The sequence below is a fragment of the Chanos chanos genome, chromosome 5 (assembly GCF_902362185.1).
Source record: "Chanos chanos chromosome 5, fChaCha1.1, whole genome shotgun sequence".
Lineage (NCBI taxonomy): Eukaryota > Metazoa > Chordata > Actinopteri > Gonorynchiformes > Chanidae > Chanos > Chanos chanos.
Window position 1 is genome coordinate 47897706 of NC_044499.1, and position 70351 is coordinate 47968056.

Sequence of the window (70351 nt, forward strand, 5' to 3'; positions counted from 1 at the left end):
CTCCACCGTTAACAAAACACAACTACTAAACAGACCGCACATACAAATATAGCTCCGCTCACACACACACACACACACACACATACAGTCCCAAACCAACCACTGCACCGCTGCTACCTTTCAGTCCTGCCCTCATCCAGCATGTCCAAGACGCTTGGGAGCAGCCTAACGGAACAATGGCGAACAGAACTACCTTGAGGTCATTCCTGTTTTTTTAGAGGCGTCTGTATGTGTACATGTAAATACGCTTTGGCATAAAAGCCTCTTCTGACAAGCGGAGACAGGATCCTAGAATTACAGAAGCCTCCATCAATGAAGAGCGGAGTGATGAAGATGAGGAAGAGGCTGGTTTGCCTGGCAATGCTGTGGCTCGTCTGTACGGGGAGGTTGTCGGACAAACTGTTGGGATCTAACGCCTGTTTGGTAAATGGGACAACGCGTTTCTTCCTCTGTTTGGGAAGTAAGGTTCACCAGCTGCCTTCAGATATACCGAAAAACACCACCAACGTGTAAGTACACGCTGATACCTACACATACATACAGAGAAACAGAGACATAAAACTACACACACACACACATACACACACACAAACACACAGATTTGTTTTTTCTCTCCTTGAGTAGGGAAGTCCTATTGCTCTTCAAGGGCTATTTTACTGCAGCAAGAGATTAATGGCTAATTCTAACTATATATCCATAACTATAATCATCACCAAGAAAAAGGTTAGCCCCTTTTCACAACGGACAAATCTTTAAAGAAAAAAAAAAATTTCCCAGTTGGGGCCCCAAAAAATAGTGCTCACCTCTGAGTCATATTTCTATATTTTCACAAGGATCTCTGGTTTAAAAAATGCCACACGACTCCCCTCTTCGACCACGCAGGAACAAAACCATACACACTCACGCATACAAACACCTCCAAGTACCCAGGACAGCCAAAGGCACCTTTGTGACAAAATTATTATAGATAATACCATACATAGAATATCACATATATAAAATATTATATAGAATAATATAGATAGTATTTTCATGTGCAGATTCTTTGAATATAAAGTCTTCAGTAGCTGTACTACACAACTGTGAGTGGTGATTTTAATGTGGAGATTTCAGAACATGGCCGATTGAATATATGAAATCTCATCTCTTTTTTTTTAAACATGGCCATGTATCTGAATAACTTGTTTGTCTCAGTATTGTTTTGGTTATTCAGTTTGTTTTGGGGAGTTTGACTGAAAACAAACAAACAAAACAAACTTTGCATCCTCCTGTTGCAAAACACATTTTGTGTAATCTCAAACCCCTGTGTGTCAACCATGATTAGGGACAGCCAACCTTTTACAATAAATCACACACACAAACACACACACACACACAAATCCTTACATGATCGAAACACCTTACTCATTCAGCACACTGGACTCTGAAAGACAGAAAGAGAAAGAGAAGGGAACGGATAGAAGAAAACGACTGTGAATAATTAGCACATATCTGAGCCACATTACATCTGGCAAGCCTGTTATGGTTCCTGGATCTGATCTGAGACCCGCTGGCAGTCAGAGAGATAAGGAGAGCTGTCTGTTTTAAACACCTGTTCGCAGTACTCATACTCATCTCCACCTCCGTTTCAACCGATCTCTTATCTCCCTCTTTTCACGCACCACTGACAAGCACTGTCATTTTCAGCATTTTAAATGCAAATTCTAGGCTATTTTCTGCGGTGTATTTTTCTATCTACCTACCTTCGCAAAACAAGACTCAGACTTCGTTATATGCTATTCACGGGTTTTCATAGGAGAGTTAGGGCCTCGCAGTGCCTGTCCGTGCATACCAAACTCGCTACTTCGCATGGCAGGAAACAATCTGTTCTGTGCTTGATAGGAACTGATACAGAGTAGTGAAAGCCGCACATGGCTCTTCTCATCCTGGATATTTTTTTTAAACGAAAACAAGCTGTATGAATTCCTAATAGTTGATATAGTCTCCCCACGCCGTGAGAGTGGTCAAAATAGTCTCTTCTCACAGTTCTGGGAGTTACAGAGAACGCAAGGTTCGCTACAGAAATAGGCTACTTTGTTCTGTCTCAGAGGGCAGTTTCTTATTTAAACTGGAGAGAGCTACGGCGGGTATCTTCCAAGAAATATCTCATAAATCCTAAAAAAAAAAATATCCCGATGTTTAAAGAACAGCCAAATTTTAAGATATAACGAACAATCCAGGTTCGGTTATCCGTCGAAACCAGAGAGGGACGAAAAGAGAAATGAGCGAAGCTGGAGTATGATATATAGAACCTGCTTTATCAAACTACAGGCAGCGGAATGACAAATATCCACGGAGACATTTGTCAATTTTTCAAGCGCAACGCGTTGTAAATCATGGCAAGAAACAGAAAAAATGCACACTCAGCAGCGTGAGAAACCACAACGACCAAAACCGTGTGAAAACATGATCCAGGGCCGTAGGTGTATGTTAGGATCCTAGTGTTCTTTAGTGAGTATAAGACCTTGACGAGTTGACACAGTTTGTTCGGGAACATGAACTGACCAGCGCTAATGAGCTCTAGCGGTGATCACGTCACAGCTTTCAGAGACAGTAAATAAATCATTCAAGGCACCCTGTACATAGTGATGACTGAGTTTCCATGTGTGACTAGAAAAAAAAACCCGCGAAACATTCTTGGCTCCATTATATGCTTCGTTATGTTTTAATGAAACATGTCTCTAAGTCTGCAATGTTTCATCGAATGCTCAGGCAAACCCCTCAGAAGTCAATCACGCTTCATTACGTCAGTGACAACCTAATAATAACCTCACGCATCCTGAAAATCACAGCCTCAGTGTAGATGACAAGATGTGTTCACTCGTTTTTCCCCCACCACTCAGAACATATAAGAATTCCACCTTGTAAACAAACCTTCAGGCTGGGTTTTTTTTCCACCTCGTTGTATCAACACAGGTCTTGCCAAACTATCTGCGGTGGAAATTGACACCATGTCGGAGAGGACACTATGAGCTAGAACAGAATTTACAAACTATATTTGGATTGAAAGGCTGTAATATTTCAATGACGCATGCTGAGGCCTGAATGAATAATCTCTTAATATGAAGATCTGTACCTCCTAAATGCTTTTCAGTGTTGGAGAATGTCCACCGTGTAGCAACAAGTTAGTGTTACTATGTGTTGGGAGTCTGTCGTGCTAACGGCGGATTGTAAACAATTTTCTCACTCAGAACGTCGTGCATGACATAGTCAGTGGGCAATCTACTCTACAAATGACAGTGTTTTAATGTCGGTGCCATTCATAATTATTTTTGGTTAAACTGTGTTCATAATTAACGTCAGAATGGGCGGTGGTTAGAGCAAAGATAGTATGTAATCACGGTTAACAAGCAAAACTAGCAATTACGGCACAAACACTAGGGCACGGTGTTACTCTGTAATCCTGCTATTTATTTATTTATTTATTTATTTATTTATTCATTCATTCATTCATTCATTCATTCATTCATTCATTTATGGAGTATGTGTTATTGCCTTTGCTTGCATTTTTGTTTACTTGCTTACTTGTTTGCTTGTGTGATGAATTTAACGAAGTCCTTCTGTTCAGTGGCACTCATATTCGTGTCTGTATGAACAGGAAGATAAGACTGACTCAACTCAGTGTGCTCCCAGGAGCAGCCTTTTCCGGATTACATGAGCTGAAGAGAATGTGAGTATAGATTATTAGACAGCTATAACACAGTTCATAAGTTCATAATATTGATCTCTTGATATGTCATATATCATTGACAAGGGAGGGAGGGGGATGGAAATATAGAGGTAGAGCCAAAACTTGGCAAGTCTGTCACAGGTGTTGTCTTGTGCTTTAATGTAACTCTTGTAAAATAATATCTATTTAGTCTTGACTGAGTATGTTTAGTCTTTAATATGGAACAAGATGTGTTAAAGCAATCCAAACTACATGAGCCGTTAATCACAAGCATATAAAGTTTAAAAATGGGACACATACAGATGGGTCCAACCACAATTTCTGTGTATTATTGTCTTGAAGCATGAGACAAGAAAAGAGATTACTTTGTGAATATATATGTGTGTGTGTGTGTGTGTGTGTGTGTGTCTCATACTTCACAAGTGCACTGCCTTACTGTAGCGGTCAGATATACATGTTGTTTTTGACCTCTGTTCCACAAATGTGATTGTAAACAGGTAGAGGAGATTTTCGCGTCAACTAATTGATTCTCTCCCTCTCTAGAATATTGTCCGAAAATGGCGCCCTTGAGTGTATTGGAGCGTTTGCTTTCGCTAACCTGACATCACTTGAAGAGATGTAAGGCCAATTTCCCTAGATCTCGACGGTTATATGTCAGAGAGATGATATGTGGCCTATAAAATATCATTTCCACAGCAAAATGAGGGGGGTTTTTGTCTTCTTTTGAAGAAATTTTCTTTTAAAATAGACGTGTGATTTTTCTTCCAACAGAATAATAACTAAATCAAAACATCTTGTCAGTATTTCCAAGGATGCCTTCTGGAATCTACCCAAACTAAAATATCTGTGAGTGTATCTCTCTATTGCCTCATTTTTAATTTCTCGTCTCATTCTCATTTTCTCATATTCTCTGTCTTGTCATTGTATCTGCTCACTGAATGAGAATCACTTGAAACTGGAGCCAATGGGGTCATGCAGTCTGGAGGAGTGTATTCCCCGCTGAGTTTGTGTCAGACCGATTGTTTAAACATCTTGTAAAATATCCAAAGGAAAGAAAAAAAAAACAGTATGAACCATACAAAAGTCAGTATCTGTGTCAAGTCAAGCTTTCTCACAGGAAATTAAATCTTGCAAACACAATTAAATACAAACCTTTCACTGATAACCGTTATTCATAAGTTCTTTCTGTTTGTGTGTTTGTGTGTGTGTGTGTGTGTGTGTGCGTGGGTGCGCACGTGTGTGTGTGTGTGTGTGTGTGTTTGCAGGACCATTTCAAACACTGGACTCAAATTCTTGCCTAACTTCTCAAAGATACACTCGACTGCCCAGGGATTTTTGTTGTAAGCCTCATTCTTCTGTTTTTCTCCTGTATGCAGCTTTCTTTGCACTTCTACCCCCTCAGAATTTCTTCTTTTTTTTTTTTTTCTGTGACACTTATGTGGGGTACCCGGTCGTACTCCGTATCTTACTCCCCATACCCCACAGATCTTCTCCATAGAGAAGCTTTACCCAGGTTTTGGATCAAGTACACTCTAAAATACCGTTCACCTTCTACATGAAGCTGATCTGGACTCAGACACACACACACACACACACACACATACACACACACACACACACACACACACACATGCACACATACACAAGCTGTGCTTGCGGCTTTATTTTTGATAATATGTGCATATTGTTTAAAAGTATTTGCCTGAATTCATTTTGTTGTTTGTTTTTTTCTTTTCAGTGATCTACAGGACAACATGCATATAGAAGTGATAGCGAGAAATGCTTTCCTCGGATTGTCCAGAGACACTATAAAAGAGCTGTGAGGCATTTTCAAGGTCTGCATATGTGCGGTTTGAATGGCTTACTTTCATCTGATACAGTAAATAAACTCTCCTTTTCTCTCCCTCTCTGTCTCTCTCTCTCTCTCTCTCTCTCTCTCTCTCAGGAGGTTAACAAAAAATGGAATTGTCGAGGTGGAAAGTTATGCATTTAATGGCACAAAAATAGAAAAACTGTGAGTTCAGTTTTTTATCAAAGCTACTCAAGGTATTTTACTTCCTCTTCTTCTTCACTCATCCAGAAATGTTCTCCCCCCCCCCCTCTCTCTCTGTCTTTGTGTGTCTCAGATTTCTCATGGGAAACCAGCAGCTGAGTCGTATCCACAGTTCTGCCTTCATAGGAGCTGAAGGTCCAGTTGTTCTGTAAGCATGATTGATTCAAAGTGTCAACAACAACACAGACTGCCACCTGGAGCTGCACACACTTATTAAGCTCTGTGTGATATAGCAGCTCCCTTTAATGCACCAGTGCCTGTCACATTCATACAGCTTCCCTTAACCCCAGTCACCCCGTTAGAAACAAGCCTGACTGTGCTTTAAGAGAACCTACCATCTGTATTCAAGGTTTCTTCATAGGGTGTTTCACACATTTAGTCTGACATTGAATTTTGCTGTTATGACCATGGTTATTATAATGATGATGATGATGATGATGATGATGACGATGAAAAGTTTACTTACACTCTATATTCCGTTTAACTTTCACTCAACATTCATCATATTATTATGAATTAGAGATTTTTTAAATAAAAAAAATGGTTTATGAAAAATGTGAAATGCGGTATATTCTGTATGGTGGAGCACGTTTTGTGATGTGTTTACACCAAACCATTAAATTCCAATATAGCTCTTTAATGAAGGATCTATCAGCTCGTAAATTTAATATTGAAATTGTGCTAGAAGTTTCTAGAAACGTAATGTCCCGACACATCCGATGAGATTAAGTAAATGATATTACAGTTTTGATCCTTGCTGACGGAGGATGGTCTGAGGGAGCAGTGCGTGAACATTCAGTGAGTTAAATACCGTTTATGAGTTCAAACTTGTTGTCAGACTTGTTAAATTAGTAAAAAAAAAAAAAAAAAAGCACATTATTGCCACTGGACAGGATTTTAGGACTCTCACAATGAAGTTCCTCAGAAATCTGACCGTGTGACTATTCTCTGGTTGTTTTACTGTAGAGACATCTCTCGCACGGCTGTCAGCGCTCTCCCGGAGAGTATGCTGAGGAATCTCAAACTCCTGACCGCCACCTCGGTGTACAGTCTGAGACGACTGCCCAACCTGGAGCTTTTCACAGAGCTCATCCAGGCTAACCTGACTTATCCCAGCCACTGCTGTGCCTTCAAGAACTTCAAGAAGAAGACGTAAGAGAACAGGATGTGGATTTGACTTCACTTGTGCTGGAGTGTAGGAGAAGTCCAAAAACCAATATAACAACTAACCCTAACCCTAACCCTAACACCATTCAAACCCTCACCCCCATCAAGACAAAAAATCCAAATACATTTATGTGTGTGTGTGTGTGTGTGTGTGTGTGTGTGTTTGGACGTGCAGGTCCAAGAGGAACCGTTTTTGCGATGACTACGTCTTGCACAACGAGCCGGACTTTTACCGAGACCACTGTAAAGACGTGACGGAGGTGTCCTGCTACCCTAAACCGGATGCTTTCAACCCTTGCGAGGACATCATGGGGTTCACCTTCCTTCGCGTTCTGATCTGGCTCATAAGCGTCCTCGCCATCGTGGGGAACCTGGCGGTTCTGCTGGTTCTCTTGACCAGCCGCTACAAGCTCACCGTTCCCCGGTTCCTCATGTGTCACCTTGCCTTCGCTGACCTCTGCATGGGTGTGTACCTGCTGCTCATCGCCGCCGTGGACATTCACACCCAGTCCCGTTACTATAACTACGGCATCGACTGGCAGACCGGGCCCGGGTGCTGCGTGGCGGGGTTCTTCACCGTCTTCTCCAGCGAGCTGTCGGTCTACACGCTGACGGCCATCACCCTGGAACGTTGGCACACCATCACGTACGCCATGCAGCTGGAACGCAAGCTGCGACTACGCCACGCCTGCGCCATCATGGCAGGGGGTTGGATCTTCGCCCTCCTCACGGCCTCGTTACCCATGCTGGGCATCAGTAGCTACATGAAGGTGAGTATCTGCCTGCCCATGGATGTGGAGACGGCGCTGTCTCAGGTTTATGTGGTCCTGCTGCTGCTTCTTAACGTGGCAGCTTTCCTGGCGGTGTGCGTGTGCTACTTCCACATCTACCTGACGGTGCGGAACCCGGCTTTCGTTCCCGCCAACGCCGACATGCGCATCGCCAAGCGGATGGCCGTGCTCATCTTCACCGACTTCCTGTGCATGGCGCCAATCTCGTTTTTCGCCATTTCGGCGGCGCTCAAACTCCCTCTGATCACCGTCTCGGACTCCAAAGTCCTCCTGGTGCTTTTCTATCCCATCAACTCCTGTTCCAACCCTTTCCTCTATGCCTTCTTCACCAAGACTTTCAAGAGGGACTTCTTCATGCTGACCAGCCGCTTTGGATGCTTCAAGACCCAAGCTCACATCTACCGCACCGAAACCTCCTCCTTGCAGAACGGGTTTTGGGCCTCCTCTCCAAAGACCAGCAACGGGACACTTTATTCACTGGTGCAAATTAGGCACCCGCACTGACCTCCGCCATTCGAAGGAGGCATTTGTGACTCGTGTACCGAAAAGCAGATATCATCAGGGAAAAGATCTTCTTTTTTTCTTTTTTTCAAACAATGGAGAAATAATGTGCTGCTTGGACTAGATCAAAGACATGGAACAGCGGCCAGTGCAAGTATGCCGTAAGGTTTTAACTAATATTTATACACAAACAGCTGAACTTCAGACATATTAGTTATTTCAGCAGAATAAATCAGATTAATGACCTGAATGGAAAAAAATTACACTTTAGAGGGCCATTTCCAGTCTTAAGTGATGAACTGAGAAATAATTTCCATGCTGCCAGTTGACTGTTCTTTGATCTTTTGAAAATGATGACTCTTACATAACGTATCTGAGTAAATACTTTAGATCAACACTCACAACTACGCCATGCCATAGTTGTGAGTGCTGTTGTTTTCTGCTGTTTTCAACCCAGGAACCAGGGAGTTCATGGAGTTATTTTAACCACTAGCAATTACTACGCAACAGTTAGTTGTGAGAGGGCTTTGTTTATTTGATTGCCTTTACTCTTGTGAGTTGATTGATGACAACACTGTAAAAGTGTTGATGTAATCTACAGTCACCAGTGCAGATACCTAAAGTTCATTTAACGCAATGTAAATCATAGGTACCACAATGTTCTGATTCCGCATGTCTTTAGCTCCCATTCGACACTCAAAGGCAGGACTGACCAATAGGAATGCTCTTTAACTGCTCTCCTATTGGACAGTCTTGATTTTTGGTTCCAGCTACCTGACTAACTGAGAGGTGGCTGCTTGGACATAAACAGACTCTGGTTATGTATGCAGAGTCTTATGAATCCTGGGAAATTCTATGGCTTAGGACATTCGACAGTCATGTAGATTACTAACATGAAAACTCTTTACAATGCATCATTTGTAATATCATTCAAAGTAAAAATACTTTTGTCATTCAAAAATAAAACAGTAGTTTCTTTCTGTACCTGTTTTAACAATGAGAATGTAGAGTGCTTGGAATGATTTGGCCTAAACTTCAAACTCCTGCCATTTTTTCCTCAAAAGGTCATTAACCACCCAACCTAGTGTTTAACTACTCATATGTCTGAGTGAATAATAGCTGTTTTTTTCTCCATCATCTGGCCCTCTCATCTCTTATCACAAATATTCCTTTCCTTTTAATCGCATCCAGTATGGTCAAGGTCAGAGCGACCTCACAGATGAATCCTAACACGGATGCTGGAGCAGAGGGGGGACAGAGAGAGAGAGAGAGAGAGAGAGAGAGAGCACACCCTGGTGGGCTTTAAAAATCCAGACTTGGAGGGAGATAGAGGGGCTGGGTTGACTGGGGTTACCTTAGGGCAGTGGTAGGAATCATAGCTATAAGTACATAGAAGGACAGCAGGTCGTCTTAAGTCTTTTAAGAGATGTTTAAAGGTGAGAAAACCTCTATATATAATGCAGTTGAATTGTAATCATACAGATCCATGTAGAACATTGAACAAGCAGTTTCTTTATTAATACAAACTTAACTGTATATTGTTTCAAATACTGCAGTGTAAGATTGAGTTAGTCATTTTAAACTTTTATATCAAAGTGAAACATTGGGGTAGCACTTCAAGCAGATCATTGAAGGATTTGAAGGGAACTAGAGAAAAGAGAATTTCTTTTTCCCGTGCAAATCCTCAGACACACACGTACTTCATACACACAGTCATTCATATTATCTATGACAAACACACACACACACACACACATAGTCTTTTATATTATCTCTGCACCTGGACATGGAGCTGAGCCATGAGACAGCGTGTAGCTGTTCCAGATATTATGCAGTGTAGAACAGCACTGTCATTAACCTCAGCCTGTGTGTGTGTGTGTGTGTGTGTGTGAGAGAGAGAGAGAGAGAGATAGAGGATTGTGTCAGTGTGGCAGATCCAGCTGGTCTGTCCTATGCTCAAAAACAGGGCCCCCACACAAGCTGAGGGAGTTTGGAGGGGAGAGGAATCTGATATGCAGATACAGCCTAAGTATCAAGGCCCCAGGGTCAAGGCTGTGGATCAAGGACTGTGCTGTGAAAGACAAACCACTTACACTCTCTCTCTCTCTCTCACACACACACACAGCCACAGAGACAAAGCTTCACCCTTCTCCCTCATGCATCTGTACAGAATTATTCCACAGAAATTGTGTGCGTGTTACTGCCTCCTGTTAACTGATATCTTCAGAGGAAGAGCGACTATTATAACCCACTCACAAAATACATAAGCACTAGATGGCACCATTGTACAAGAATATGTGGGAATTACATGTAGTTGGGTCAGGCGATCCAGGCACTCTGAGCTAAAACATTGTTATATCCTAACACATCTTACGATGAAAGAAACACAAATAATAGATTAGAATTAAGAGAAATCGTTTTATTCTGTAATACCATATATAATGCAACAATTGCATATCTTTGGCAAAAATAAATTTTATAAACATTTTATTGACAGAGGTTAGCTTACAAAAACCAAAAGGTTGTGTCTGTCAAACAGACATGGCAGACAAACATGGGCAAACAGACAGAGGGTTTGGCAGCTCTCAGTTAGTGGGACATAATAATAATAATAATAATAATAATAATAATAATAATAATAATAGATTTGCGTAAGTACTCTTCCAGTCAAATAACCATTTTCTACCAGTGGGTGAGAGGTGGGCTTCATGGTGTCCATTTAACTGTAAATATTCTTAACACACCCAACGCTACCACCATGCAGTTTTTCCTGAACCACACCTTTCTCGCCATTGCTAGCTGTCGGCGAACTGTTGCGGCCTGAAAGGTCATGAATTAGCACTCGGCGAAAACTGGCAATCCTTGGTTAAACTGGTAGAGGAACTCTACCGAGGGCAGTAATAGTGGCATTGTTCACTGGCAGTATGGGATGCTGTGATTTAACATGCTTGGACAGGTAATCTTATTCAACTTGTTTGCAAACACCTAAATCCTAAACGATAAAGTGAGATCTACACGGGGCAGACAGCTCACGAGGTGTCGTCTATACATGCTTAACAAAAAAAAAAAAAAAAAAAAAAGCGTGTTAACGCCACTTAACTGACCGTTTCAAAAGAGCAAAAAAAACACGAAACAAGGAGCGGCAGTAATCAGGTTACACCTATTCTTACGAGGACAGATGATTAAAGTTTCTTTTCATTCTACCTCCCGGTGTTTGCAATATTTTGCTGTGCTAGAGGCCATAATGAGGGCCAGTTTTCACTGGTGAAATGGAGACAAACAGGAGACCAATCAATTTTACTCTTATTTCGATTCCCTCTTATCACATTCAGAGATTCCTTACAATCCGGCTGTCAAATCAATATCAAATGCGTGATCTACACTGTCCATATGATGTGCTCTTACAGGTCAGGTGAATCTGGGAACGCAAGACTGGTGATTAACTGATAGCTTTCACAAATCTGCTTCAACTCTCTTCTTCTTGCAGTCTGTTCCACGCTTTTCCTCTGACTCTAAAACTCTGTTTCATAGCCAGAGAAACAGAAGAAACATTTCACTTTCCTTTCCAACTCACTCTGACCCATGCTGGCTTTTGTTCGACAGTTCACATTGTCTCTGGTTTCCTCCCGTACATGGGAAATTAGCCCTCGAGGTTTGGACAACGGGGCTTCACATCAGGAGCTTTGTGAAGAGTTAAATCTGCACAGTGCCCTCTACTGTGCAATGTAGGTAATGGTGAGCAGTGACTTGAATGGAGTCTACGTGTACACACACAGATTATTACAGGAACAAAATCAACAGACAAAAGTTACAGATGTGTGTCTGCATAACACTGACAGAAATGGCAAAAAAAAACAAACAAACAAACAAAAAAAAACCCAGGGAGCCAGAAACAAGAAAAATTCTTGTTAATATCTCAGGGATTTGGAGACAGTTCAAAATCTAATGTTCGCTTGCACTGCAACTTTCCTTCTTGCATTTGCCTGAATGTATTTGCACAAAGCAGCAAAAGAGTGAATTCACAGATCTTTCATGTCAAAAAATGCAATTAAATAACGAAGAACGCATGTAACCAACACAGCAACAACCTACAAGGGGGATTGGCAACATAGGAAAACACCTGGAACATGCATGCAATGAGAGACATTTTTTGTTTTTTTTATCCCTCTGTGGTGTGTTTTATCGACATTTTCTCTGTGACACTGTGACCATTCTGGTCAGGCAGGTTCATGCAAAAAAGAACCTGTCCAATCAGAATGCAGAGAAGAAGTCAAATGACAATGACATCATCACGGTGCCAAGCATACACACACAGCTCCCAGGACATGCCTTGACTCACCACACGAGATATAAAATGGCAGTACAAAAATAAAATAAGTACAGGTATTTAGATCAACTAATTATTGCATTTTTCCTCTTTGTGTTATATTTCACAACCCAGTCTTATGATCCAAAAATCAATGGCACTTTAATATTTTTCAACATTTTTTTCTATCTTTTTTTTTTTTTTTTAACCCCATTAGCCTTTTCCTTTTTCTATGATGAACACCAGACCTCTTGTGAACTTGTGAAATCCATGCACTCTTTCTCGGTTTAAATACGTTCATGAAAATTCAGTGGTGGAAGCATGCAAATCGCCTTTGAGTGAATCTTTCAAAACTCTCTCTCTCTCTCTCTTGCTCCTTTTCCCCTTCTCCACTTTCTTCTCATTAAAATCTTCCTTTTAATCGTAAATCCAACCTACGTTGGCTGTTCACGCAAACGTGTATCGTAATTTCGTTTCTTGTTTTGTAACAAAAGGTATCGGTATGGCTTTATTCTCCTGTTTATGGGTTAGTATTGCCATAAGTTAAGGGGCAGGTGTTTCACCCATCTCAAACGAACACTTTTTTTTTTTTTCCCAAACACACCAACGCAAACGAGAGGGAAGATTCACCAAACCAAGGCCAGAGGTCAGGCGGGCCACGGGAAAGAGTCACAAAGTGAGGGGCTAAAAGGTCAACGGGAAAGGAAGCCGGGGGGGGGGGGGGGGTGGGTGGGGGAGGTGTTAAGGGAGGAAGGGCTCATTTTCGGCTGAGTTTCCTGTTCTTGCCGCTCCGCCTGCAAGTCCCCAGGCTGGTGCAGATTCCAGCCAGGTGCAGGAGCGAACCGGCGGCCTCCTTCAGCTCTTCGTCCACCTCAGGCCGGGGGTCTCGTCGGGCCTTCTTCCCGGTAGGGGAGCCCTGTGTGGGGCCGCGGGTGCAGCGAGCCCGGCCTCCTCTCTCCTGCTCCCTTTGAAGGCTCTGGGTGAGGCTAGCTGGCTGAGTGGGGGGTAACTGGCGAGAGGACAGGGGCAGAGGGGTGCTGCTGTAGTTGTGGTCCTGCTTTGGGTCCCTGCTCACGACCACCACGTCCCTCCGGGATAAGTCAATGGGGCCTTCCTGATCATCTGGGACACATAGAAAGAGAGAAAGAGAGAAAGAGAGAGAGAGAGAGAGAGAGAGAGAAAGAGAGAGAGAGAGAGACCAGAGGGGGAGGTAAGTTAACACTGTTCTGAGGAGATACTGAAAAATGAAAAGAAATGCGCAGGGCTAAGGAGATTTAAAAGGAAAAAAAAAAAGAGAGATAACGAAAAGACAGGGATAAGAAATATCTCATTCTCACATGAAACCACAGGAATAGACGGAGATTTGGATTTAAAGCAAGGCCAGACGAATGAAAAATTAAACAAAAAAAAAAAAAGGGGTGAAGAATGAAAGAGCCTAAAAGAGAAAGAGACTGCGCGTCGGTAACAAATATAGTCAGATTTCATATTGTCATGACTAAATGCCACAAACTACGGGCCTACTCAAAGCATAATATATGTTCGGTTTCATAAATAATTCATAAACGTTTTACATTTTAAATATTACACATGTCCTACTTATATACACTGTATCTATCATTCTGGAAGGGTATTCTATAGCGTCATTAGAGTGTGGAAGCACAGTTTACAGAGGAAATTGTGCGCATACACACATATGCTGAGTGACGGGCCGAATTGTGTTTAAAATGTGTAGCATGGCTGGGACTCTTACATGGGTCAATGTTCTGCTCTGAGGCAGACTTCAACAGCATCATGGCAGCTGCAGCGTCAAAATCAGACTCTGGAAGGAGAGAGACAGGTGTGATGGACAGAGAAAACACTCATCTCTCTCGTTGTGCGTTTAGTTGGTGTGTTTGTGTGTGTCAAGAGAAAGAGAGAGACAGAGGGGGAGAGTGACAGAGAGAGAGAGAGAGAGAGAGAGAGAGAGAGAGAGAGAGAGAGAGAGAGAGAGAAAGAGAGAGACAGAGGGGGAGAGTGACAGAGAGAGAGAGAGAGAGAGAGAAGAAGAGTCACAAACAGCCTCTTGCTCAATGCAGAGGCACCAGTGCCTTTGGTTGTCAAGGTTACAAAAGGCAGGAAATAGATGGCATCTTTTGAGCAGCGTGTGCGTGGGTCCGCCGTGGATGAATTCAACAAAAGAGCTGAGAGATGACTGATATGCTTCATGTGTATGATGTGTGTGTGGATGATGATGATGATGATGATGATGGTGATGACAATGTCCAGAGTTTGAATACAAAAATCACTGGAACGTTCACCGAGGTAAACAACTCACCTTTCAGAGAGCAGCCCTGTTCCAACATCAACAGGTGACGCGGGGGAGAGGAGGCACTGGAGACAGAGAGAAAATGAGCGAGAGAGAGAGAGAGAGAGAGAGGGGCGTCTAAGTAAAAAAAAAAAAACGTTTTGACCAACACTAAAAATACGAATAGTAAGCAGAATTGCGATCAGTGGACATGCACAGATGTGTCTTTCCCCACGCTCTATACGCGTTAAATGAGTAACTGCTCCCTGACCACCTCGGAGAACGGAAGCGCTGACATCTCACCTGGGAGGGGAGGCTGGAGGGGTGCAGAAAGCGTGTGCATTAGGGAAGTGCTGCTTCTTCAGGGCTTGCATCAGAGTGGGCCGGAAATCAGGGTGAACGCACCAGAGAGAGCCTTTCCCATTGGTCTGGGAGAGAAACAGACCAATTGGGAGGGGTTAAAATTCCAAGGGACCGGCGTGACATTAGCGTACAAGGTCTGTAATTATGACGCCATTGTGAGAAAGCCCAGTGTTTGTGGCTAACGTGAGGACGTGATTGTTCTCATTCTGTGTAATCTTCAGTCTAGTTTCTATTTCACCGTTTCAAAAGAAATAAACTACGGCTTTTGTGAGAGAAAAGAAAACCGCTATGGGCCCCATGGGAACTGTGCAGAATGGCAGCCCGTGCAGAAAGTGTGTCTATTTGCTTTTGTATGTGTGTGTGTGTGTGCATGTGTGTGTGTGTGTGTGTGTGCGTGCGTGCGTGTCATCACCCTTATGTCTGAGGTGTGGTCCTGCAGGGGGAATATGACCTTGACTCACATCACCAACCACGCTCACAAACAGGAAAGAGGAAACATTGCCATGGCAACAGACACCAGGCTGCACCGTATGAAACCCACAGTTTCACACACTAAGATGTTAACACAACGTACTCTCCTCCTTTCCTCTCAGATATCTACAGCAATTTACCACTCAGTAATAAGTGAACACAAAAGCCCAACGGCAAACCCTTACTCAGCCAAATACTGGACCTGACAACCTGCAATCAACTACAGAGAGAGATAAGAGGTAGAGAGCATACTCTCTGTTCTCCAAATACAGAATAACACACGATATTTAGCCAGAAAAAGAAAAAAAAAAGCTGCCTTTCTTTTGAGGGACGGGGCTGTAGCTTGCCGGTCACAAACGAACAGCAAACACAGATTTGTTTAGTTTTATAAAGTCCACTATTTCTAAACTCCAGTCCAGGACAAACATTCTGTCATTCTGACATATGTAAAACAACTTCCCCAGGGCTTTGTAGGTCACTCAATGACGCAACATGAGGTTCAGTGTAGACGGAGCTTAGGTGTAGTCTGGGAACGGGAAACTGGGGGGGGGGTTACAGTCTGGGGGACACCTCACCTTTCCTAAGCTTCGCTCCACTTTGCGGAAGCATTTGTTGAGGGAGAGATTGTGGCGCACGGAGTTCTTCCAGCCGGTGGGAGCACTGGAGAAGTAAGGGAAGTTCTCCAGGATCCAACCGTAGATGTCTTTGACTGGCAAAGACTTGCTTGGCGATTGCTCAATGGCCATGTAGATGAGCAGGGAGAAAGAAAAAGGAGGCTTTGATTTGAGGGGGTCTCTTTCGCTGGCCGTGTTTCCAGAGACGGACGAGGACGACGAGGACGGCGAGCGGTCGTGAGCCGCGCCGAGACCCCCCTCAATGTCCAAGATGGGTCCGGTGTACGGTTGGGCTTCCGTGCCGCCCAGAGTAAAGTTCTGAAGGAGGTTTTCGTGGAGCCAGTTAAGATTGGTGAGTTCGTCATCTTCCGCCCCGCCCCCTGCCACACCCACCGATCCTACTCGACCGATCCGATCCAGGCTGGTCGCCAAAGGGCTGGAGGCGCTCTCTGCTTCCGGAAGCGTCCCTGCTCCACACGCTGCGGCCTGCGATCCGGGAGATTCCGCTTTCTTGTCTGGAGACATTCCGATAACCGGACCCATTAACCCCGGAGGGTCTGCGAGGAGACAGGGAGAGAGGAGAGCGATAGAAGCAAGGAGAGAGGAGAAAACAAAATTGGGAACATATTTAAAGGGTCAGTCTTTCAGATAAGGTTTAAGACTTAAGACTTAACGTTTCCACAGCAGTGAATTTAGCATCGCACTCATTCAGGTGGAATGGGTGTGAAATTCAGAAGCAGGAGCATACGAAATAGAGACGGCGAATTTTCAACTTTTACGCAAATGAGAACCACACGAGAACCAATCAGTTCAGTGTGTGATATGTTTGGTACGTGGTGTTCTCTAGAGAGGCAGAAGTAACAAACACAGTCTGACCAAGATGGCGGAGGCTAAAGGCTACATGTAGCGTGAAAACATGTATATGGTTAAAAGATGTATGGGCAACCATTTGTATCTACATCAACACGGGTTGTTGTTTACACGTTACATGAACTTAGACGGTGCCAGAGCAAATGTACCACTGTACACTTTCATTTAAGCACTCGAACTTTTGAGCTAGGTGATTCACTTGCCGTTTTCGCGACCTAGCGTAACAAGAACTCACTACATAAACCAATTACAGTGTAGCACGTTAATATAAAGATTAGATGACATGTAGCATGTGACAAAAAAAAAAAAAAAAAACAAGTTCAAAAATGACAGGTGCAAAAATCATAGGTTCAATGATGTTAGACAGGATTTTTTTTTTGGACTGTTTTGTTTTATATTTATGTGCTGGTGACTCCGTGGACCTGAAGGCCTGTCCATCCTTACACTCTGCCCTTCTCCTTTCTCATCCTCTTTTCTCTAAGAATTGAGAGCCTCTTAAGGGGGGACTCTCAGGACAAAGCTAAGGACCCTTAAGAGCTCTACTCATGCATCCAACAAAGATCCTCTTCTTCAAGCCCTGTCAGTGACAACACCAGAACAACCAGAAAACCTGCTAATTCTGCAAAAAAAAAAGAAAAAGAAAAAAAAACCCCAGCAAGCTCTAACCACTGAGGAAAAGCTGCCCAATTTGTAGTGTGTTTGTATTAACAGCTTAGAGACCCAACCTATCCCGCCCCCCCACTAATCCAATGACAAATAAGGACCCAGAAAAAAACGTGATCAACACCCTGATCTCTAACTCAAATATGCTAGGAGGCCAGACAACTTGGAGAGCCCAGTAACTGGTTGGGAGGAAAGACCAGTTCGCAGAGGCTTGCACTGACATGCAGACGGCATGGCTTCCTCTAACGATCGAGCAGAACTATCGCCACATGTAATAAGGATAAATAAATAATTGTTTCAAGTGGAGGAAATCTGGCTGAGCGACTGTGACTATATCCTCTAAAACCAGCTGCTGCCATGGAAACCACACAGCATATCAATAAATAAATAATCACCTTAAGTGCTTCTCTGAATCATTCTATCGTATTCTTTCTTTCTCTTTCTCTGGCCGATGGAGCAACAGGGAGAGGGTGGAGGCACCTCTTCCTCTTTCAGACATTTCTAAAAACAAACGAAGAAACAAATAAAAGCCCTTCCTGTTCACACAGGGAAAGCGCTGAGAAAACAATATCTGCTGTTTTTTGTTTATGTTTTTTTTTTGTTTTTTTCTTTCTATGCTAATTTGCATTTGCTCTGTTCAACCTCAGAGCTTGACGAATCCTTTTAACCAAAAATGCTGTGTTTTTCCTCATAACTAAAAGGCCAAAAAAAGTGTCTGGCTAGCCAGTCCGTGGCCAGTTAGAAGCGGCCTGTGAGCTAACCCCTTTGGCCCCCCGAGTCCTGTGCTCCGAGTCCACACGGACGCTGGGTCTCATTAACCTCCATTAGCAACGAAAAGCTAACCTTCTCACTGCTGCATCAGCACCTGTACAGCCTCTCAATCCACAGCAACAGACAATGTTAATGACAGCACTCTGCTGCACTCATCCTCTTCAAACGAAAACACACACACACACACACACACACACACACACAGGCCAAGAATCTGCATGTCTTTAGATAGAGCACCATCAAAATCACTCGCACACGCATACAGAAATAGCCATCAATTTACATTGGTATGCATGTGAAACTTTCTGAAAAACAATGATAAAAATATCATAGAGCCAGATCCATAAGATATCAGTGGTTTCATCAAAAGCTGGTTTTATCATTGTTTTATAGTCATCGCCGACAATGCTGTGATATGAGTGATTTACACCCAGTGGAGAAGGACACAGTCCAATGGGCATTACCCATCGCTGACGTCAGCACACACAGTACGAACACCTTCACTAAAAAAAAAAAAAAAAGAAGAAGAAGAAGAAGGAGAAAAAAACGAAAGAAGGAGAAGAACAAGGACATTCTTACTAGGTCACGTTTCCTAAAAATATCCCATCAACCATTTTCCCCTTATCCTCCAGCCTAATTTTCATCCAAATTTAGATTCAGGTTCACTCATGCTGAACTGCTGACACCAGCACTCCCCAAGTAATAACGCTCAGCCCAATAAACAGACGCAGAGAGATGATGCTCTATGTGAGGTGTGTGCTATCAGCCTCAGAATTCCAGATTTTTTTTCCTCCTCTGTCCTCTCCTTCTTTCCAGTGGTCAGCAGTGGTCTGCTAAAGGTTGAACTTGGATCGACGGTTCCTTGCGTGCGTGTGGTTTAGTGAAGAAAACGCTCCAACAGTATCTGAGAGCGCTCACCCGAATTACAATGCTGCTTGAGTGTGAATGAAATGTATGTGATATTTTAACGGGGTTTTTTTTTTCCAATCTCAGAACCATCCTGTACGTTGGAATCCTGAAAACCAAGGGGGTGCTTCAGAAGAACTAACAGATCCAGTCAAAAGAAATGCACCCACCTCTGAAGCTGCTTGAGTCGGGTTGCATTTGGTCCTTGCTTGTTTCTTATAGCACAAAGACTCTGTTGTTTTTGTGTGTGTGTGTTTAGGTCTCCCCCCCCCACAACACTGGGTCACGTTTTTCAGCCCAAGCTACTTAGAAACATTCATGAGAAAGTACTGGGGAAATGGCTAAAAGCTATAATCCAAACGAACGCAGCATAAAAAAGCATTTGTCTCTTCTTTTTTTTTTTTCTTTTTTTTTTCTTTCCTGGAGTCCAAAAATCAATCTGAAAGAAGGACCAAAAAGAATGGAGGTCTAACTCTGCCTGGTGATTAATTTGATACTGATTCAATACAACACAATACAACCATGTGGAAAATGTGGTGTTTTAATAAGTAGGACCAGGAAGACGTTAGCTGCCCATCCACATGCATTTCCTATCATTGTTCAATTTTTCCCGGCCTGAGACATTAAGACTTTAATTTAGCAGAAACAATGGCTTGAAAGCCTTAATTGTGTTCAATCAGTTGTGAATTCAACAATTCCTTAGGGGTTGGCTCCAGTGTGACGTACTCATGACAGAAAATAAATAAGCAAATAAGTTAAATACCAAACCTCATACACTAATTACCCCCATGCATCTTCACAGGCCTTTGCCTCCGTGATCAGCCAACCAATCATAATTTTGGAGCCAGCGTTACATAACAACGTAGTTAGTGCATGAGACGTTAAACTCTTCCTGTGTGGGTCTCGTATTATAACGTTCAAAATTCAGAAACTGAAAAACACACAAACACACAAGGCTCAAGCCGGGCAGGTCGCTAAGCGTGCTGTATGGGCGCCATTCCACATGGCTGTCACACCCTGCCATCTCAATTAAATACACCCTGTTTATTCACGCAGGAGTGACCAGCACAATGGAGCCCATTGTTATCACAGTGACACTGCGGCTTCAGGGTTTGGGGTTTGCTCTGCTCATCAAGGCAGCGAGAGACATTAGCATCTCTGTCAATGGGCAGAGGGGCCCATGATGGCCTGCTGGCTGCACTAAAGACTTAAATCATTCAGAGAGAAAAAAAAAGAGAGAGAGAGAGTGATGCTTAGAAAGAAGGAGAGAGAGACAGAGTAGACAGAGTGTGTGTGTGTGTGTGTGTGTATGAGAGAAAGAGAAGGCTAAGGACTCAAAGCTGGGTCGAACGCGGGTGCAGGATGGGGGTTGGGTTGGACTATGGGCAAATAAGGAAAAGAAGGGAGAAAAAAAAAAAAAAAAAAAAAAAAGCTCACATTTGCAACTGAAATCCAGAGCAGCCGCCTATATTTGATTACCACGCCCTAGTGTCACCGTGTAGCCATGGAAACCAACGCGTTCCAGCCTCCTGGGGATGCGAGTTGCACCTCCTGGTCTATTGCTATGGGCACAAGAAACCGAAAAAAAAAAAAAAGGCGAACAGCAGATAAAAAAAAAAAAAAAAAATCGGAGGCATAATGAGAAAATGGGAGGAGGAGGAGGAGGGAGTCACTAAACAAAAGCACAGTCGTTATTTGGCGGGTGAACACACTGGACAAACACACTGGACATGAGTCAGGCTCGCTTTGTTTTTTTATTATTATTTTTATTTTTTCAGACTTATAGTTTGGAATCATCAGAAAAAGCGTACTCAGACTTTCCTCATAAAACTGCACTGGCCCACTATGGAGGACATCCAGAGGAAATCTGTAGATTGTAAGGGACAATAACAAGCTTTACTCAAGGTCTCTCGCAGTCCAGGCATCGCCATGTGAGGCCAGTCATAGAGACGTCACATTCACTGTCATCACTGCTCTTGACCTTGATACAAATTCTGGGTAACAAACAATACTATCAAACAGAGAATGTTTGACCTCTATAGTTCTGGGCAACGACAACAACAACAACAACAAATAACCCCTAGTAACTGGGATCCCGCTCAAGGTTCCTGCGTCTGACTTGGTCCACTGTCCCATGCACCAACGGAGGAGCTTTAAAAAAAGAAAAAAAAATCTTGCCCTCTGTATTTCCTGAGTCTTTGGAAGAGAACCCAATCGTACAAGCCAACAGTAGACCACATCTCTCATTGAACGCATCATAATGAGACTAATTAATTTCTCTGCCAAGTGTCAGGAGAGGTGCAATGAGCGAGGGATCGTTTACTGTGTCCTACAAGAGACCCCAGGAGAGAGACAACAAACAAGACAGTACTGCTGTTTACCAAACCAGCGTGACAGTCAGTCCTTGAGAGATAACACCAGGTTAACCTTGTCATCATCTTGCTAGAAAACCAGTTTGCAATTCAAATCAATAAATCCTGAAACTGGAGAAGGAAACATCAAACCTATCTCTTTCTCACATGGTGATAAAATTAACTCACCCCCTGCCTGTTTTTCACAACAAACCAATTTACTGTAGTTCATGATGAGGCAATTAAAGGGCAGCAAACAGGGTTGCTGAGTCTATTAGCATGCTTCAAACAAATTCTGGATTTCAGAAGACAATAGCCAATATATATATAGAAATATCAATCGGCACGAGGAACGAACTGCACCAATTCGACAGGCAAGTGAAGTAAAAGCGGTGAACACAAGAACCAGTTCCTATTTCATTGCCAACAGCACAGGCAACAGACGTCATGCGTGTTAACAGTCAAGGGTGCTGAAGTGGATCCTATCAACCATGAAACCAGAACTAAACGACGATCATGTGACAGCTAGAGCGGAACGTGGAGAAGTTGTATGCTCGTCCCTCTTCCCGTCCTGAGCGTTCTCTCAAGCGAGCGAGCGAAGCTATGTACTGTTTTCTGACCACGTGTCAATGTCACTCACAGGCGTAATCTACCAGGTCCGCCGGAAATAATACGCGATACTTTCGCTCCTAATACCCCCCCCCCCCCCTTTTATCAACAAGAGTTGATAAACAGTCGCTGGACGCTTAAGTACGCATTCTCTTTCAAATGTAAAAGCAGAAACATTAGAGCTCAAGTCAGAGCAAAATAAAGAGAGAGGGGAACAAATTACGGCCCCCACCCTCCGCTCTCCTGTTACATAGTTGCCCTAGATTCTCGCCACTCGAAACAAAATGGATATGTTCTAACCTTCAATTGTAACCTTTAGCAACGCATTACTGTTACTGTCAGTTCTATCTAAAAACATGGTAACCATCGACTCTAAGAGATGTTTGATGGCAATTAAAGGAGCAATAAGATCACAAATATCAAAAAGTCATTTCATTTTAAACAAAATAGCCACAACGTGGGCACTCTCCAACCTGTACTGTCTACATATTATAACCTTACTTTAATTATAGCACTGTTTGAAAACTTGACAAACACGAGTGGTGATACTGACTGAAAACATTGAGCTAGCTAACGAGCTAATGCGTGGCTTGAAAGCAAAGTCTTACTTCGGACAATTGCCTTCATATAGTAACATTAGTGTAAAAATATCAAGTTCTTGTTCTAAATAAAACGTCTCTTTAAAACATAATTATTTAGAAAAAGTGTAACTAGATGGTCGTCCGATAACCGAACATCTCGTGTCAGCTTGAAAACAAAACGCGTGCGTTCACATAAACGAAGTTAGGTCACATGGTCGAGATTGTATGTCTTTCAGTAAAGCATCAGAGTACATATCAGAATTTCGCGTAAAATCAGTCAAAGACTTAGAAAAGCTAAGTAGACCAGTCAATAATCCCCGAATACAACAACACAATAGTGGGTACGTGTATTAAAAAGGGGATGTGGCTCACTAAGTGAATTTTCCCATAACGTGTTTCACATTCAGTTTTAACGCTCGTCAGCTCACAAATTTATTTAGATATTTTACTTGCACCTGCCATGTTAGATAACTTACATTTAAATCGCAATAGTCACCAATTACTTACATTCATGCATTCTAATGTCGAGTTCGCTTGAGAGGGCAAAGCTTCTGTATCTTCATGCAGTTGCCTTTCTCCCGTACTGTGTCAAAAGATCAGCAGCTGCTTCCTCCATCCACGCAGCGCAGAGATCACGCCGCACGGCAACGCTACCATACCCCCCTGCCGTCGCCAAGGCAACAAGGCCACTTCAACCAATCACACCCCCTCCTCTCCGATATCCCCTGACAACTGCCGCAGCGCAGTAGCACTTTTTTAGCAAACCTAAGCAATTGCGTTCACCACGCACTCCATTTTGCTTCCATTATGCACAGCCTTCTTGAAGAGTTCGCAGCTTAATTACGGACTTTGCTGTCATATCTGTGACGACAAGTTTTCGAATACAAGCGCTTGTAATCTGCAAGGTTAAAAAAAAGACACAATAAAATCTGATCACATGACGTCACATGGCCCATGGTCATTGACAACACAAGCTCTCTTTCATTGCTTTTGCAGGAAATGTTTACATTTCATTTGCATTGTGTATATATGTATATATGTATATATATGGATATATACACAGATACACGCACACACGTATGTATGCGTGTGCAACTTAAAAATGAGGTCAGATATCCAGTGCGTCATTGTAGCGGGGGAGTCCTGAAGGCAGATCTTGAAATGGAATTGTGCGACGTGACGTAGAAGCCACTGTTTCTCCCATCAAACTTACATAAGTGATTTACTGTGCTTCTGCATAGTGGTAGTTTCCAGACGAGTAAACATCCCGTCTCTCTGTTTGCAGTCAAAACCCTTAATTCTCATTGGTGTTGCTCAGACCCCTTAACTAATTTACAGTACTTCCACTGACTGCTTAGGCCAAAATCTAGGTTGAGAAGAGTTAAGTGTGAAAGACTCCCTGTTCATTAAATATGAATGACACGTATATATCTGAATAGAAATGTTACTTGGGACTGCTCTACACACTGCTGGCTTGCACCCACATGGTCACATGACTAACGGGCTATCTGAGTAGGATAGTGAATGGAAGGCATGAGGTTGGGAGGAGGGGATCTTAGCAGATGTTTGGCTATGGAAAGGTCAATGAGGACACTTTGGGGAGGAGACTTAGGTTAGGTTTCTTCACCCACAGAGGTCAAACATACATGAAACATTCACAGACATACAAACACACACACGCACTCACGAAGCTGAAGTCATGTGCCCACAGCTGATCTGCAAACTTCACATTGTCTCTCGAGTTCTGTCCATCATTTTTTTCCTTTTAACATGGTTTATGTGACCTGGAAATTATATACAAAATGTCAACATAACTGGATCACTTAGTTAAAAAGATTAGTTTGGTCACCACTCTTGAGAGCAATATATCCATTTTCAAAGCAAAAGAAAAAAAAAGAGTTTTTTAGATCAGCACCTAACAGGCAATCTTTTTCAAAACTTTTTCACTCCGAACGATAAAGTAATTAAGCAATGTTCTGGACAGTGTTACAACCAGTCATTATACAATAAAAATTGTATAAAAGACTTAAAAATATGGCACAGATACACAAGGTGTGCTTTGGATTTTAGCCCAAACCCTCTAAAGGAGGCCGGTCGGTTTAATGTCCAAACCCCTGTATCTATTTGACTCATTTACATAGATAAGCCGCTCAAGGCCAAGTGACTGTGCAAACAATACACGTATCCATCCACCTGGATGCACAAGCCAAGTCTACCAGCCATGCTTGTATATATTTACTCAAATGCCATTACAGAGAGGTCAAAACGCTCACTGTTTGATCAACTATCAGTTGTTACCTGCTAACCGACTGGCAGCTGTTTATTAATTTTAATTCAATTACACAAATAAAATGTTTTTTGTGTGTGTGTGTGATTTGTCTTTGCAGGATGAGAACGTCATATAATCATATTTTGCGTTTGGGCATCTGCTCAGCCTGGCGGCTTTAACAACTAATTCATGTCGTGTGTAACCTCACTAAGACATGCCAGTTCAGAGGACTTCATAGTATAGCTTGGAACATCTTATTATTACCACTGTTGAGGAGTGTCACAGGTAGTCTGTGCATTCAGGAAGCACCTACAGGATTCACATAGCATAACATCAACTCAAAACTTCAAAAATGCACTTAGCAATTACAGAACATATAATCAGTGTTAAAACGGTGTATGTGTCCCTCCGGTGTTGGAAAAACCCTGTTAGCTTGGCTTAATACCTTCCAACCCATTCACCCTGGTTTTCTGGGCTGATTTGGAGAGCTCTTGTTAGGCTTGTTTACCTAGAGAACGCCCATATTTGCCAGGGATTTGAAGATAGCCAAGGCTTTATGAATTATGTCAATACTAACCTGACTGCTTATCAGTGACTAGTGATAAAAAGCCTTCTAGACAGGCTGCCCTGAAACACTTCATATTGAGTTGTTGGTGTTAGTTCTGATTTAAGGACCTTACTCGAATAATGTTTGCTCTAGGGTCAAACTGTTCAGAGTGTCGGTTTATATTTAGGAGGGCAACAAACTACGATCAAGTCGGACTTTTTTTTTTTTTCTTTCACTGCACAATAACTATATATCAAATAGCGTTTGGCAAGCTATTCAGGTTCATACAATTACGATTATAAGTGTTGAATTCTCTGAGAGGAGAAAAGAGGCTTTCAAAGAGAACCTGAAAGCCAGAGGTTTTGTGGATTTGTTTTGATATGACTGTCTTCAAAAAGCCATGTAATTAGTCATGTCGGTATGTCAAATTCAAATATAAATATAACACTCAGAAAAGCAAGATACTGCATTCTACATATTAAATCAATAGTATGCTTTTATCACAATTAATGCAAAACTTAAGGCAATGTTATTCAAAGCTTGTGCCCAAAGACAACTCATCGTTCATCCCAAATACATCAACCACCCAGTATTGATCTAATAAAGTTTATTTTCTTAAAAATGACCGGTTTCCTTTTTCTTTTTTTTTTTCTAGGAAATTAAACCTTTTTTTTTTTTTAAATTCATACTAGCATCTACAATAATGGTTATTGAATAATTCACAATATATTAAGTCTAGATGTTATGGTACATGCATACAATTCTGGCTGCAGGAGGAGCCAAAGTCACCACATTACACATGAATGGAAATGGAGATGGGGGGGGGGGGGGGGGGGGGGGGGGCAGTAAGACGGAACTGGGATCTGTAGAAATACTTGTCTCAGCTTCAATATGACCAACTCCAGCAATGCCGTTTAATTCAACATAACAAGCACAAAAAACAGGCACAGGTTTGATCCAACATTACCAAAAGGACAGAACACACACTCATACACACGCACGCGCGCACACAAAACAAACAAAAAAAAAAAAAGGAATTTTAAACATTCAGAGAAATTTCAGGAGTATGATGCTGATGTGTTGTATCTCTCAGAGGAAGAGAAGAGCAGACTGAAAGGCATTTTCTTTTCATATGGGCAGGGTGTTTACTGCCACAGCACGAAGATGCTCAGGTCCGACCCTCAAGTACCAGAGCTCCACTGCTTTTCATTATCTTCTCAAAATTAGCATTCTGACCTCTACCTGGGAGACAGGTGTATAACCATACTCACTGGCATACAAGCACATTTTAAAGTCAGTTAAGACAGAAAAAAAACATGCAGGGCTTTGTAGACTTGAGGAACTGAGCTGTGCATCCGTGTGGCAGAGATGGTAATGACCACAGTTCATGTGTCACATCAACGTGGAACAATCATCTGTGGTTAATGATCTGAACCATTCACATTTGAAAAAAAAAAAAAAAACGTTCTAAGCGTTCTAAGGACTGGTTCCACACACAAGGACCAAGCCTACTGCCAGACCGGGTCATTTTTCCATCTGTGCGTAGGGTTGGTTCTTGTTTGAGAAACAAGCCCTAAACGCTGCTAGCAGACAAGCAGCCAGGGTGGAGAAGTGAGTCAGGAAAAACGCATTGCCTGGTTTTACCAAACGGCAGTGACAAAGCAAACATTATAAAACGTAAAAACACATGTGTGCTGAACAATTAATCTCTGCATCCATCATCCGTAATCTGTTTAGAAGGGGGGGGGCGGGGGGGGACAAAAAAACAAACAAACAAAAACCTGTGCGAGGCTTTGAATTACAAACAAAAACACACATTTCAACAACTCTGAAACCTATAGATTACACCTTGCATTTTAAAAGAACACGGCTGGAGGAACTTTTTAGTGTTAGTTTCCAATCTTTTTTTTTTTTTTTTTTTTTCCATTGCTAATCCTCTTTCACAGAAAGAACTTAGATGCTGGGACATGAGTATAATTACAGCAAGCCTAATGTGTACTAACAAAAATATTAATAACAATAATAATTATTATAATAATATATAATAAAATAAAAGACATTCAAATACAGTAAGATTTTTTTTTTTTTGCTTGAAAATACAAAAAAACTACATGAGAAAGCATTAAAATCATATTTGTTGAATATCAGAATAACATATTAACATATTAAAAAAAGCAAGTGCTAATCACATGTTTTTTTTTTTTTTTGTTTAAATTTTTTTCTTTTTTTTCTTTTTTTTTATACCATACATATATACCAGCACATCTGTTGCCTAGAAACAGTTGTCAGGGAACCAATGTCGGCATGGCTCTGCCTCCTGTCCAAGATGCCTCTTCTCTTGGGACAGAACTTATGGCTCCCTGTGTAACCGGCCTGCATCAGGGCTGTACAAAAAACCGCAGTAGAACTCCTCCATCTGGTTCTGCCCGAATCCACGAGACCGGAGCCGGCGTTGAAATGGGAGGAGGGTAAAGGGGGGGGTGTCAAGAGGATGTCTCTCTCGTTTGCCCCCCTCCCCTCCAAAAAAAAAAAAAACCGCACTGTGGCTCCCATCTCTATTCATCCCCCGAATCCTGAGTCAACATATTGCTTCTCTTTGCAATTTTTTTTCCCTTGATCTTTTCAACAATCTCATTCACACTCTGAAAGCCATTAGACCAGGAGAGAACAGGTCCACTGTGCATCATTGCGCTTATCCAATCAGCAAAATACAGACGTTTCAAACCAGCACTGGGGCAGCTTTCCGTTGACACTCCTTCCTCCTCCTTTTATAAAGGTTTTTTTTTTTTTTCCTTTTCCTTTCCGGACAACAATTTGCTCAGTTTTAGCAGTTCTGTTCTCCGCATACTTTCACACACACACGCACGCACGCACGCACACACACACACACACACACACACACACACGCACGCATACACACACAGACACACACAGTCAGTCTGAGTTCAGAATGGCAGAAGCTCTCGATTGGTAGGCAGGCATATTAAAGACCAAAGTGTTGTGTTGTGGGCGAGCGTGGGGCTCAGTTGTGCTGTAACGTGTTGGATTCTATAGGGGGCGCCGAGTCGTACAGAGTGTCCGTGTCGTGTGTCGGTTCTCCAGCCAATGTGCAAGGATTTGACAATGTACCAGCGCCGCAGTCACAGAAAAACCTGGATGGGGGAAGATTATGAACCAGATTAGAACGGATCGGCGTGGATTAATCCTTGTGTCCTGATTAAATCGGACAGTAGTTGTTATTCAGTTTGACTATGTGTCTGTTATAGAAAAACAGAGCGTACACAATTAATATTGCGGTTTCCATCGGTAAGCATCAGCAGCCCAAATAAACGCAGGAGGGCTGCTAGGCATCTGAACATATGTGACAATAGAGCCTCTGAAGAGTAACTGCTAGGAAGGGTATTCATTTGGAACCATTAGGCATAGGACTAGGAGCTCAGCACACATTACAAACCAAACAATTTAGCACTTGTCAGTGCAGAAGTGCAGTTGCTATCTATTTTTCACATGATCAGTCACGTACAACTAAATACTGATTACGCTCCTCTTCCAGTCCCTCTGTGCTTCAAAAATTACAGAAACTGTTATCTCCTTACTTATTTATGGAGCTAAAGCAATAAAGCTTTAAAATTCTTTTTCCTCACAGACATTTTCACTTTGGTCATTTACAGGTAGACACTGTCCAAAAAGCAGTCTAAAATTAGTCTTTTTTTTTTTTTTTTCTGGTCCCATTGTACTTTGACCCTGTGACCCCAGTGCGTACTGTTACGTGTGTCCTGGTCCGTGAGTGAGTCAGACATAAGGTAATGGCGTCCACTGACCTGTCGTGACGTATAAACTCCACGTCATGACCTTGGTGACATTTCTTGATGCAGTTCACACAAATTGCATTTCTGTCTGTTGTGTTACAGGTATGACACCTGAGGAGAGAGGACGAGAGAGACAAGAAAAAAAAACAAAAAACAAAACAAAAAAAAAACAAAAAAAAAAGGGAGTCAACATCTACCATTTCGAAACAAACGATTAATGGACAGATTTTGCTGCCGTACCGTGCATGGAGAGCGTTGCTTACCTGTAGAAATCATGCATGGGGTAGCTGGTGTAACTGGAAATCTTGTACAGGCACTGACCTCGGCTTACTGCTTTCTCAATGGCATCTTGATTGTTCATGATTTTGTTATCTGAGGCGTTAAAAGGGACATTTGCATTAGACGAAGATAAAGCGGTATGCTTTGGAATACTTCATAAAAAATTTTTTTGTTAAAAAAAAAAAAAAAAAAAAAAAGAGTACTTCATCGGCACCTTTCATGGTGACGTTGACACCCGAAGCGAGAAACAGCCCTCCAAATCTGTTGTTGAAAATTTGATTGCCCTCTAAGGTCGCCGTGGCATGGTTGGTGATCTCAATGCCTGGAAGAGTAGGTTGTTAAACGAATTAGGTCAATGTAAGAGATGTTTGATGGGTTTGCAACTGATGAGCAAAGTTCTCAGAAAAAAGACTCACGAATAACACTGACACCAATAGTTATGAGCCTGTATGTCAAAATGAAACTGAAAGTGTGGTTGGCTGGAAACAGATAAATCTACAGGGTGAAGACCACAATCATACAGTCAAAACTCCGCAAAAATGATCACCAACCTGCAGCAAAACCGTCGAATATCCTGTTCTTACGCAACACAGGATGACTGTTTGTACTGATGAGAACTCCAGCCTGGGCATTCCTGAAAATGTCATTCTCCTCCAGAACTCCTATACACACACACACACACACACACAAAATAAACACAGCAATGTTCAGCTAACACAGCAATAGCCAAGGCTCTCCACACAAGAGCCGCTCCTCCATCATCGTGTTAGTGTTTTAAAAGGCGGCTCTTTGAAGACGGGGAACGCTGAATTAGCAACACTCTCTGATCCATAAACGTGTGTACAATATCTCAAAACATGCATGAATAAAGAGGCGAGTCTTTCCCCAGCCTGCCAGAGTCAGTGTAATCCTGACCCGTCAGCAGAGGGCAACAAAGAGCCGTCCGGGCCTTGGTTTTTTTCCAGCCTTACCCCTCCCTCCGTTAAATATGCAGATGCCCCCGTCTCGGCCGTCATGGATCTTATTCCTGCGCAGCGTTGGGTTGCTGTCGGTCTTAATCCACACCCCCGCCATGGCGTTATCAAAGATCTCATTGTCCTCAATGAAGCCCAACCCTTCAAAATAAACCACAAAAAAAAAAAAAAAGTGAGCAACGCATGACACTGCTACTCTCAAGCCGTGACAAGGAACGCTGAGTGTTTAGGGCTTTGTTTTCCCAATGCAAATGAGCCACTCCAATAGCCAAACGGTGCAAGCCTCATGGCTTATATTTATAGTTGCTCCACTTGTGCTGCAGTGGCCCAAATGAGGGAAGGTGTGCGCGCACACACACACGCGCGCACACACATGCACAGCCCCACACACACACACACACACAGAGCCACACAGCCACACACTCACAGACACTCTCTCTCACGCTAACTCACACACACAGCAATCTTTCTGGGAACGTGATGCAGGGCGCTACTTCACAACAAGACAATAGTGTGAGAGGCACTTACCTGAATTGTAAACAAGGATACCTCCATTCTGTCCACCCCAGATTTTATTTCGTCTTATTTTGGGATTGCTACCAGTTCTGCACAGAGAAGAGCACAATCAGCAGAGTGCTTTTCCACACATAACACAGTCCGCCACAAACTCCTCAGCTCTTCCACAGAAGCACTTACACCGCTACAGATCAAAGTAATGCATGTGTAAGATGAGAATGTGAAAATGGATGGGTGTCCAAACCTGATCTGGACGCCAGAATACATGTGATTGTAGATATCGTTATCTTCCAACACCCCATGCCCATTGTCATAGAAATACACTCCAACCTATTCATTACAAAAAAAAAAAAAAAAAAAAAAGACATACTTTTCTGAGCACATAAAGAGAAACAGACAGTTAGGAAACCAAGAACTGAAAAGGCATACAATTCACACACCACAAGTCATCTTCATCTTACCACTGTCAATTTTACTACTATCATTTTACTGTTTTGTTACTGGTACCCCTGTTTCACAATTTCATATTATAGCATATCACTACACACACACACACACACACACACAGAGTCCAGAATATCCATCACATGCCCCATTACAGGAGAGAAGAAAGCAGAGGAGACAGATGACAGCACTGGTTTTGGGGAGTGATACATGTCCTGATGTGGCCACGTACCTGTTTTCCACTGTGTATTCTGTTCCTCCTGAGTACAGGCGTACTTCCCGTGGTCACCCACACACCCGCCAGCGTGTTACTGTACACTTCATTTTCCTCTATCACTCCCTGGCCCTTCTCATGCTGTACATGACAAAACACACACACACACACGTTAATAAACCTGATGACTAAGCAGCAAGCTCAAAGCAACACTCGCATGTATTTGCATATATTATCTTATTAGACATTGCTCGACATTGTTATCAATATTCATTTTATTTACGTTTTTCTTCCTGCGTAAAGAAGACAACGTTTTGAGAGATGCACGCGTGTTGGTGCTTACCACATAGATTCCCCCATGCTGCCCGTCATGGATCTTATTATGTCTGACAATGGGGCAGCTATTGGTTCTGATCTGAATTCCAGCGAGGGCGTTTCCATAAATATCATTTCCCTCTATGAGACCTCTCCCGTCGCCAAAGATGTAAACACCTCCTTGGTTTCCATTGTAGATGGCGTTCCCCCTGGATTAGGAGCAGAAGATGTTCCGATCGTTTAGGACGGGGAGAGCAGAAAGCTTAGCTGTCAAGAGGTTAAGCGGGATCCACCGCCGCAGAAATGGGCAGAGCTAATCCGTCGCTAAACGTTAGCTGTTTTTAGGAGTTTAGTCATCTCTGACAGCTTGTGACAATTTAAGTTAGATTCTGAGATCAAATAGCGAAAAGCAAAAGTACCCAATACAGAAAGGCCTTATTGCAGTTCTTCCATCCAAAGAATGGACAGCAGAGAGAGAGAGAGTGGAAAGTGTTGCACAGGTGTACTGTACCAACCTGATCGTAGGATCGCTGTTGGACGTGATCCAAACGCCTGCAAAGTTATTGGCATAGATCTTGTTCTCTATAAACTGGCCCCTCCCCTTTTCGTGGACATAAATGCCTCCTGTTTGGCCGTGGTGAATCTCACAGCGTACCACCGTAGGGTTGGCATACGCCTTCACTTCAAACCCCGCAATCCTGTTCCTGTGGATGTTGCAGCTTTCAAAATATCCCTGCAGGGGGAGACAGAGAGTCAGAGAGAGAGAAAAAAAAACCCCTAATTTGTTGACTGACAGTGAATGAATGGAGCGGTGTGGAAGCTTCGGCGTTACCATGCCATGGTCGAAAGTGAAAACCCCCACGTCTCGGCCGTGATGGATGTGGTTCCGTCGTATGATGGGGTTGCCGTGGTTTTTCACCCAGATTCCGGCCAAAGCGTTGTTTGAGATTTCGTTATCCTCGTAAATGCCCTGAGAGAAGACACTCATTTGAAAATGAAGCCTCAACCATTAAACTAGCATATCCTTATTATACCCATCTGTGAAACCCGCAAGACTAAATGGTGACACTGTAAAAATTAACGTAGCAATTAAAGATTAATTTAACATCCAGCTAAACGCTAGTTATACACAACTGTTCAAGTGGTGCACCATTCTTTTCGAAGCCTGAACCAATTCAGTAATGTCACGTTCCCATTATACCTTAATGAAAACACGACCAGTTATACTGGGACTTACGTTGTCTTGACCCGCGTCTGGTTCTTACCTGTGCATGATCAGTGATGTACAGACCGACATTTTCACAGTCACTGATGTTGCAATGTTTGATGGTGGGACAGGCACCCTGTCCGCTGACACACACTGCAGACCCCACTGAAGGGAAAAACCAGATCACAGTTTCAAAACACTACAACTTCAAGAGTTCCCCCAAGCAGTCACCCGTATTAATTTCCAGTGTCAGCTGACTAATTGTGAAGCACCTGCAACGGCGCTAAATGTGCCTAAATGTGAATTCTCGGTGCAGACCCCGTGGAGAAAGGTGACTGAATGTGAAACAGTCGCGCAGGTGGCGGGAGATAAGCGCGAGTGGATGGGAGATACCTGTGCAGGTGCTGCGGATAATGCAGTGGTCAATGTTGGGGCTGCAGTTGACGGTGATCTCCAGGCAGTGATGGGCGTTGTGATGCTGGGCTGATTTATCATCAGGGTTGAACTGTGGGCGAGATAATACACAAGACTCACATTTTAGTCAGACTGAGTCAAAGTCGTCAGAAAAGTTGTCAGACTGACTGAAAACGCGGACGTAACACAATCGTAACCGGTCGTGTCAGGGATGTCCGGCACAAAGGCTGGTTCTATACAAACAGACCAGGCCGAAAGGCTCACCTTAATGGTCATGTAGCCCACATAGGCGTCTTCTGATCCCTCCATAAAGACAAACGTGGAATCTCTGGTGTTCTCAATGATGACCTTATCTGCCACTTTTCCTGGAGCTGTACAGACAGTGACAGACACAAACAGGTCATACAATATGTGGACAACACAGAGAAATTCTCAGCCGAGCGGTTTCTAAACGTTATCGTGAAAACGCACCTGCACCAATCATCGTGATCGGAGATTCAATGTAAATCCATTCGTCTGTGTAAACGCTAGAATGGACGAATATCAAGCCGTCAAAGTGGGCCTCCTGCACACCTCCCAGTGCGTCTTCAATAGTGTCGTAATACTAGGAATGAAACAGTAAAGCAGAGGCTGAATCGCCTGGCCCATCAGTTTACCCCCCCTCCTCCCAAAAAAAAAAACCCCTCCAAAAAAATCCAAAAAGCAGACATCATCAAAGCAACTATAAAACACAAGCTTACGGGCCAAAAACTTCAAACTGGATTTTTGCAAAGTTTTATTTTTACTTTCACCACATCAAATATTTAGATTCTGAGATGTTGCAGTTGAGTGAACGGCTTGGCTCATTTGATGAGACATCCGCAGAACATCCAGTTACGTGAATACGTGGGGGGGGGGGGAGAGAAAGAACAGCTTCCTTACCAGCATATTCTCTCTGCCTTTGTATCTTCCAGGGTTACTGTAAAACTGTTCTGCAAAACCAGGCTTCACGTGTGCTCCTTTATACTGCAGACAAACAAGGCGTCTCATCACCAATCGACATCTGATAAGTTCCAATGAAATCAAGCTCTATTTTTAAAGTCATGACTTTGGGAGGCAGATTCTATGAACGGGACTCGCTGCCTTTCGTAAATTAGGAACACATGATCCTATGGCATCACCCCGAAAGAATTACACATGGAACTGTTTTTTTTTTTTTTTTTTTAGGCGGGAGACACAGTCATTTACCAGTTGCTGGAAGCTCTCTTTCCATGGGTTGGGATGTTCGTGTTCTTCAGGGTTGATCTGGTAGAACTTCCCGGGCTCAGGGTGCATCATGGGACGCGTGTACTCGAATACTTCCATATATAGTCTCTTCCTGTGGAGTACATTTAACCACGTCATCAATGACGGGAAGTCAGAGTGGGTATTCTGTCTGCTTGATGACAGTACATCACCCACCCACTCCCCACCCCCCAAAAAATCAGAGCCTCATGCCTGTTTAGGCTAACTGATCTGTATCACAAAAAGCACAGACAAGGTAAATGAAGCAGCCCGTTCCACCTTCAAACTTCTACTTTCCAAAACACCCTCGGTTTTCACCCTGAGAAGGCTGTTATGCTAGGTCATCCATCAATGAGAAGATATTTCTGTGGGTAGTTGCATTCACTGATGCTAAACATGTAAACAGTGAAATCTCCATTCACATATGAGCAATTTTCACTGATCCAATAAGCTGTCCACATTACTCATGGAGACATATACTTTCAGTTTCAGTTAGAAAAATGACACAGCAATAGTTTTGTGCTTAAACCTGTGTGTGTGTGCCAACAAACTGCTCTCACTGCATGATATGCTTTAGGCAGAATTTAACTACTTCATTTCTCTGCTATTTATACCAACAACAACAATTTTTTTTAAAAAAAGAATAGAAAAGAAAAAAAAAGGGTGAAGTGATAAAGAAGCAGAAAAACACATCGCAGTGCCTTCAGGTCAATTGTCCGATCGGATTCTGTAATGTTTTATTTTTAATTTCACCCCACTAAATATTTATGCCCCGAATCACTGTAGCTGGATTCATACTTCAAACAAACGGGATAAATCAGATAAACATATTTAGAGATGAAATGGTAAATGAATCCCATGTGTGAATTCAAAAGGAGCTGACCAGAGAATGGGGTCATTGGCAAGCTCGCTGAAGCGTTTGCACACACACGCTGCCTGGCACAGGTCCTGCTCCAGCAGGTAGGAGAAGATCTTCAGAACCACCTCGTCTGGAAGCTTCTCCTGCAGGTACTGCTCTGCAGGTGCAGCTAGGAAAGACAGACGTGTCCACGTTCAGTCTCTGACATTTACAGTGTGTCATTAAACGTATGAAAATGACATTTTGTAGTTCCAACTGTCTGACTACACACCAAGCTCACACAAACGGTAAAGCAATCCGCTGCCATCACAGCATATGTAAATTTTAAAAAAAAAAAAAAAAAGCTAAATGAAATTCAAAATTAACTGAGCACAGTGGAGAACATAGTGTGCCCCCATTTCGTCATTTTAACTTATGTATTGTTATTTCTGTCGCTTTTGAACAAATGGCGATGTGGAGCGGCTGATGAAACCGGGTTACGAGATGTTCAGCAGGACGCAACACACCATGCAGTCATTTAGTCAGATGTTGTGAACCTTGTTCTGGTGTTAAAAGTTGGCGCCCGTTTAGGGCTTACATTTTCATGAGGTGAATTTGATCCATTTGCCAGATTCTGGATAACGGGCTGAGGCACCAATGCTCCAAGACAAGACAGTTTAGTGAAGCGCTAACTGGGGGTATCCTACAGATTTCACATCAGACACCTGCCCAGCCTGTAACCTCTCAGGAGCAGCCCACTCACCTGGTAGGTCTGGAGACTTTCCCGACACCCTGGCACGCTTAGCTCTGTGGCCAAAGTTTTCTGTGGTGGACGTGGAGGCTCCCTGTAATTGGAGAACGACACAATTTTTTTTTTTTTTCACTAACTTCTTTCATAAACAACTGAAAATTACAAAACCAGAACTCGAGCCTACGTTAAATTTGTTTCTCGGGTCAAACCCAAAGGCAAACAAGAACGGCTGAATATAATTTCCTCCGTCGTAATTTAATTTCGGTGTGACATGGGTGCGGGACGCGGGTTAACCGTACCTCCATACTGTTTTTTGTGGGGCACGCAGTTCTCTTGGGCAACAAAGACTTTCTGCGGAGTTGGTACGGACTGTTCTGAGCACCTGGACCAGATTCTTCTGCAACCATATCTGCAGGGAGGTCCTCATCTGCACAGAAAAAGAAAAAAGAAAAAAGAAAAGAAAAGAAAAGAAAAAAGAAAACACATTACTGCATTCAGTATGGCATTTCCCAACCTATATAGTAAAGGCCCCCAACATTCACATCCACATTCACCGTATGACTCTCGTCATTTTCCCCCGCGTATGCAAAAAGCACAGAGTACCTACTGGAGGAAACCATATAGGATGCATATAGAGAGGGAGCACGAGAGAAAGAGAGGCGTTGAACAAAAGAGAAAGACCATCCGATTCTGCTCTCCTGTCCAAAAAAACAAGAAATATAAAAAGAAAAAAAAAAAAAATAGAAGAATCTTCTGTGAGCAGTGGGGGCCTTCTACCTCTGAACACCATGGGGTGCACAGAAAAACGGTCACAAATGGATTAGTGGGTTGGGGGGGGGGGGGGACAACATGTACATAAAAATAGACGTGACGCAGTCAGGGTGAGGGTACACACTTACAGGAAAACAATCTGAGGCCTAAAAAGCAAACCACTGGTCTTCTCCAAAGGTAGAGCCGCAGTAAAGAACTCTTTAGTGCGCTGACAATTAAACCTCATTCTCTTGTTTGCAAAACAAACAAACACATCAGTTCATTGGTTCTATGCTAATGTTAATCAGAGTCAATTTTCAGTGAAGCATCATCCACTTCTTCTACTTGCAGTACAAGGCGTCAAAAACCTCAAACTGCTTCTCTGTGGTTTTGTGCAACGCCGGGCAGTGATACAGCTGGGTGTTTCCTATCCAATCTAATACAAACATCACCTATCGGATAACAGACATAACCACATCAGCTCAATGGGGCTGAGGACCCAAATCTACAACGTCCCTATAACTGCCTACACCTTTTTTTTTTTTTTCTTTTCCATACGCCAACTGGCCCTGTGAACCAGTCTGCACGTGCCAGACTGGCCCCACTGAAAGTACTCCGTCCCTACCTGGATCAGTGCCTGTGGAGGTGCGTGCCCTACCTACCTGTAGTTACCTGATGTACTGATCACCTGAGGCCTACAGTCTGTCCTTCCCTACAGCAAAACTGGTACCTGGAGACAATATCCAAAGGTAACAGGTGAGAGAGAAAAAGAATGTGGGTTTACACACGGACACGTCCACTGCTCTGTCATTATGGGTTTGCAAAAAAGATAAAACACACCACAGAAAGCTACTGCTTCGATTCACTGGAGGTAGACTGTGTATGCTTTTTAATCCGATTTCATACCTGTACCCCAAACACAGTGTTTGGGAATTAATTCAAATACAAAGGTACGAGAGAGCATCTGAATAAATCAACAGGATGAATCACAGCTGTGACTGCCAATATTTTATGTGGGAGAACACAACAAAACCCAGAGGGGAAAATCAGTTTAGCAACTTTGCTTAGAAATTGTAAACTCATGAAACCAAATACTGAAAAACCAAAACAGTGAAAAAGCAGTGGTTAAACTCCTGGAGGCAGACTACGTCCAAACAAGTCAAGATTTGTGATCAATGACGCTCACAAATCACTTCTGACAGCACAACACGCAAAGCAACGGTGTCAGAACTGTCTCGATCAAAACAACTCCCTAACGAGGATTTTTAACACTGGTAAACCTGATGGCAGTGTTACTGACCTACTGCCACTTAAATGGCAAACACATATTTCTGAGGAAAATGACTGGATATGCACACGCAGCTCCTGAAACACTCTTGAGAATAGGTGACATTTGGATAGGCTGATAAGAACAGTATTCCAACCCTTTGAACAAAAGGCTGGTGTTTAAATTGCACGCTGTCCTTTATACACTCGTCAGAACAGCGAGACATCACCACACACTTTTCATGGCACATGTATGAATCCAGCCTGTAAATCAATCCTTAATACAGCGTGCACATGATATCAACTGACTCCACTAAAGGATGTCACATGCAAGCCGTGTACCAATTTAGTGTCAGTGTTAGTCAGGTAAGGCCGATAGTTACAACATGCTAATACATTTTGGATTAAATTCAAGTATTTGCTAGAATGGCCAAGTGTACACTCTTCAGTTAACACCTGGGTAAAATTCACAGTGAAAAAGTTAAAACGTCTCATCTCTCAATCATGGCTAAACGACGGATGTAGCGTAGGCTGCAAAGTAATCATTTTACAACTTAGAGGTGACAAACCAATATGCCAGTAATCGTCTGTGAGTCACACAGAACCGCCAGGCATCAAATCTTAAACGTACTAGCCATTAGACAACTAATATGATATCCATTCGTTAACAGCTTCGCGTTACTGGTAAGCACCAGTGAAGAAATGTCACTTAACGTTATTCGTGACAACAGAACTGAGTATAAACATAGAAAGGTGTGTGGGTTTCAGGTCTTATATCTGGCACAGTGAATATTCCGAAAACGTATAAATCATTGGATTATATTCCAACTGGCCAGTGGCAAGACATTTGGTGAAGACAAAGGTTCCTGATTGATTATCACAGATGCATTTCTGAAGACAAGCTGTTTGAGCAATATATTTTAGCGCAGTATATAGCGCCCAAACAAACACATTCACCCTAGCCATTAAAATAAGATGGTTTGACCATTTGCCATTAACACCAACACCGACAAGCAGTGATTTTCCCGACATTTATCTCTGTCGGCGTGAAACTGAACTGCGTAGCTAGCCAGTTAGCTAGGATAGCTCGTGTTGGCTAACAAATCTGCTGTATAAACACAGACAACATAATAGAGGGGAATGGCAGCGCAAAGCTGAAAGTTTTCAATTTTAGTTACTTGTATTCTTGTTTATAGTACTATTTGTAACACCAAGATCACTGTGAATAGTACCGGGGTATATTACCGGTGTAGGATAACAACAGTAGCTTATATTGGTTTAGAATGGTTTGCAGAAACAAAATTAGCTCGATGGCATCATACAATCAGAACAACCAGCCAGGTTAGCATGCTACAACGTAGCTAAGATAGATAGATTAGCACGGCAAACTAGCCGAAACCTGCTAGCTAGGGACAGCTATGCTACACCCCCCAAAATGGCAGCCCACTGGCTAGCTAACCAGCTACGCAACATATATTTCTTGTCTGGGAAAAAAAACAAATTGAACAATAAAAATGAGCTCCGCAGAAATACGTGTAGTTTAATGCGATGTTGTGTGACAGTCCATTTAAGAGTGTAGACCCTAGAAAGAAACATAATACCCTTCAAACTGTGCCCCTTAATCAGATATGCTAGCTGTCTAGCTAACCGTCCATAGTTCTGGCCAGTCAAGCCAAACAAAGCGCGGCCTGTGTGCCACTACTCAAAAGCCTCGATGTTTCCCGTCCTTCGTGCAACAGCGTACATGACTAGGGAACAATTATATTAAACTACGGGACGACAAAAATGAAGCAAAACTGTAAAAACGCTCAGTTTGTTGAATTACCTACTAATGTCATGTCTTACCTCTTTCTCCGTTGTTCCTTTCCGGCTGCACCGGGCGCGGCCTCGATACTCGCCTTGGTCTTCTGTTGGTTGCTCTGACGGAGTTCATTTGGTGAGTTGAATATTTTTTAAAAAATACAATTCTTTTCTCGAATCCTCGTCTCTGATGTTAACATAGATGCTCTAATTCCAATCCCATTTAAACCATTCCCTTGAAACACCCACCCGAATTCCTACGCTAATGAGATTTTTACAGGGTGTTATTGGTGTTTTTTTCGGACAGCTCCCCCTGTGCTCCTCTGAGCGAGCTCCCTCTCTCTCTCTCTTGCAGGAGGAGCCATTAACTCACACAGGGACACGAAAGCGAAAAAAATCACTAGGGAGCCCTATCCACCAATGGCATAATGTATTTCCGTCCTTCCTCAGCCGTGCAAATCTCTCCCTCTTCTATCCCTGGCCTTTTTGACTTTTGGGTTCACAGACCCGAGGTGAGGGGAGCCCTAAAACTTAACCATGTTGTTGTATTAAATTAAGCTTTTACCATCATTATATGAATGTAAATCATACATTTGTGCCTTATTTTCAGATCTTGGAATTCAAAGGCTGATATGTGAAAATGCAGTGAAATTGTAAATATGCTATTTCACTGCAATTATGAAATCAATACACTAATTGAATAAACAGCCCATTCTCCTGTGAGATTTTTTTCAACTGTTTTTTTAAACTGTTAACTTTACCTGACCCACAAAGACAGTATTTAAAGACTGAAACTGAGGTCACAGAGGTTTAGACTATACTAAGGCTAAGACGAAACCTTAAGGTTTTAGCAAAATTGTTGAAGACAGTGCTAGGATGTGTTTTCATTTGTTACTGGTATGAGTGTATTTGTCACTGATAAGAAGACACATAGGATTTTTGCCACAATCCTTTTAAGGCTATAGAATCATAAAATAAACAGTGGATTTATTAACTGAGATGGAATTTACACCAGTCTGTATTCTCTCACATGTGCACTGTATACCCATAAGGGGGTGCTATTGTGCATCAGTAGGAGATTTGTTAATACATTTGTAATACAGGCTGTAATAAGCAAAATGTAATGACGGTACTGCAAGAAAAAAAAAAAATCAATGAAAAAGAAAGAATTCACAGAAAATATTTAATTAAACAATTAACATAATCTTCAATCCTGCAAGACCTCAGATTCCATGGAAAAGAACGTATGACAAGAGAGACAGTTCTAGAACGGAACAAAATTCCCTAATCTACAGTAGATTACTGTATATATATATATATATATATATATATATATATATATATATATATATATATATATGTATATATATATATTCTCCCATCTCCTAAAGAAAGGTTTATAAATTGGGGTGGGAAAGAAGTAATGTACATCATAAGCTTCTGGACGCAGCTACCCGTTATTCACTGTTTCATGTTAGCGGAGCGGGACACGATCTCGTTGACAAAGCTATTGTTGCGGGCCACCACTTCAGCCTTCAGTTTCCTCAACTCCGCTTTCAGTGCCTCGTCTGTCATACTATCGACAGGCAGGGACTTCACCTTGGCCAGGAATTCCTCGATTATCTTCTCCCCCTCCTACAACAAGGGCGGAATTCCGTGAAAAGGGGATGGTTCGTATTAAAAGAGGAGATGAAAACGTAACAGCTTGTTACTACCAAGTTAAACTCTGTCAGAGGTGCCCTACCTGTTTATCCAGGCATCGTCTCTTCGCCACCGGCTCGTCATCCGACCCGTCTTCCCCAGCTCTGGAGATATCCTGGAATTCCTCAAGCTCCAGGGCCTTCTCCCGAGCATTAGCAATCACATGCTTGGGGAAGTTAGCCAGCTCTGCCACGTGGATGCCAAAGCTCTGGTCACACACACCTGGTTTAGAGAAACGAGGATAAACGCTCATGAACTACTTGCTCGGTGATATGAGGTATTCGCCTTTTCGGATCAATTAGGCAAATGTATTTCTTCAGATTTTTCAATTTCTACCAGCCCTGTGCTGTGCACGTTTGATGAAGCCTACCACTGACACGGTTAAAGTGTGAAAGGAATAGCGTAAAGAAGGTTGATTTAGGTGCTGGACTGAAACAAAAACAGAATCCAGTGTGGCAGTCATTGTAGGACTGAATCAACGTTTTAGACTGGAGCTTTGACAAACAGATATAGTGGGGAAGCAGACAACATGTAAACGTCGAGATCTTTCATACGACAGCCTGGTAGGCTTCGGCTAACCCATGTGTGTAAAGCGCGCGTGAGCTTGGTCGAGATGTTGTCTGGAGTTACCAAGTAAATAATGACCAGTTACAAGACCACTACTCTCAGTCTCCTGTCCTCTCTCTGTGATATTTAGCTGTGCCGTGTGTAAGTGTGATTTGCGGACAGACGCTTGGCTATGCCGTTACCCTTTTTCACTCTGTAGAGCATGGTCAGAGTGCTGTCTGTGGTGAGAGCCGTCACATGGAGGTTGCGGACGGTGGGCACTTGCTGCGCCAACGCGGTCAGCTCGTGAAAGTGAGTGGCGAACAGACAGAAGGATTTAAGGCGCGTGGCGATGTACTCCGAGATCGCCCACGCCAGGCCGAAGCCGTCGTAGGTGGACGTGCCGCGCCCCAACTCGTCAATGATGATGAGGGAGTCCTCAGTGGCAGAGCTAAGGAACAAGAGGTCAGAGAGGAGAACGTTTTTGGCCTTGCCGAAAACCAGGTCCTTGTTCTCCATTCACATCGGCAAGGGTTGTGAAGTATAGCGATTCAACCGACATACTGACAGCATGCTATGGAGGGAATTTTCTTACTCTGCCATTTACGCTGACAGCACACTCATTACCAACAAAAGAGAGTCATTTTCACATTTTAAAATTGCACGCTACCATCCAGAATAGCTGCGCGCATGTTTTCATTAAAAAATAAAAAGCTTAGGAAAAATGACTGGCTGGCTTTACGTTATAAGAAGTGTGTGCTGGGGGGAAACGGCTTTTCATACCACAAATTGTGGACAGATGGAAGGCAGCAACAGCAAAACAAGCTAATTTATTATAATTTGTCATTTTACTCACAATAAAAAAAAATTATGCCACGATCAAAAACCGGCAAATGACCGTAGAAAATTATATTTATACTGTGACCTAAATTTTTGGCTAAACCACCCAATCTTAACATCAAAATACAGACATAAGGTCTGATAAGGCATAAAACATCTGTGCTAATTTTACTGTAATGGTTTTAACTGGTATTGAACCAAAATACCAAAAAAACAAAACAAAATCTGATTTGGCTCTTAATTATTAGCTCTTTAGGTTTTGTTACTATGACGACTTGTCTTAGGTCTTTAGGTTTTGTCTGAGAACGAAACAGTTTACACGAGTGGATGTGGTGTAAACGCGGTCTTCAACACTTACCGTAGGATAGCAGCTGTCTCCAGCATCTCGGCCATAAAGGTGGACACGCCCTTTAGCTGGCTGTCCCCGGCGCCCACCCGCGCAAGCACACAGTCCACCACACTAATCTCTGCCTCATCACATGGCACAAAACATCCAATCTGTGCCATCAGGACAATCACGCCCACCTGCCGAATATAGGTGGACTTCCCACCCATGTTTGGGCCTAGAGAAGAATTTTCCAGAATGCATTCATCAGTGATTACAGCAAACCCTTGTTGTTTACTGTACAGGCAGGGTCAAAGATAAACCTGCCTATTCTTGTAATTTCAGTGTATTCTTGTGTGCATGGTTCAAAAGAAAAGCTAAGGGAAATGGCCTCTAAATAAACCCCTGCTTGTCCATGGGAATCCTTCCTCTGGTGGATCCAGAGTGTATGAAGGTGTTGAGGACAACTGAGGAGAACTTGACAAAACAGGACTCTTCAGTTGGACACACAACTCGAGCCAAGTGTCCAAACTGTCTGACAGAAGATCAGCTTATGGGCGTTCCTACTGGACAGTCCTGGCGTTAGTGCTAAGGTTTGTGTAACACACCATGGTCTTTAAGATGAATGTGAGCGTTCTGAATGACCGAACAGGATGTGACTGAGTGCGAACTGAAGTGAAAGCCCAGTATATAATACGCCTGTCCACGCACAAGGACGCCTCATCCTTATCTGACGTTTATCGGTAAAAATCACTGAACTGGTACCTGTAATGATGTGAAACATCTCTTCCCCTCGGGAAAAGGACACGTCGTTAGGGATGAACGCCACGTCATCCTGGGCTTCCACGCAGGGGTGCCGGGCGCCTTTAAGGACAAGCCGACCCGCGCCCTTCTCCAGCACTTTGGGGCGGATGTAGGGTACGGGGGCGGCGTGGGACACAAGGGCAAAGCTCACGACCGCGTCCAGCTGGGCAATCACATCGTTCAGAGTGTGCAGTGGATCCACATAGCCTACAGGGGCAAAGGTCAATGAGAAAACACAGTGAGGCTAATGTAGCCTGAACAAGCAGGATTTGATCAGCTCCGTAAGGTGGTATTTTTCCACATATGACTCCAGGCCAGTGGTTTGAACTCTGTGAGAGTGTGTGTGTGTGTGTGTGTGTGTGAGAAATACAGAGATGGGTCTCTCACCAGCGGCTATGTTAATAATCTCTTTGACGATGGCATTCTGAGCTTCCTCATATTCTTCTCTGTTCTTGGTGTATTCCTCGTTCAGGGAGCTAAGCTTGCTGCAGGCCAGAAAGACAGAGCAGCGTGATGCGAGTGTGTACAGACCACAAAAACAAACAGGTTCCTGTGGATTCACTAATAGTTATTGAAACATCGCTGTCTTGTTATGAGTGACACACTGTAAATTTATTGAAATAACAGCGCATCTCTCTGCCCACAGAGAGGGCAGAGTCAAACCACCAGGTGACGAAATGATTCAACTTCCAGTACATATGTTTAAAACGTTTTTTTTTTTTTTTATCGGGACAACAAATAGTTCAAAATTGTGTCAAATATAACAGAAATTCATGCTGTAATCTAACATCAGATGACTATTAGAGAGTTTGTTTGTTTCTCTGTTCAGTTTCAATTTATAAATGGGCTAGATGTGTTTATCTATCAGTGTTTATCAGGCTAGAACAGATGCTTACATGGTGATACACTGTCTGATGGTTTGCGGGGGTTCGTGATGATCACATTAATAACATTAGCACTTCATTTTTCTCAGTTTTATTACGTGAAAAATATTTGCGTTCTTTTCTTGACCTGTTGGTGAAGCGCACACCGTTTTTCTGCACGTCCAGCGTGGTAAACTTCTTATTGTTACGTAGATTCTTCTCTTCTTTGCACGTGACCCGAAAAAAATAACCGATCTGAGCGTTCGACTCCAGTTTCACCGTCTTTCCAGCCTCCAAACCTATAAAACAAACAGACAAGTTCTCAGTAACTGCATTCTTTTCTAATTCAACCTTTCAAATAATTATCAACCGTTTCAATAGCTCAGTCAGGCATTTTGGTGCATTTAGGGTGTTTTTTCCTGGAAAAGAACAAAAAGTATTCCTTAGTATTCTTTAGTATTAGTATGACTTAGTATGATTCTACTGGACGTCTATTGGCTTTTAGCATGATTTTGGGAAAACCTCAGTGACTGCTGTCAAACCCCTGTGAAGAGTGTTAGTAGTAATTCACAGTAGTGTTTTGCATGATTAACGGGGTTTGGTTAATGGAAGCCCTGCGATGAACTGGTGACCTGTCCAGGGTGTTTCCCAGCCTTTCGCCCAGTGAACGCTGGGATAGGCTCCAGCACCCCCTGCGACCCAAATTAGGATTAGCGGCTTTGAGAATGAATGAATGAATGATTGAGCGGTTAATGGAACGGGACTCTTACTCAGCTCCCGTGCAGCACTGGTTAGAGTGGCCTGCATGTTTTTCTCCAGCCGGTCCATGTTCTCTCGCAGTTCGCTCAGCGTGGGGTCGAACGATGGCTTCACCAGAAACTCGTGGTGCTCGATCTTTAAATCAAACACATGTTCAACATGGCTAACAGGCTAACCAGGTTAATGTTTACGAGACCAAAAAAACCCCAAAAAAACAAACAACGTCAGCTTTCAACACTTGGAAAGACTTGAAACCCCAAATTCCATTTTGTTTACCACAGATAGATGTTTGCAGCTGTCGGGCTGGCAACAGCATAAAAAAAAAAAACAACTTGTGTGTTGAAAAGACCCTTTTTTTTTAATCATTACCAAAAACATAAAAAGAAAAAAAAAAAAAAACCCACCAGAAACATTGCCCAAAACACAGGCCAGACTGTGCACAATGAAAGGTACACGTGTACATGTGGAGGAACGCAGCAATGTAAATCTAAATTTAGAACTCTCACTTGGTTCATGTCTAACGTGGTTTCAATCATCTCCTGGAACTTGGCAAAGTCGGTGTTGAGATCGTTGAGAGGGGAAACGAACGCCGCGTTCAGAAGGACCTGATGGTTTCCTGACGATGAGAAGAACAAAAGAGGGGTATGTCAGCGCAAGCGCTCCGTCCCAATCAAGTGTGTATTCCTTTCTAATGCCCTGCAAATGAGGAGTAGCTAACAAAAAAAAACCTGACTGAGAAAATTCAACACTTGAGTTCCTACACTCTACTGCATGCATTTATTTTTCTTTCTTTCCTTTTTTTTTAGACCAAGCACTATTGGTTATAGGTGCTCAAGATATTTATAAATGTTCCACTCATTTTGAAGAACTCTAAATGTGGAATTGCTCTTCACTTTCATAGATGTGATCACAGTCGCATATTAAGTATACCCATTCAACGTTGAAATAAGTTTCAACGTAAAATCTAAGAGATGACAATCATACGGACAAGACAAACAAACGCAAAGACAACACATCGTACCGCCGAGCAGGGCCGTCGCCCTTCCCCGTATGAGTTGCACAAACATCGATGTCTTTAAATGCAACACGTGACAAATGTTTCACTCTTACCAAAAAAAGTGCACAGTCAAACAGTATTCCATAAAACCACGCTGGTGTGAGTCCTTCAAGGTTTCTTATTTCATATCTGAGACTGTGGAAATGAGCACTGAGGTCTAATCAGTGGAGGAGTCTCTCACCGCTGTATCTCTCCAGGGCCAGTACCAGATTCGGGATCTGACCCACAGCCTGGTAGGCCCGGTAGCAGTCCTGCAGGTTAGCGTTCTGTCTCTGAAACTTCTTGGCCAGCCGGTTCAGGTCGGGGAAACGGCGAAGCAGGTCCTCTTGGCAGCTCTGTCTCAGCTCCGAGTCGTCCACGAAAGCCTCTACCAGGTCCAGTCTGAAACACACACACACAATAGAAATCCTCTGCATGGTTTGAGATACATAGGTATTTCAACAGGCATACAGGAAAACAGAGATACACAACGAACGCTTACCCCAAAAAAAAAAAAAATCAATCTGTCTGAGTAACTGACAGTGACATGTGACCCAACCAAAGGCTCCAGGCAGGTGCAGCACCAGCTCCCAACACAAGATGGGGGTGATTAGCCAGAGTTTTCTTTCCACAGGCAAATACCATGACCACATCCAAAAAGCTGTTTATGTTACCATTAGACATGACCTACAGAGAATGGATGACGTTTGCCAAACGACAGCCGTTCACTTGGGCACAGCCGGATTCGATGATCCAAAACAGGCATCACGACAACTATTTTTTTTTTTTTCTTTGTAATCAAACGTCACGTTTGTTCACATTCGTTGACTTATGTCCGTAAACAATACGTAACAGCTGCCATAGGTTTAAAAAGTGCCTCTGTGCTAATGTTCTGGTCCAAACTAGAACATTTATGTGGAGACGAGGCACCAGGTTCTCTGATCTCATTCGAGACTGGCCGGAAAGGTGGCGGAGGTTAGATAGGAGATACTGAGATACCTTCTGCATGGGTGACTTCCCCTTTTCTTTACTAAGTCTCTCTCTCTCTCTCTCACACACACATGCACAATCACACGTACACACAACACTAAGCTGATTCACACAGAAAAACAGGTTTACCCGTTTGTATGGGTGGCATTAAGGTGGCAGTGTATGTGTGTGTGTGTGTGTGTGTGTGGGGGGGGGGGGTGTTATAAATCAGTGGAACTTAACACATTAAATTCCTGTCTCCAAACAAACGATACACACAACACAGTCTCTTCACAAACTACACACGCGTCTCTGGGTCAACACAAAAGCCCAAAAAATAACAACCCGGTCTCTACACAGAACCACAATGTTGTACCGTTAAAAATCAAACTGATCATGTTGTACTGTTTCAAACCACACTTCCTTCACCGACAACCACAATAAAACCACTGTTTATGTTTGAGCTCCATTCACAACAGATTAGAACACGGTTTTAAAAGGAGAAAAAAAAAGAGAATTACTGTCAGAGTTCTCCTGGTTATTCAAATCACTACTGCTATTGAAATAAATAAAAAAGACTTCTTCTAATCAAGTCCCTTACTAAGGATTTGGTAAAAGGTGCTTATGTTTGTTTAAAAAAAAAACAAATAAATAAAAAAACACTGGAGTGAAAGGAGTAAATGAAAAATCCAAAGAACGCAGTTTAAAAGGTGAGATTTATTTACTTAACACCCAACAGACAGGAATGTCAGGTCACGGCTAACGCGCTTTGTACCTGTTTAAATTGAACAGGATTCTCACAGAGTCTGTTGCAATCCTTTGGTTAGCAGATGCTTTTCATCGCTCTTCTGGTTTTGGCTCAGGCAGAGTTTGTTTAGTGTGGGGTGTGAGTGTATGAAACCGTTTTTTTTGTTTTTTTTTATGAGTTGCAAAATATATTTGGGGGCTTTTTTTAATGTTTGTTTATGGCATCGACCATTTGTTGGTCTGACAAAAACGCTATACACTTCTACCTGTGAGATGCTCTGGAATACTGGAAAAACACATACATACGCAACCAGCTTCAGGACATACAGTACCAGTCAAAAGTTTGGACACATTTTCCCATTCATTTAAAACTTTTGACTGGCACTGTACATGGAGGGGGGGGGGGGGGGGGGAAAGATGAGGATTCTGTGCTCTGAGACACACCCCAGCAGGACGACCCCCCCCCCCCCCTTTCATTTTCGCCCCACTCGATAACAAATAAATTCAACCATCTACTGCATTTCCATTCAGGAGGGGAAAAAAAAAACCAAAAAACAAAACTTGGCACAGTGCACTATCTGGTATACAGACTGACTCTGGAGAAGACAGTGTGTGCTGAATCATCCATCTCCTTCTTTGTTTTTTGTTTTAAATCAATGCCTCTCAAGGCCTCGGTTTAATCTCCAGTACAGTTACTGTGGTCGTTATCAAGCAAACAGCTTGGAGCATTCTTCTACAAGTTTATTTTCAATGTTAAAGTTTACCTAAACTTTATCCCAACATCAGAACTTCATTTCTTCAATACATTCATTTGCTTCCCTGATTAAAGGAAAGATTCACTGATTTTCGTTTTTAGATCTTTCCTCATGTATTGATACAGTTGGTTAATGGGGGAGGGGGGAAAAAAAAAAACCTAGGATGGTTAGAAAACAAAAATGTAAACCTGTCTGTTAAACACTGGAACAAATTACTTCCCCTTCTTTTGTCAAAACATGGACATAGTTAAACTTCTCCTTCTCGAAGAGACACATCTGAGCCTTACCTTTCCTCGATTTTGTTTCTGTCTATCAGAGGCTGTTTGATCCACTGGTTAAGCAGTCTCTGGCCCTGGGGGGTCCTGCACTTGTTAAGCAGTCCTGCCAATGAGTGGGTGCCTGTCGCATCATCAGAGGAGCCCTGGGAGGAAAAGGTACGGATTCTGAGACTCTTTTTGGTCGCAAGTCAAATTTTCATGTAATCCCTGTTGAAAGTTGTTGTGGTTTTTTTTTTTTTTAAACATAGGCTTCCAGACATTCTTTTCAAGTTCGGGAACAAGAAACATGAGAACATTTCGTTTCTTTTTTGACAGCAGATGCATAAATCTTGCTGTAATGAATTTGAAGAAGCTTAAGTGCCCTCAATTTAGCGGAAGCGATAGAAACTGGTCAAGATTCGCTGTAATGTTCATAAAATATCCACTGAGGCTAGTGATGAAGGAGCACAAAACACATGCATTGGTACTTGATATAATAAAGATATAAGCAAACATCTTTACGGCTTAAGTTCCCCGTGACAGGTGAGGAACGACCTCTGACCTGGAAGAGATTGAGGGCTTGCACAGCAGCATTGTCCAATCGCATGTACTGGTTGAGGTCAAAGGTGATCATCTTGAAAGAATCAAAATTCGATTCGTCGGATAGAAGCTCCAGGTACTTAATGACAGCTGCCAAAGAGGACATGGCGATCTAGAGGGCAAAAACAGAGAGATCAGTTTTCTCCACACATATATATATTATTTCTCTCTCACACACACACTGCATGTTCATTAAATATATTCATTACATATATGAGTTCTCACACACACACAAAATAACTGCAGCATACTTGACTTTGTGCTTCATTCTGAAATTAACAAACTAAACTCTTGAAGTGCAATCTCTTTGAAGCTAGCACACAACGACATGAGAACTGTGGAACTACGCCACTGGAGGCGTGGTGACCTTACATCCAGGCTCAAAAGACTCTTGGCTCTCTGACAGTGAGTGAGCCCACTGACCTGCCTCTCCATCTCTGGCAAAGCAGCGCTCGACACCGTCTCCCCTTTACGCGCTTTGAGCAGGCGGTTCAGATCCTGTACGATGTCTTTGGTCGTGAATTCGGCCTTCTTCCTGTCTGACATCAGGATTCCACCACGCTGCACTACCTGAGATGAGAGAATAAAATGACATCTCGTAAAAATCACAACTCACACAGCATAAGCATTCTCACCAAAACTAAATGAACTAAACTAAGACACCCAAGGAACATTATTTTAGAAAATGACTGAAGATCCACTTGCACACACATTTTGTGTCTCTGTTTATAGCATAAAGCTGTACGCTTGAAATCTATTGAAACAAATACTACAAACAAACCACATTGCATACACACACTGCATATGTAAACCGTGCAAGACGTCATAAGATTCCCTTCAGAGACACTCCTGAGGAAGAATTCGTCGGGTTGGCTACCTGTCTGAGTTTGGCCAAGTCCCCGCCTCCATCTCCCCCACCCGGCAGCACACATTCCTTGGGTCCGATTTGCACCAACAGGGCCTCCAGGTTGGAGAACTGGTCGTTGTCCGGAAATTCACAGACGCCAAGTTGCCGGAGAGTGGAATCCACATATCCTACGCCAATGACTCGCTGCCCGTCTCCTCCAGTGCCGATTCTCACGCCCACTACACCTGCAGCCCCCTCTCCAGGGCCCCCGCTACTCCCAAAGAGGATTTCCTCAAACTGGGCAAGATTCCCTGGAGAAGCCTGCACAGGAACACAAACACACATTTACCAAAGAGGCCTGACAAGGAGGTGCAAGAGAATGAAGGAGGGAATGCAATAGAGAAAACACAGGGCAAACATAATCTATACGGATTTGACTTCAAGTACACGACAGACAACGTGTATGGAGAATGCACTAAGTAATGATTTGCATACTAAGTAACCGCTCAAGTACTACTGCAGTTTCGCATTGCTTTGCTTGTGAAACCGTTAGGCGTGGACCAAAAAAAAAAAAAAAAAGAGAGATACACGTTACCTTAAATGCGACTTGCCAATCGTGGTCTTTGCTGCTCTTCCCGCCTGCCTTGTTCCGATACACCTCAACGCGGTACTGCCTCACCAACAGCAAGTCTCTCACAAATGACTCGAAGTTCATTTTACTGAGTACCACGCTCTCCAACTTTCTGCTTCCTACACATTCACAAATCGCACAGGGACAAATGTAGACGCGTAGTATATCACAGTTCAATAGTAGCTACACTCGTCTTCTAGTATACCAGAGAGACATTAATGTAAGCCATCAAATATCGCAACAGCATTCAAATTATTGTTTGCACCAGACAAAGCAGCTTGATCAGACGTCAAAGCCATAACTTTCACTAGTTCGTTAGCTATTACTAGTCACACTAGCTACAATATCACCATTGCAAATCATCGTTCCAGCGATATGAGTTGTAAAAATGCATCAGTTTAATATGTTTGCAAAGTAGACTGAGCGGTAATCAGGCTATGTAGCAATAAGTGTTAGCTTGCTAGCCGTCACAACAAGCCACTGCCTTTACCTGAGCCAAGGTTTTTGATAACTCCATTGGTCTTGAAAACCTCTTTAGCAGCGAATATAGCATCTTTTCCATGCACAGTATAGTAATCGTTACGGTCAAAAATTCGCACAGTGGTGTCAGGTTTTTCAGACATAGAAAAATAAAAGTTCAGAAAACTATTTTCGGACGCACTGTCCATGGACAAATTCTGCTTCGGCTGCACCGCCATGCTGGAATCTCCCGCCACAGAGCTCTTCGCTGAGAGGTCAAAGGGAAGAGCGAGGAATGGGCGGTACCATTCTTTGACAACATTGACTGTGCACCAATGAGGTTCTTCTTTAATTCTACGCTCAGTGAGCGAAAAGGTCCAACAAATCTTCCGTGGCGTGCAGCGCACAGGAAAAGAGCATTGTTGCCAAATTTGCGCTCGAATAAGTGGAGTCAGTAGATGCACCCCTTGTCAGTCTCCTGAGTGACAGCCAGGAGGAGATTTTAGAGAGGATGACGGGGGATTCCATCCCCCTCGTCAGCAAAATGACCAAAATGCATCCCCCTTCTTATCCTGCCATCCCCCCCTCTCCATCCCCTAGTAGCAGAGAGAGTGCAGGGGCAGAGGGGTTGTTTAGTTGAATATGTTAGTCTAGTCTGCCTGACTCATTGATCCTTTATCTGACTGAGGTTTATGCAAGTTAGAATCTATCGCCCTGACCAAAATGAATCCCCCTTGCTAACCTGCCATCCATTGGGACACCCCCCGGTTAAAAAAATAACAAGTCACCTACTGGTGACAGCATATAACATATGTCGGTTATGTGGGAATTCTTAAAGTCCTGGTAGTTTGGTATTCATTGTTGTGCCACATTTCACACGGTATGAAAATTTGAGAGGAAGGGAGTGTCATCCAGCCAGGGGTAAAAAGTGCTGAAAACCTGTTTAGGCTTTATCTTCTTTATCAAGCAGGTGAAACTAAAGTAAACAATATTCACGTTCTGCAGCAAGAAAAATACTTGTACTGGTAAGAGATACTTAGATCATTTTAGTTGTTAGTTACAAACGTTTAACCAAGCAAGGTAATATTTGGATGGTTTGTGCTAAATTCCCATTAAGGTAATTTTGGCCCTGTTTACACCTTGCATTAAGATACAATAGATGGGCCAAACTCATTTAAAAGACAGGTTACAAACTATACTCATTGTATTCATATTAGGCCATTGTTGGTATACAAACATTTATTGCATATTGGCCTGAGATCACCAAATGTGTAATCAAACTGTCAGTCCTAAAGAAATGTGCAAACAAAAAGTATATAGTTAAAGATTTATTACAACACAAGAGTGCAAATCTGTACAAAAGTTCAGCAAAAGGCTATATTTCATACAAAGTTGAAAACTACTAAAAGCAGGCAAATCGTGACAGTTTAAAAGCACTGAATAAATACGTTAACAATAGAGATCAAAGAAATGTTATCAACATTGTTAAAAGAAATAGCTACGGTTTTAAAAATGGTTAGTGTTTTTAAAATCGCTTATGTCTTTCATGACACTTTCACGCTTTACAGTCTCTCAGAGAGTTTAACTGAGGGTAGGCTGGATCTCCTCCATCTCCTGCAAATCAATAACAAGAAATATTCATTAATAACAATCAACGCCGTACAACAGATAAAACTACAAGGGTGCCGAGCCTCTCAGGTGAGACCAAATGGCTTCTTTGGGAAAATCCAAAATCCACAGCTTACCTGGGCTTTCACATATTTGCTCTGGTTTCGCCTCCTTACAATGAACTAGAAAAGAAAACAAATTTACTTCACATACAATTCAAAATAACTAAGATCCCAAGGGTACAAAGAGAGAATTTCCATTCAGGATCCAAAGTAATCCCTGTCTAATCTTGCCTCTGCATTTATTCTGAAAGAGCAATACATCACATCATTGACTAGCACCAACCTACTGCGCGTGTACCGGGGTACACATGCTGTCCCAATGTTTCTGGCGTGGAGCTGAAATCAAGATGGGGTCAGCAGGTGGCCGATGACCAGGTTTAGAAACATTTTTCTCTTCAGGACAAAAGCTCATGACTCACCAACACAAGAAGTCCAACAAGAACTGCCAGGATCACGACAACTATGACAGCAACGATGCCCCCAGTCAGTCTTTGCATGGTGATGGTGGGTGCCTTTTCATCCACATAGTACACCAGGATATTCTCCATTTCCAGCTTCTGACCAGCAACATTTGGCTCAAATTTACTGGAGCTTGCAAGAAGTGGCTGTGCCTTCACCTGTTTCAAGATAGAGTTAATCAATATATATGAATGTATACATATTATATATACACACAAGCAATCCACGTTAAATGAAATCATTCAAAACTCCGCTTACATCTTTCTCCATATAGTAAGCCATACGGGAGAGATCTTCCTTCCTGTCACCAAGAGGTTTCTTTACATCCACAGTGATCAGGCGGGCGTCACCATCGTACTGCAGGGATTCATGGTGCACACGTGAAAGAAAAAAAAATTTGTATTGTGATGATAATGTAATACTGTCATATCCCAGAAAAAAAGTTCGTATTCTGAGGATAATGTAATACTGTCATATCCCACGTCACACACACACCATGGCCCCTTAAAGACCAGACAGAGACCGCGCAATCTATGGAACTGTGGCTCTGCATCTTTTATAACCATGTACATCACTGATCTACTGAACACATCTGTGTAACCGATCAACACGCATTCCAGGGTTTAACAAATCAGCACTCACACTGACGCTGGTGATGAGATTCTGACTGATTTTGTATCGCTCCTGAATGGCTGCGGCAATAGCCCTGGAAAAGAACAAATTACCATCAGATTATCCAGTCGAAGTATTTCACTCTTATTTTCACAATGCTACTCCTGCCATTAGATCTACAGATGTCAAACATTTTCATACTATGAATTTACATATGAAAGCAAAATATGAGGTTGGTTAAAAAAAACCCTTCTGAAATGCACAGAAAGTCTGACTGAGGCTAATGTTTGCATACCTCTGCAGGTCTTTGACCTCAACAGGATTAGGTGTCGCTTTGTGCTTCAGCTCTACATGGATCCAGCTGTGATGGAAAAACAAATGAGTATGTTTTGTGTATGTGTGTTTGTGTGTGTGTGTGTGTGTGTGTGTGTGCGCGTGTTTTGTAAACAAGTGAATCAGGCCTTGCCGAAAATGCCCAGGTGCACTCACTAAGTTTCCACCAGCTCCTCACACTTGAGGTTCTTGTCTCCTTTGTCGGAGCGACGAACTCCGGCGCTGTTAACACACCAGCACTCCTCAGAGTTATTACACTGTTTCGCCTTGAAAAGTCCGTTGGACTCACACTCAGGGTCGTAAGGCCCGTCGTTATCAACCAAGGCTGTGTCTACAGGCATCCCCCTAAAGTGTTTGTGCAGTTTTTTGTACATCTCTGCCTTCATCAGGAAGCATTTTGGAATCACTACACAAGGGAGAAAAGAGAGCAGCTAAGGACCAGACTCACTGGAAAGGAATAACAAGCTTTAGATTCCTATAGCAATTAAATGAGTTAAAAATGACAAAAACAAGATTTAAAAGTTTGGCAACCGGCTTTACAGGGTCCAATCTGGGTGTCCAGATTTCAACCACTGAGCTCCAAATTTGTGCTGATACTTTAATGATTATTAAACATTGTGACGAACAAAATGAATTCAGTGAGGAAGACACTTACGCGCAGAACAGTTGAGGATTTCCCTTTCGTTTTTTCCAACAGTGACATAGCATTGACACGGATCTCCTTCACACTGAGCCCATGACACAGAATCGCAAGTGCCTAATGTCACGGACAAAAACAAAGCAAAACTTTAATGCAAATTTGACATCGTATTAACGGAGTGGTCCGTTTGGCGGCTGACATGGATTTTAGATTAGTAATATAGCCAATGAAGAAAGTGAATCCGGGATAAGGGCGATAATTAGACGCTGAACCAGAGTAAAATCGTGATGTGCTGTAGGCCTAATTGTAGCTCGGCTGATCCAAAAACCTTTGAGTTTAATTTCACATCGAGGTATCACACATGAAAAGTCTTTTCTACGTTTTACTGGAAGATTGTCCGGTACTAGAACGGTACTAAAACACCTGCGTCGCCTCTTTATGGATAGCCTACCGACATCATCTAAATCCAATGTGAACAACGGGACTGACCGTTTTTTGAGAAGGACATAAACACCACCAAACAAAGTTCTTGATAAGAATAATATGTCTAAAAACAATTGTATATTTAAAAAATGGAGCACTTACACGCAAATGACATGCCGACAAAGGACAGAACCAACAGCACGGCCAATGGATTCATGTTGAAAATATAGAGTGTTCGAGTTCGGATTGAAGACCGCCTCGCACACAAAGTGAATTATCAAACTGATCTCCCTCGGCGCACAATTGTCCTTTATATTCCAAAACTGCGATTGGACTTCGTCAAACCGGTTTTGTGTTCCTGTCTTTGCGCCCTAAATAGTTCAAAAAGAAAGACCTGACCTAAAGTACCTCTGTGAGACGGTAGAGACAGAAATGTTCACGTTTTGCTTGCTATATACGCGGCGGCGTCTAGATTTTTGCTGTTCAGCTACATGATGTTCATTATGGGTTCCTCTTATAGGTTTTATACTCACCTGAACACTGACGTCACCTCAGGGTGAAACTGAAGGTGCGTTGGCTATCTCAAACCTCTTTCGGTGTCATAAGGGGGAGGTCCATTGACGGAGAACAAAAAGAGCAATGATGGATGGACCGGTAACTTTCCGTATGAAACTTCGGAGTTTCAGGAAGTTACACTTCCCGTCTGTGATGAAGCAAGCAACATCTTCAACTGTTGATTCACGAAATTCATATTTGAAATATAGTTCATACATTCATACATACATACATACATACATATTTGTGTGTATGCAGTAGGCGATTTGAGGGGGGATGTCATCCCCTTTGTTAGCAAAATGATCAAAATGCATCCCCCCTGTTAACTTAAATACGCAGTTAAAAAAAGACAGTTGTAGTAGGGAGAGAAGGAAGATAACTAGATCAAGTGGAATTGCAGAATTAGAAATGCCACAGTTGTGGTTAAGGCGTCCTGCAACAATGTCCTTTGGGAGGTGTGCATGGGTGTGGGGGTGTGTTGGTTGGTGGTGTGGAAGCAGGGGGGTGCTCCCATTGGGACCCCCCGTTAAAAAAATAACAAATCATCTACTGTGTGTATGTGTGTTATGTAGTTAATCATTGATACTGATCATAGACATTGATAATACTGTCTTAACAAAGGGTCCAAGCATATAGCTATAATACAGTAAGTGTTCTGACTGGTGTCGGAGGAGACTTTGAAGAATTACCTTCATCATCGTTGGTGGATTGAGAAAGAACCGGTCAGACCAGAGACTCAGCAGAGAAGAGTTTGTTACAAACACATGTGAAGGAATTCGCTTAATGAACAAGTGCAATCTTTGATGAATGGCAAAAGAACAATAGCTCAGGTTTCATGCGACCACTGGTGCCAAGAACAGACTTTCCACTGCAACAGCCATGCAAAAGTTATAAATTCCTGCCATTGATCATCATGAGTTATACCACACCCCAATGAAATTCCACGCTGATAAACAGACAAATAAAATAAGGATATTGATACAATGAACACACATGAAGCCCTATTATCAGGCTGGAAAATCTGAATGAAGGACTCCATTTTTCCTCCCTCTGTCACTCAAAACAAGGACGGAGGACACAAATTTGTGCACTGTTTATTCAATCTGTGACACCATGACATCACGTGACGAGAGAGAGAGGGAGAGAAAGACAGAGAGAGAGAGAGAGATGTTGCCTTTTCCAATCAATGAGTAAAAGAAGACCCTCCAGATTGAACTGGATGAGATGCTAACTGACAACGGCGAAGAAGAGCACTGATCTGAAACCATATGACCCACATCGAACAGCTGAACACTGCTCCTGTGGGCATGTGTGTGTTTGCAAGAAAAGGCATGCATGAGAATTTAAATGACAATGTCACTATCAGTAAGTGTAACCTTTCAAATAGCCACATATGTTACCAATCACTTTGTCTTATCTGCGGTCTTTTTATTTAAAAATTAGTCTTGTGCAAAATGCATCCCTAATAGTGTACAAGCAGATTATTGCCAACGGACGCTGATGGAAAGAGGTTTTACACATATAGAGGGCAACCCCCCCCCCCCCCCAATCTAAGCCAAATAATATTAAATCTCAACAATTTACTAAATGCCAGAATCAACTGTTCTCAACCATACATTCTTGTATGTCCCCAAACACATCCTTTTACTCTGGCTGGTGCATGAGTCAACATGTAAACATACGTACAGTGTGGTGCAGAGATGTAATGGAAATCTCTGTGATCGCACACACACACACACACACACACACACTGTGAGCAGTGAATTTGTCCTCTGCATTTAACTCATCCAACACACCAGTAGTGAACACACACACCAGATGCAGGACCAGTGGGCAGCATTCCTTGTGCCCGGGGGGCATTTGGGTAAAGTGCCTTGCCCAAAGGCACACAGCCGTGGATGTCAGTCCTGGGAATCGAACCGACAACTCTTTGGTCACGTTTTTTCCTCAAAGAGATTTGTGCCTGATCCATGCAAATGAAATAAGAGAACATAAAGTAAAATATTTCGTAAAATATAGTCTCAGATTTGTCTGTGTTGTTATTTTTTTCAGCCTTGCTTTCAATGTGGAAAAAGGAAGGATCAAACTCTGAAAGATACAAATAAACAGACAATGAACAGAAACCACAGGTTTTCTTTTTAATAGAATAAAGCTTACATTTACTCCTAAAAATGAATTAAATGAAATGACTTGCACTGTTATGTTTCAAGTTCAAGTTGAAATGACATCCTCACGGTGTTGTTGCACATGGTATATGTTATGAGAGGTGTTACCTGAGAGTGATCCTTGCCTCAGATATGTGTTGTTTATGCTGCCCCCTAGTGACATATTTTTTTATTACCATGTATGTCATGGCTCCAGCATGGGATCTTGAAGCTCTCTGGGTGAGTGGGATGTCCTTGAAACCGCACAGATAGCTGTTGGGTAATGTCCACCTGGTTTTGGGTTCTGGCAAGCAAAGGAAGAATTCCTGGCAAACTCAGCAGACCACCCAACATTTTAGAAAATCTGAAAGATGAAGCCAGCATTTTTTAGCTATGACATTGCATTACATTCAGTCATTCGGCAGATGGTTTTGGTAGAAGTGTCTTACAAAAGAGCATAGCAAGTAGGCTTACATCAACAGATTGAAACAAGTGCCAAGAATCACTCAGAGGACCATTGATGGTTTTGATGTTTTAACGAGTCAATTGTATTTGTTTTCTTTGTTTGTTTGTTTGTCTGTACTCTTTTCACCTAACATAGAGCGGTAAAGTCGGTGGCAAAGAGGTCAGACAGATTTGAAGAGGTGAGTTTTCACATGTTTTGAGTGGGCAACTCTGCCATTTTAGAGCTGGGTGTGAAAAGATTTGAGATTGAAATGTTAACCTATGGCCCCGTCCTCAGGGCTACACGTCTTGGTGAAGCAGACCTAAGGGGGGGGCCCGGGGTGTATGGTTTGTTCGTAGATTGGACGTAGAAAGGTGTGGTTCCGTCGGCCGCCCCGAGGGCCGTCGGCAAGGTCTTAAACCCGCAGCGGACGGCTCCAGGCAGTCAGTGGAGGGAGATAAGGGGGGACTTGCTCTGTGTTATAATGCACTAGTGAGTCAGCACAGCTTCTCCAGAACTACTGCCGGTTTGATTCGGTCAGCGACCCAAACCTTGGCAACTATGTTACACCAAACAAGACAGTCATGAAAACCCATCTCCAACAGGCTCAAGAAAATGTTTTGTAATGAGCACATAGCCTATATCATCCTATAATTGAATTCAAAGCATACAAAGAGATGCATTTTTACTGATTACTGCTGCTTATATGTGACCATAAATAGAAAAGACAGTACAGCGTACTGTGACAGCTTTTTTATCAGAAAGCTGAGAGAGATATAATCTATCGGAAAGATTTTGTCAGTTTTGAGTTTGCACACCTGAAAAATGTACTCATCCAATTTGCAAATTTTTGGGGGAGGCTGACAGTTTTTCTGTGAAAACTCAACATTTTCTCTTGTAGAGCAGTCCATGAAACAGGATTTGTCAGCTTGCCAGACAACATTAATTTGACAGAGGTCGAAACAATCCCACGGGAGAACAGCTAAGAAGTATTTCTATTGGACGGTCTTTAATTTTGGCATAAGTAATCTGGCAAACTGACAAATACTGCCTTTTGAAATACTCCCCTTGTTCCCTTGTGTGCTCTTAACACATACTCTTGCAGTATTATCTTCAACCAGATGGGGGCAGCACTCAAACACTGAATGTGTATGTGCCGGTGGCTCCTTGTGGTCGGGCCTCTCAGTAATCTCTCCCCAATGCCCATTTGTCAAGAATAGCCCACAGGACCTCTTAATCAGAACACCCCTTCTGTGAGTTCCATTCTTGTGTCAAAGTTTTATGGTACAGGGCCAAACATGAATGATAAACAACTCCAGAAGTTTACGATAAAGCTCTGTTTAACTCGTACCCTTTCACTGCAACACCAGATCCGTGCTGAGAGGTAAAAAGAGGGTGGAAATGGTTTGAATCATTTACTTAGCATGTTAAGTTCTGATGTTTGTCCAATGAACGTGAAGACTTTTTTGTAATCAAAACAGACGATCACTTCTACTACTGCTGGGGCAATTCTATTTAAAACGTCATTTCTTTTTGGGTCGTTCCTGAAAGGCGACTGAACAAGTTTTCATATGATCACCTTTAAACTTAGGATGTAAGGATACATGAAGTTATGTAACCCCATATCTTAAACATGTTGCCGCGCACCCCATAAAAAGAAAGCGACTGATAAAGGGTTAGATTCGAGCACAGGTCCAGCGGAGTTCTGCCTAAGCTCCTTTTGACCCTGTACATACTGTCCCTTTCTGGATAATGCATAATGTCGGTGAGAAAAAAAAAAAACCCAAACCCTTACGCAACCGTTTTCCATACATTAGACTCAGGGTCACATTATGACAGGTATTAATGAAAATCAGATTGCCTATTCCCTCTCGCCTGAATGAGGACAGTAAAGAGTACATAAAAAAAAAAAAATCACTCCTGTGCCGGGCGAGCTTTAAAACGCTATCACAGCTGCACTAATCTCCTGATGGTGCTTTAGGCCAACCATGTCATTGATAATGGTTGTTTTTCATTCGGAGAGTTAATCACATACCAGCGGATTCATTCTTAATGGCAGTGTTTCATTTCATCAATGGTTTCTGTCCCTGAGGACCGTCTAACCATCAATTCTCTATGAAACAGTAATTAGTCCATTGATCAATTTAACCTTTACCCATGGCTTCAGTCAAAATGGATGTATTCATTCAGAACTGATTCAAATGATGGAAAAGCATCTAAATGGTCATTTTTAGTTTGTTTCAGTTTGTTTTGAAAAAAAGAATAGGCTAGATATATTTAGCATTGAGGACAATTGTGGACAAACGGAAAATCTTACTGTTACTGGTAATATAATAAGAGGTAAAAATTCATATATATGTATATACATCTGCACATTCATATACATAAACATATACAGAAACACACACATAGACACATACATATACATATACAGAAACATACACACATATAGGTACACATGTAAATACATATACATATACACATACATATACAAAATATATACACATATGTATGTACATAAAACACGGTATATTACATAAACACATTGCATCACACTGATTCGACAGATCCCTGTTCCACAAATCCTCTGGTTCTCTCTCTCTCTCTCTCGCTCTCTCTCTCTCTCTCCACTAAACAATAACATCTGTCATTGTGGCGTGTGACATTTGGCCCTGGGTTTACAGTCTCTATTTCACCAGCGTGGCTAATCCTGAACAGGGGATGGAGATGGAGATGAAGGGCAGTGTTATGGAGGATGGGCTGTAATCTTTGCACTTTGTACTGATGGAAGGATGGGTGTGTGTGTGTGTGTGTGTGTGTGTGTTGGGGGGGTGGGGTGGATTTACTCCAGGCCTGTAGAACTTTTACACAGCTGAGTGCCGATATTTCTAAGACTCGTCAGTAGAATATGGATCTATTGTTCCACCCGCGTCCACGGTGAAGCCGTAGCCTAATATAGGCAGGAAATGCCAGCGGCCGCGCAGACAAACAGTGTCATTGCATTAATGATGGCTCTGCCCTCTTATGGCACGCTGACGCCTATGCTTTTACGACCCAGCATGTTTGAGAGACTGGGACTGCACTGTTTGGGAACGGACCAACTTTTAATGATCGGAGTCTGACAAAGCAAAAAAGACGTATAGCGGTCGTTACGGGAAAGGCTGGAGAAGTGGGACTCAGAGAAGCATACCTGACTGAAATGACAGTTTGTGTGTGCTAAAAGTGAAGGAGGCTGTATACACTGTATTAAAGACGAGACTTGACCTACTGCCCCGTTGTTTTGAGATAACGAAAGGAGTGAGATTGCTATCGAAAAATTCTGCTTTTGAATGACAGACGACCCCAAATTCAGATGAACTACCTGTAAAGAAAATCTATAAGCTGTAAATTTATGTGGTGTCTTCGAAAGGAGCGGTAACTGCTGTGTGTGGGGGGAATGGAGGAGAGGAAAGAATCAGGGGTTGATGAATCAGTGAATCAGTGAATCAGGGAATGAGTGAATGAGTGGGAGAGATGCAGTGTCTGTTCGAGATCACTTGGTGTCAGGGCTGAGCTTGTGTGTGTGTGTGTGTGAGTTTTTTTTCTTTTCTTGAAGACTCAGTGGTGTCTGCAGGAGGACCGGTGTGTATGTGTGTGTGTGTGTGTGTGTGTGTGTGTGTGTGTGTGTATGTATGGGATCTCAGCTATCAGAGGAGCTCTTTACATAACAGGCACTTCATCTGTGAACCTTGAAACAGCAAACGCTCTGATTCATTCACTGAAATGTCAGCCTTGATGTCTCTCTCTCCTTCTCTCTCTCTGTCTCTCTCTCTCTTTCTCTTGCTAGCTTGCACACACACACACACACACACACACACACACAGTGACATTGCAGGAGTCCCACTGCCACTTTACCCCCTCCCCACCCTTCCTAAAATTGGGAGTACAGGAATACAAGATCAAGGACGGGGCAAGGCTGCTATAGCACATTATTTTCATATTCCGCTCAGAACTGCTTCTCTCTCTCTCTCTCCCTCTCTCTCTCTCTCTCTCCCTCTCTCTCTCTCTTTCTCTCTCTCTCTCTCCTTCCCTCTCTTTTCTCACACTCTCGCTTTCACACCTTCACAGATGTGTGTCGGGTGTCTCGCTCCTTCCCAGCATCCAAAACAAGTTCTCCCTTTCTCCTCCAGCCTCAATTCTGAGCCCAACACAACCCAACCATAACTCTCTCTCTGTATCCTCTCCATCTGACCTGTTCTCATCTTTTACGCTCAGACTCCTGTAGTGTGTTTAATCCTCCAGTTAGCATCATCATTATCCCCATAAATAAACAGTGGGGAAGACATGTGCAGTCGTGTGCGTTCAGAGGCGTGTCAAATGAGTGGGTGGTTATACTGACTGAATTTCAAGCTTCAGAAATTTCTTTGTGTTCATATAGAACAGTGTTTATGTGTGCTTCTATGCGTGTGTTTATCTGCATGTATATGTGTGTGTGTGTGTGTGTGTGTGTTCTTGAGCTTTAATTGAGAAATAAGACAAATCTCCTGTGAGTTGGGTTTGCTGTTCAGACCCTCAGGTCATGCCGCCCAGTCTGATGAATCTGAGCTGATATGGGTTGCAGTACCATCAGTGGCATTTGTATGTGATGTACGCCAGGCCTTGGTGAATGTGTTAGTCCTTTTTTTTTTTTTTTTGCAGTGCTCCTGTTCTAGTGGTATGGCCTGGTTCAGTGGGGGGGGGGGGTTATTGTGCTGCAGAGTCCTGGACCTGGGCCAGATGCAAAGGTTTAGATGCAACAATCTGAGAACCACCGCATGGGGATTAAATCATCAAAAGCTATGCAGACGCCACAAACTCTGTTTACTCACTGTTTGGCCAACTTCAGTCAAGCCACATCCTCTACTAATGAGCATTTAAGAGCAGGCTTTTCTCACACTTTGAAACGTTTTCGACCATATATCCTTAATCGTCATTCAACGATTTTTCTTTCTCTCTGTGACTCATTCAGGCTGCTCATAGCCACACAAGCTGCACACATGTCCATGTTCCTCATGCAGTCTATGTATTTATTATCTCTTTAAATGCAGTTCTTATGTGCAAATAATCGTCTGACCAAGTAACCTACATGCTGATACATTTGTTGGGTTTTACCTGCTGAGGCTTTTTTGTTTGTTTGTTTGTTTGTTTGCGCTTTTGAATGCAATATATTTGTAGAAAAATTGTACGAACACTCAGCTTGACATTAGAAGTTTCAAAAGTCTGCCAGCCATTTACTATTTATCGCTCCTATCGGTGTTACATTGGTGGATGTCGGGAATCTGTCTTGTTCTGTGACCTGGTAATTAATGTCTTAGTGTAATATAATGAGCTTGTTTGTGTGTATGTGTTAATGTATTTAAAAAAAAAAGATGGAAGCCTGTATTCAGTTTCTTGCAGCTTCGTATATAGCACACTTGAAAAGCTTTCAAAAGTATTTGGATTACAATTCTAAGGAGAGGTGAAAGTGTCAACACACTCTTGACTGCATCTGCTCAAACTTCGTCATTTGTCAGAAAGTAAATGAAGTTCATCCTTAGGGAATTTAATACATCAAAGATTTGTGTGATGTGTACAGTTAGTAAAGATTACAGAATTGCGTTCATTTTCCAGAGTGTTAATTAGCTGGCAGAGATGGCTGTGTTGGGTAGATCCTACTAAGTACCTATTCAAATATTTATGTCACTCTGTGAGTGTAACAGAAGCTCTGGTTGTTCTTGTGTTACAGGGAACTTTTCTCTTTGCCTGAATTTATTTTGCAAATATAAGAATCAGGATTGATTTGTTTATTTATTTATTTATTTACTTATTTACTTCTTTGTACTGAATGTCACTGCAGAAGATGAAGACCAAACTTAGTTAAGAAAGGATCTGATGTTTTTTCTTCTTTTTTTTGTTTCACCGGCTGTGCTGGCATACTGATAATCACACCCTTGGTTTTAACTCCAGGAAGAGATGTACAGTAAATGCAATTTACAATAAATGCTTTTTTATTGAACAGCCACTCTGAAAGCACTTTGACCCAGCAATAGTAATAAAGAAAACAATAAAAGGCATAACTTGTGGGCTCATAATTAACAGTTGTAATGTCAGATCTACATCTCAGCAAGCTATACGTGAAGTCACGTTAACATACTATAGCATGACTCCCCTTTAAACACTGAAAGTGATCAATGAAACAAGAATCAATTCAGCACCAGATTAGCAAATCTTTTTTTTTCTTTTCTATTTTCAGAGGTCTCATTTGTCATTAGGTTACATTACAACAATTAATATCACATTATGATATGGATTAATGCCCAGATAAGTCTTGTTAATCTGGGGTAACCTTTTGTGTCAGGTCTTTTCTAAGCAGGGTTTTTTTTTTCTAAGTCTTTGTTCACAAAAGGTCTATATTTGCCATAAAAATCCATGGCCTGTGCTCATTTTCTGTCAGTCATTTTTTTGACTATTTTTTATTAGAAAATGACAAAAGGCCAAGTAGATTATATAGACATAAAGCTCTTTTAAATCGGCTTTAGTTCTCTCGATCTGCAGCTGCCCCATCACTACCAGAGAGTGTGATACCCTCTGGTTTATTTATCCTCTGACTGATTACATTTTGGCTGTCTGACACTGATTGCAGCCATCGGTGCCATCCGTTGGACTGACTGCTGTCATTTAAAAGAGTGGTGGAGAGAAAGAGAAAGAGAGAGAGAGAGAGAGAGAGATTTGAAAAAGGGAAAGAAAGTGTTTGAGTCTGTCTCTTCCCTTCAGGTACAGGGTGCATCCAGACACAGACCCAGACACGAAACACACACAAACACATGCGCGCGTGCAAAAACGCACACGTACGCGCGAAAGAAACACACGCAAACGTACGCAAACATACACTCCATACCACTCGCCGCATGGCCCACGCTGGGACATACAATACTGTTGTTGCAGTGTCAGCCGGTACGTTTCATTGGCCCTGCAGTACATTAAGAATGAATGAGTGTCCAGTTTCATGGCTCTCCCTCCCTCTGGATAAACACCTGACTAGTCAGGGGTTCTTTATACCCATAATTATCACCCAGCAGTGTCTCACGTGGCCCATTATGTCCTCAACCACCCATTCACAGACACACGTCTCCCATTCTCTCCCACTGGCCAATGGCAAAATCCATTACTTTGGACCTGTTTTTTTTTTTTTTTTCTTTTTGAATTTGTCCCTCAAGGTGACATCAAGTGGGGCAGCAGCATGTGTTTAATAAAGAGAGTTGTCAATCTTTATGATACTTTCCCCTCCATTTTAATTAGCTGTTAATTATATTTTTGACAAATACATGATCTGACCAACACTTTGAACACACAAAGCCAATGGCCATGTATGTATATGCAGTGGCTACCTGCATGGAGGATGCATTGTAACATCACTTTGACAACACATGTCAGTATTGGCTCAACTATCGAGCCAGCACAAAACAAAGTGTTTATTTTGGATAACTGATCATCCCTGCAAAGGGTCTGTTCTGATGACCAGTCTCTGATCACTGGGGACTCAGGGAGCTGCAATGGGCTATGTGTGTATAATTAAAAAAACAAGTTATAACAACAACAACAACAACTGCTGAGATGGATTTTTCAGTCTTTACCCAGGAGTTGTATATCAGAAGATGTAATTGTATTTGAGGTCTATTAAAAGATAAGTGGAATTTAATTACATTTTAAGAATGAACACAACCATATAAGGTTAAGAACAGAACAGACTGTCCTTTGTGTTGTTTCCAACCAAGTGCCTATTCTTACTCCTTAAAATATGGGAAAAAGCTAGCTGACATATCACTTTCAATGCTAGTGACTGCTCTGTTCTCTGGGGTTATGAATAGAAGCAGGTTTAGAGCATCCTTGTAGAAGCAGAAGAGACCTTGAAGCACACTACAGACTTTGCCTCAATTTTACGGTAAGTTCACGGAAATACACCACACGGTTTGCCTCAGTTTAACTATGACCGAACAGAAACAACACCGGAATGTGTGAAAGGTTATAAAGTGATAATGATCTTTGTTCATGTCCTCGTTCTGCAAGCCTTGTACTTTTTACCCAACTGTACGAGTGCTGGAGCAATCACAGTTCCCTGGTGGATCCCTCACAGGAAAGTTGTCAATTACCACTGCAAAGAACAATATGACCTTGAGCAACTTATCAAAAAACAAATGTGCCTGATTAAAAATTGTTTGTTTAGGCCTGGGCAATGAAACAATAGCAGCCCCTGTCCTTCAGACTAATAGCTGTTGTAAAAAAAAAACAAAAAAACACACACAATTGAACGTTCTGAGTTCGGTCTGAGTCAGCCGCAGAACAGACACGCTGCCTGTTTTGTGAGGACGGTTGGAGAGTGATTCACTCTTTCCTTCACCCTTTTACAAGCTCTGGATGAGGAAATATGAGGGAACACCCAGGTTCACACTGTGTGCTGTGTTTTTTTGGCTAAATTATTTTTCTTTCGCAAAACTGGGACTAATCTTTTCTCAAAGGGGGTGGAAATGGAGAGCATGGAAAATTGTTAGGTAACCAAACAGACATGCACCCATACAGGCATGAATAAGCCATGAAGTACAGTGGATGTGGGTTATTAACCTTACTTAAAAGGGGTGACTGGTGTTCCTCTGTAATTACTTTGTTGTGGATCATTTATAAATGAAAAAAGAATGGTTTACAAAGTTTATTTGTTCTTTCTGTACCAGTTTGGGGTACGAATGAACTTTATCCAATCCATCTCCTCTGGTCAACAGCCTGTCTTTTCTTCTCCTCCTCCTTCTCAGTTGATTTGGGCAAAGGCCGGAGGCAGGTGGCCCTCAAGGAGAAGCCATACACCGTCAGGTCTGGAGAAGCCATGCTACAATTTCATTGACCCCTGAGACAGAAATCAAAATGAGCTTCATTGCTCCCCTAGGTGCTATGGTCACCTTTTGTCACGTTCCCTAATCATTCCATCTCAAGATTAAGAAACAATCCTCTGCCCTTGGCCATGTCAGCTGCCAGTCCACTGTTTGAAAACACTTTGAAACAAATAAACTGCAAGGGGGAATGGAAGATGTGCAAGCTGTATTGAGGCTGGCCTTAATAGGAATGATGCTGATGTGTAATGTGTGCATGAGATGCCAAACTTCCAGGTTAACTAATTTCTTCCTTCTTAGAAGTCTGCCAGTTACCACAGACTCATCAAATCCTGACATAGGCCTGGCAGATTTCAAAGGAGTTACGGATGATGAATGCTGTGTCAGTGTAAAACTTGGAGAGTGCATCTTTCAAATATTACTTTGCTATTTCTGTCACCCTGACGTTTACTTTTGCTGCATTTCTGTGTAACATCAGGAACATAAAATAATTTCAATCAAAAGAAATGGCCATTAAGCACATGACTCCAGTTCTTTTAAGTGGAACCTATGAGAATCAATAGCTTCGAAGCATTTGCAACTAGCTCAATGCTACAGTGCATGACCAAATAGTGACGCATTGCAGGTACAAACGAACCAATCAGAGACGCCCGAATAACCGCCTCTCAAACAATAGTCATCCGCTGTCATGTAGTTCGTCTTTTTTTTCAGGATCTTTTTTGGATACTGACGTAATAATTAAGGTTCTTACATTTTAAGCATGTTAACCCATTTTTAAAATTATTCCTATATAAATTTATGATCGATTTAAGCAAAGAAATTCTGATATGTCTGTGTCGGTGTAGAATAGGGTTGGCGGATGAACACAAGCATAGGGGAGGTGTTTATGTACAACCGTCAAGGCGGGTCTGTATCAATCTGTTGCCAAGCATTTGTGCGTGTCTCTTGGAGGGTGGAAGTCAGACCAGCATTAGAAAATGGTGAGTACTCTAAATTAAAATATAATTTCGTTTGTAGGAATTGGAGAGAAATCTCAACCTGAATACAGACAGGTGTGAGTCTGTTATGAGGAGTAAAAACTGCGGAATTACTTAACGTCTGAATGAGGGTTTAAGTTTAAAAATTACCTTCAGTGAGTGGCGCCAAAATGCCGCAATTGCTGGCACGAGATACTCATTTAAATTGGGAATTTGTTTGCAAGCGTACGACGTACAGTACTGGATATGATAAGCTGTTACTGGTGCAGCTGCGGTTGGCCACTGGATCACATCTTGCGCTACCTTCACACTGATGGAAACAAAGTTCGCCTGTTAACCTGACGAACGTTTATTAGTTATTCTGTCCTAATCTCAAAAGATTAATCTCTGACACCGTTACTGCTTGTCTGCA

General features: G+C 42.4%; 6 protein-coding genes across 8 annotated transcripts in view; 2 read left to right on the plus strand and 4 right to left on the minus strand.

Moving 5' to 3' along the window:
- Nucleotides 1-312: 312 nt before the first annotated feature.
- On the plus strand, nucleotides 313-8224 carry fshr (follicle stimulating hormone receptor). The gene is made up of 10 exons (XM_030775125.1): nucleotides 313-509; nucleotides 3638-3709; nucleotides 4253-4327; nucleotides 4481-4555; nucleotides 4975-5049; nucleotides 5448-5528; nucleotides 5655-5723; nucleotides 5836-5910; nucleotides 6729-6914; nucleotides 7105-8224. Exons 1-10 carry the CDS (start codon nucleotides 313-315, stop codon nucleotides 8222-8224), a joined length of 2025 nt encoding a protein of 674 aa, XP_030630985.1.
- Nucleotides 8225-10619: 2395 nt separating this feature from the next.
- foxn2b (forkhead box N2b) lies at nucleotides 10620-23610 on the minus strand. Of its 2 annotated transcripts, none has more exons than XM_030773259.1 (6): nucleotides 23518-23610; nucleotides 16221-16816; nucleotides 15115-15239; nucleotides 14842-14897; nucleotides 14278-14346; nucleotides 10620-13649 (listed from the first exon to the last, which is right to left on the minus strand). In XM_030773259.1, exons 1-6 carry the CDS (start codon nucleotides 23525-23527, stop codon nucleotides 13285-13287), a joined length of 1221 nt encoding a protein of 406 aa, XP_030629119.1. In that variant the 5' UTR covers nucleotides 23528-23610; the 3' UTR covers nucleotides 10620-13284. The 2 variants fall into 2 exon arrangements, with proteins under 2 accessions (XP_030629119.1, XP_030629120.1); XM_030773260.1 differs by having other exon boundaries at nucleotides 14272-14346.
- A 4461-nt stretch (nucleotides 23611-28071) lies between these two features.
- On the minus strand, nucleotides 28072-40971 carry fbxo11b (F-box protein 11b). Of its 2 annotated transcripts, none has more exons than XM_030774383.1 (22): nucleotides 40712-40971; nucleotides 37150-37277; nucleotides 36863-36944; nucleotides 36145-36289; nucleotides 35226-35355; nucleotides 34920-35003; nucleotides 34470-34602; nucleotides 34263-34369; nucleotides 33978-34089; nucleotides 33643-33749; nucleotides 33210-33347; nucleotides 32893-33110; nucleotides 32406-32586; nucleotides 32081-32203; nucleotides 31649-31734; nucleotides 31417-31493; nucleotides 30886-31029; nucleotides 30466-30576; nucleotides 30129-30236; nucleotides 29899-30007; nucleotides 29648-29746; nucleotides 28072-28978 (listed from the first exon to the last, which is right to left on the minus strand). In XM_030774383.1, the coding sequence occupies exons 1-22, from the start codon at nucleotides 40797-40799 to the stop codon at nucleotides 28849-28851; spliced, it is 2640 nt and encodes an 879-aa protein (XP_030630243.1). In that variant the 5' UTR covers nucleotides 40800-40971; the 3' UTR covers nucleotides 28072-28848. The 2 variants fall into 2 exon arrangements, with proteins under 2 accessions (XP_030630243.1, XP_030630244.1); XM_030774384.1 differs by lacking the exon at nucleotides 40712-40971 and adding an exon at nucleotides 38263-38311.
- Nucleotides 40972-42127: 1156 nt separating this feature from the next.
- msh2 (mutS homolog 2 (E. coli)) lies at nucleotides 42128-53044 on the minus strand. The gene is made up of 16 exons (XM_030775128.1): nucleotides 52837-53044; nucleotides 52311-52465; nucleotides 51746-52036; nucleotides 51292-51438; nucleotides 50831-50980; nucleotides 50299-50432; nucleotides 47743-47942; nucleotides 47011-47120; nucleotides 46516-46639; nucleotides 45894-46044; nucleotides 45270-45367; nucleotides 44844-45089; nucleotides 44112-44316; nucleotides 43117-43364; nucleotides 42411-42589; nucleotides 42128-42301 (listed from the first exon to the last, which is right to left on the minus strand). Exons 1-16 carry the CDS (start codon nucleotides 53042-53044, stop codon nucleotides 42128-42130), a joined length of 2820 nt encoding a protein of 939 aa, XP_030630988.1.
- Nucleotides 53045-54198: 1154 nt separating this feature from the next.
- LOC115813055 (epithelial cell adhesion molecule-like) lies at nucleotides 54199-57376 on the minus strand. Its single transcript, XM_030775646.1, has 9 exons — nucleotides 57105-57376; nucleotides 56535-56636; nucleotides 56036-56285; nucleotides 55842-55907; nucleotides 55577-55640; nucleotides 55193-55291; nucleotides 54895-55092; nucleotides 54551-54595; nucleotides 54199-54419 (listed from the first exon to the last, which is right to left on the minus strand). Exons 1-9 carry the CDS (start codon nucleotides 57157-57159, stop codon nucleotides 54387-54389), a joined length of 912 nt encoding a protein of 303 aa, XP_030631506.1. The 5' UTR covers nucleotides 57160-57376; the 3' UTR covers nucleotides 54199-54386.
- A 12498-nt stretch (nucleotides 57377-69874) lies between these two features.
- calm2b (calmodulin 2b, (phosphorylase kinase, delta)) overlaps nucleotides 69875-70351 on the plus strand; it is a 4475-nt gene continuing 3998 nt past the window's right edge. Inside the window, exon 1 of the mRNA XM_030773315.1 lies at nucleotides 69875-69942. Coding sequence (XP_030629175.1) covers nucleotides 69940-69942 — 3 coding nt within the window. The 5' untranslated portion in view covers nucleotides 69875-69939. The remainder of the gene's footprint in view (nucleotides 69943-70351) is intronic.

Coding starts and splice junctions, on each gene's coding strand:
- fbxo11b (XM_030774383.1), bottom strand. CDS start 40,799: ATGAACTCCGTCAGAGCAACCAACAGAAGACCAAGGCGAGTATCGAGG. Junction 36,945..37,149: donor CCACAAAAAACAGTATGGAG/GTACGGTTAACC, acceptor CTCCAATTACAG/GGAGCCTCCACGTCCACCAC. Junction 33,750..33,977: donor TATCCGCAGCACCTGCACAG/GTATCTCCCATC, acceptor TTTTCCCTTCAG/TGGGGTCTGCAGTGTGTGTC.
- LOC115813055 (XM_030775646.1), bottom strand. CDS start 57,159: ATGAATCCATTGGCCGTGCTGTTGGTTCTGTCCTTTGTCGGCATGTCA. Junction 55,908..56,035: donor GAGGAGCTGGTGGAAACTTA/GTGAGTGCACCT, acceptor TTTCCATCACAG/CTGGATCCATGTAGAGCTGA. Junction 55,641..55,841: donor GAGGTCAAAGACCTGCAGAG/GTATGCAAACAT, acceptor GTTCTTTTCCAG/GGCTATTGCCGCAGCCATTC.
- fshr (XM_030775125.1), top strand. CDS start 313: ATGAAGAGCGGAGTGATGAAGATGAGGAAGAGGCTGGTTTGCCTGGCA. Junction 4,556..4,974: donor CTACCCAAACTAAAATATCT/GTGAGTGTATCT, acceptor GTGTGTTTGCAG/GACCATTTCAAACACTGGAC. Junction 5,529..5,654: donor AGAGACACTATAAAAGAGCT/GTGAGGCATTTT, acceptor TCTCTCTCTCAG/GAGGTTAACAAAAAATGGAA.
- foxn2b (XM_030773260.1), bottom strand. Junction 15,240..16,220: donor TGGAGCGAAGCTTAGGAAAG/GTGAGGTGTCCC, acceptor TTTCTCTCCCAG/ACCAATGGGAAAGGCTCTCT. Junction 14,347..14,841: donor ACAGGGCTGCTCTCTGAAAG/GTGAGTTGTTTA, acceptor CTCTCCTTCCAG/AGTCTGATTTTGACGCTGCA.
- msh2 (XM_030775128.1), bottom strand. CDS start 53,044: ATGGCGGTGCAGCCGAAGCAGAATTTGTCCATGGACAGTGCGTCCGAA. Junction 45,090..45,269: donor GATTATTAACATAGCCGCTG/GTGAGAGACCCA, acceptor TTGCCCCTGTAG/GCTATGTGGATCCACTGCAC. Junction 42,590..43,116: donor GCTCTACAGAGTGAAAAAGG/GTAACGGCATAG, acceptor TCTCTAAACCAG/GTGTGTGTGACCAGAGCTTT.